We start from the raw sequence: 72,089 nt of genomic DNA, 5'->3' as shown, positions 1-72,089 counted from the left end.
ATAAGGGAACTTGCAAATCAGGAAAAAAATGAATGGTCCGTGTCCTTGTTTTTAAGATTTAATCAATTAAAAATGTGGCCTGAAATGATTTTTTCTATATTTATAATTGACACTTTTCCCCTTGTAATACAATAAAAACATAACAATGATTTCATAAGATATTTAAGGAATGACTGTAATATTTTTTCTGTCTATGAAGAAATAACATTAAAAATTTGGTACACACTGAAGAAGGCGCGTAGCGGGTGATTTAACAGTGTGCACCACATTTTTTATGTTATTTCGAATAGACAGAAAAAATATTACAGTCATTTCTTATAATTTAATTCTAAATTCCATTTTAAACCGTAGAAAACCATGAAAAAACGTTGATGACGTCACGGTCACATGATTAAATTATGTCTATGGGCTCATAACAAAATAACGTCAGCCAATCAGAAGACGCGTTAAATCCAAAATTAAATTATTCGAAAATGGAACTGTAAACTATGTTTTAAAATTTTAAAACGTAAAGTAAGGGTAAGCTGACAAAATTTTAATTGGCACTACACCGATAAAACTACATAATTCCGAATATATGACAAAAGGTCAAAAGCAAGAGTAGCGAAATTCTTAAAATCAAATACTTTAATTAATAAAAATTTCCATTCATCGTGTAATCGTATGAAAACAGTGTTATTCAACGTCGAATAAATGTGATCGCCAAAGAGGTGAACTTTGAATAATATAGATTTTAACTGCAAAACTAGGAAGCTACACAATAACATACTTGTTAAATATCAAAAGTAATATATAAATAGATAGATATCAACAAAAGAATTAGAAAAAGAACAAAAAAAAAAAACAACACATGCATCGTCCGAGCATAGTTTAACAGCCGGTATCATAAAGAATACACGAATAGGCTTGTTTCACTCATTCGGTTTTGGAATACTGAAGACACAGTAAGTTTTTATCAAATTGGTTAATTTTATAGAAAATAATAAAAAAAAGTGTTTTCAGAATATTTATAATCTTAGATCCAAGTTAAGCAGCTTCTAGTTTTGTTATTATAATTGAAACAAAAAAGTGTTAAATTCAATCTAATAAATTTCATTTTGACCTAAAATGATGGCAGAAATTGTGTATATAGGAATATTAGTAAAATGGTTGGAAATAACCAAATGCTGTGAAGCATCTGCTTTTCTCGTACAAGATTAGTCAGATAAAAATGATTATGGAAGAAAAACCTTTATTATTTTAATAGATGATATTTTTTTGTCAATGACCTTCTCAAATGAAATATTCTATTTTGAAATGCTAGTGAAACATTAGTGAAAAATGACGTTTATATGACAAGAAAGCAATAATAAAGCATTCCAAACAACATGTTTTTTTACAAATATTAACAATATATCAACATATTGTTTAATCAACTATGACGTTATTGATGTCATAAGGGAAAAAGGAAAGAAGTTTATTCAGATTTTTGTAATTATTGTTGTGTTGTTAGCCAAACGGAGATGAACATTTTTGAAAAACAAGTTAAACAAAATTAAGGAACGAAGATACTTCAGAATAATTACCCAAATTTTGTTTGTGAAAATATAGTGGAAGTCACAATTCCATAAGTAAATATCATTTCAACTAGCTGTTGAGATAATGCATTATTAAAATGCTTTATCAAAATACAAGCCTTTTGATATATAATCGCCTCAGTAGTCTTTTGATATCATGCTCGACTTAAGTGTAGGAAATTGTAAATTTAACATAGGCCCGATTAAATTGTTACTTTAAAGTTGGGTTTTGCATTTCCGAATATCAGAAGAGACGGATCGGCTAGAAGGCAAGCTAATGTGTCCGTGAAGGGAGACATGTCTACTATCATGAACTGTTACTATAAGAACTCGTAGGTTGAACATCTACTCGCGTGTCAGTCAAGTTCAGAGTAAGGCTTATATTGTTTTCGCATGGTAACATGGGATTGTCCTGAAAGTGCATGTTATGATTGTCATTGGTTTTTTTTATATCAATGTTTCATTTCCTTTTTTTCAGTCAACACCATTACTTTTTTGTTTTCTTTTCATCTTCTCGTCATCTAGTGAATGCATGTTACCTGAATCCCGTTTTAAAAATTCATACACATTCAAAAGATAACATAGTGATTTTTTATTCACACAAAAGGCCTTAGGGTTGTAGCTTATTCAAACAAAAGACTCAAAGCATGATCTTCATTTGTTCAATTCTCGAAATCTATTTAATTCCTATACTTTTTTTAAATTATTGCATCTTTACTCAAAAACTTATGTGTTTCTCAATCTTTTAATTCTTACAATATTCGAAAATTGCTGTTACACTTGAGCTCTGATTAATCTATTTCAGATGGATTCTGAAATATTCTGGTTTTTTTTCTCAATAGAATTAAATAAGATCGACGTTTTCCTGTTGCACTTTATCATGTTGTCGTAAAGCATCCTCTAAAGTACTTCCGTTGTAATATTGGTCTAATTGGTAACGTGTTCATATGAAGGCAATTACTAATAGCGAACATTCAAATGTCAAAGCTGTTCAGATCCAGTGAATTGTCGTGCATCTACAACGTTTGAAATTCAGTTTGGATTGTTTATAATTTACTCCCTTAGATTCATTTACGTTTCGTTACTTCAACTTGTTTTAAAATAATAAATAATCAATAATCGAGAGTTATTTCGTCTTAAAAATAGCGAAGATACCAGATGAACATTCAAATTCATAAATTGAAAATAAACTGACAACGTCATTGCCAAAATAGAAAAATACACACAAGACAAATTATAGTACACAAGACACAACATAGAAAACTTAAGACTAAGCAACACGAACCACACCGAACTGGGGGTGTATAATGTAAATCGCATTTTTAATATTTCCCTTCACATTACTCAATATCTGTTTGCACATTGTCCCACATATGATTTTATAATAAACTATGGGTTATATAGGCAAGAAATCATTTAAGTGAACCAGCATCTGAACAAACCATATTCTTTAGTTATTATAACCGAATGTAGAAATGTTATGGCATTCTAATGGAAACCAATTGTGCCCCTCTTCTTGTCCACTTTTTCTTTGTTATTATGAGGCTGACTTCATACAGGAACTTCGTAGGAAACAAAATAAGAAATAAGCAATATCCTGTAACTCTACTTTCCGCTATATAGATGATGTTCTTTCACTAAATAATTCAAAATTTGGTGACTATGTTGAAGGCATATATCCCATGGACTAGAGATAAAGGATACAACAGATACAGGTAAGTCGGCCTCATATCTTGACTTACATCAGAAATTGACAATGAGGGTCGGTTGAAAACAAAACTTTACGACAAAAGAGATGATTTCAGCTTTCCTATTGTGAACTTTCCATTTCTAAGTAGAAACATTCCAGCAGCATCTGCATACGGGGTATATATATCCCAATTGATATGATATTCCTGGGCTAGTATTTCCTATCATGATTTCCTTGACAGAGGATTGCTACTCACAAGGAAGCTATTAAACCAAGAGTTCCTTTCATGATTTCTTGATAGAGGGTTGTTGCTCACAAGGAGGCTATTAAACCAAGAAATCCAAATGGTGAAGTTGAAATCATCAATTCGTAATTTTTACGAACGCCATCACGAGTTGGTTGGGCGTTATGGATTAACCGTTTCAAAAATGATATCGGATATGTTCCTTACGTCGTAACTACAATCCTCGTCCCTTTCATGAATGTGACCTACCGAATTAAACTATCACCGGATTTGTTATAATATGAGCAACACGACGGGTGCCAGATGTGGAGCAAGATCTGCTTACTCTTCCGGAGCACCTTAGATCACCCCTAGATTTTGATGGGGTTCGTGTTGCTAATTCTTTAGTTTTCTATGTTGTGTCATGTGTACTATTGTTTGTCTGTTCGTCTTTTTCATTTTTTAGTCATGGTGTTGTCAGTTTATTTTCGATTTATGAGTTTGACTGTCCCTCTGGTATCTTTCGTCCCTCTTTTATAGTATCTTTTAAAACAGTTTCTGATAGGAACTTTGTTAAATATTCACCAGACTACTTACGAGATATACATGAATCTTTGTGTTCAATATGATTGATGTGCATATAAATAATGTGTAATTTTTTCTATCAGACATAGATAAATTATTTTACAAACAATGTCCAGCACTGAAAAATACCAGAAATATAAAAAAACGGTTAAACAGTTACAATGTAAATACATATAACCCCTAGTACTAAATCATTCAATAAAATCAACCATATGTTCAAATAAACATCTGGTCTTTATCCTGTACTTTTACAAGTCTGTGAGACGTCAAATTAGGGAATTTAAGATATATTTCGATGATGCAATAATCAAATTAAAGCACACCGATAAAGTTCTTACCATTAGATTAATCAAATAGTGAATATGAATAAGAACAGACAATACGTCAATGAGACAGATAATATCTCAACGACACAATAAACCGGAAATGACGCCAAGATGTCAATATTCAATCTAAGACAATTCAAAAACAACTGTCTTCACATCACAATAAGTTAAATATCGCCGTGAGTAACACGGCTACTAAAATCATAAATTTGCCATAACCATTCAATGGTATTACGGAAAACCCTTAATCTATATTTTAATCTATATTTTAATAACAACTGGACATACACATTTTATTTTGAGTCATGCTTATAATTCAGTCCAGGTCTCTTATATATAGCCTATCATTCAGCACTTCTTTGTTGACATGAACTATTATTGATACATGTATGGTCATAATTATAAACTACAGAAAAATAAAGAAATATGATATGGACCATTCTCAATATGACCATGCCTAATCAATACTTCGTCATAACTGATTTTTATTGAGATTTTGTTGTAATCAGTACTTTATTTGCTAAATAAAACAGTAAAATGTCAGAAAATCGACACTTGCATTTTGTACCTTAATACTAGGATTACCAGTCATAAAAGTGGTCCTTCTCTAAATGATATTTCCCCCGGACAGTACCCGTGGTATGTGTAGATTTCTTCTTAATCCTTTAAAACCATACATAATTGTAATGTTTATTAAAAAAATTAAAAATAATAATAACACGATAGAAATACGTGCCTATTTTTCATTTACAGATATTGTTCCTGCACATTTTAAAAAATGTTTTGTTTTAAATATTTATTCCTTATACGGTATATACATCATTCACAAAGCAATTCAGGTCGGCTAATTCATAAGTCTTGCAGATGTGTAGTATTCCTAGATTCTTTTTCGAGCTCCAGCATTGGGGCATCGCTTATAAATAAATCGTCGACTTTGATCAAATAGTGACTGAAACAAATCAACAGAAAACATCCAGTGTGTATTTTTTCAAAGTTTGTGACTCTTCACTGTTCATTAGGAATGCTATGTATATACTGTCAAGAATTACGCCATTTTTCTCGGGCTTATTCTTTTCATTTCGGATGTTTCCGTTCTTACTCGGATGTGTAATAATGATATAGTCTCCCTGTGTGATATAGTCGATCTCAACTTATTACCCAACCACCTACAGAAAAGGCGGTATCATTGTTTGTGTAATTACGTCTTTCGTCCTCTCTCCTTCTAATATAACATCCTTGGTCAAATTTAATTATGTCGTCAGATTTTCTTTGATTTCTTATGAATTTTTATTGTGACGTCATGAAAAAGGCTACCATGCCTGATGATGTCACATAGAAAGAATATAACTTTCTGCAAATCTTTGAAAAGGAAGGATAAAAATCATGAGATAAACAAATTCCACCACTAGAACTCGTGTATTACTATATTTCTCCACTGTGAATAGTTAAATTTTTATTTGTACATGATACAGGAAGCAATGTTAAAATCGATCCCGCTAAGTATAAATAAAGGCAACAGTAGTATATCGCTGTTCAAAAGTCATAAACCGATTGAGAGAAAACAAATCCGCATTACAAACTAAAACTGAGGTAAACACATCAATTATAAGAGGCCATTTTCCTGACTTGGTACAGGACATTTCAAGACAAAATGGTGGGTTCAATCTGATTTTGCGGAAAGCCTCACATTGTGCTTTTATTGCAATGTTAAACACTAAAACGATAACACTTCATGACAGGACTACAGTATAAATAAATGCAAGAACAATACAGACAGAGAAATACACAAATAAACATTACAATAGGACATTGATACATGCTTAGCATTTGTAGGTATTTGTATGTTTGAAATGAATCAATGATATTCTAAAATCTAAGACAATATATGAAGTATTTCTCAAATACCTCGACAAATCAGATTTCAGACGAACTTTGTCATCTTGATTTACATTTTTTAATATTGCCTTAGTTTGTGAAACGTTTTTATTTGACTTGCAGGAATGTAAGTGTCGAGTAACTCAAGAACACTGATTACATCGAACAAGCTGCGTGCTTACTGTAAGTTGCATCATTCATTTATGTCAAGTCGTTTTATTTCACCAATGACTCTCCTTTATTTTTTTTGGAATTGTAAATTTCTATTTTTTTAATCCATTACCTTGCATTACCGTATCATATGATGTTTTTGAAAACCGTCGCCCTGACATCTAATGAGACAGATAATAACGATTGATTAGACATAATAATCGCCCTGTTCAATCGTCATTACTATCCCAGATGTCTCTGGTTTCCTCCAGAGAAACAAATGAAATTGACATTGTGTACTATTAATAGTTCTCTTTCTAATGTTTATATATTTCTCTAGTGTTAATAGAATTTACGTTCACTTGACAACTGAAATGCATAACGAACGAAACGAAAAAAGAAAGTAAAATCGCAAATAATACACTGTTTTTTTTAGAAAAAGAGAGGTATTAGTTTTTCTAAAAGTATTTTATTATTTATTCTATCCATGTTTTCCTCACGTGTATACTTTTTTCTTAGATTTCATTTCTTGCAATTGACACTTTTAAGCATCCCCTTGTTTAAATAAACTCATCATAGATACCAGGACTAAGTTTTATATATACGCCAGACGCGCGTTTCGTCTACAAAAGACTCATCAGTAAATTGCAGAACAATATAATATGTAGTTACGAAAAAACTTAAAGCAAATTAAAACATATTCCTACACCAGATGGTGGCACGAATAGTGCTGATCATGCAAATCCGGTTATAAATCTCATCTAGTTAAGTCACATCCTTTACATAATGATGTTTTTTCGACGGATGCATATTGTAACATGACGTTGAATCAGCTGAAGAATTGTCAGCACATAGATGACTTAATAAATTCAAACGGAACCCAAATGATTAACAACCATTGTCGTGGGAGGTTGAAAGTTCATGCAATTAAGGATGATCGCTCCTCTGTTTCAAAATTTCAAGATTTTCAAATAACTGTTATAAATTGATAAAATATAGATAAGGAACTTGCAAATCAGGAAAATATTAAAGGTCCCTGCCCTTGTTTTTGACTTATAATCAATTGAAAATGTGGCTGGAAGCGATTCTCTTTAGATTGTTCATACATTTATAATTGACACTTTTTTTTTGTAATACAATGAAAATATAGAAAGGATTTCATAAGATATTCGAAAATGGAGTTGTAACTATGTTTTAAAATTTTGAAACGAAAAGTAAGGGTAAGATGACAAAATTTGTATTGAAACTACACCGATAAAACTACTAGATTCCGAATATATGACAACAACATTCATCGTCCCAAGGGGGGTAACTTCCCTTTAATGGGTATACGGGGATGTGCCAAAAATATGGGTCATAATTTTGGGAGATTTTATATAAAAATGACCCTCCTGTTTAATGACATCCTATATTAAAATGCATTTACGTTTGATAACTGTATATTGATTTGAGGTATGATCTACACACCAATCCAACAATCCATGCGTATATATAACAATAAAATATATGTACACCAAACGATGTCAATTCATATATAAAATCTTAAGGGTAGCTGGTATATTTATGAATTATGAGTGATGATGATTAAGTGCTTATATAAGTATGGGTCATATTTTAAGTATTGTATATAAGTATAGGTCTTTCTTTCATAAATCCCCCAAGGGTGACTGGGGTATAGAAATATGGTCACTTGGTCTTCTCCCGACCGGCAGTAAAACGCTTGCCGAAGTGGGGCGTCCGTTTGGCTGTGCGGGATGTATCAAGTTCGCAGTCACGTCCGTCAGAAGGGGACGTTAAATCCGATGCCTCGTGTAAAGAGAGTGCCACGCTCTTTGCACGTTAAGAACCCTTGCAACAACTCTTTGAGGGGTCCGTAGGTGGCCTGTTGCAAGGCAAAATTTCTGTCCCTATCCAATATACCCTCATTTTCCAGTGGCAGTCCAAATTTCCCCGACCATCATCCTAGATGGCCTCTATTACAACAACCTACCTATTGTATTAATGGTGAACTTGTTCTCGTCCTGAATATGCATGAAATATTTGCCACTGGACGTTAAGCAACCAACAATCAATCAATCAATTCTTTCATAAATATTAATATAACTATAGGTACTGAACTTCAGTGAATGTTATATTAAAATGGGTACGTTTTTGTAGGCAAAAATGGCACACCCCTACCAAAAAATCGAAGTTACCCCCCCTCCCTCACCCCCCCCCCCCCCAATCGTCCGAGCATAGTTTAACAGCCGGTACCGGTATCATAAAGATTTCACAAATATACTTGTTTCACTCATTCGGCATTGAAATGCTGAAGACACAGTTAGTGTAACAGATTGGCGAATTTTATAGTTCTATTTTTGTGTTGTTTATACCTAAATTGAAACAATGTACCGGAATGATCCGTCCTGCAGTTAATAATTGATCAGAATCAGTATGATTTAGACAAACCGTTTTGTAAGAATGATAATCTAGTCTTGTGTTAGCAGAAATCTTAATAATCTTATATCTAAGTTAAGAAGCTTCTAGTTTTTTGGTATTACAATTGAACTAAAAAGTTTCAAATGCAATGTGATAAATTTCGTTTTGACCTAACATAATTGTAGAAATTGTGTTCAGATGAACATTTGTTAAAATAGTTGCAAACCACAAAATACTGTGAAGCATCTGCTTTTCTAGTACAAGATTAGTCAGATAAAGGTGATTCTGGGAAAAAAAACTTTATTATTGTTATATATGATATTTATTGTCAATGAAAGGACCCTTTCAAATGCGAAAAATCTTTTTTGAAATGCTAGTGAAACATAAGTCAATATAACGTTTGTATGACAATAAAGCAATAATAAAGCATTCCAAACAAAAATGTTCTGCAAATATTAGCAATTTATTAACATATTGTTTAATCACCTATGACGTAAAGTTTTCATAAGGAAAAGAGGAAAGAAGTTTATCCAAATTTTTGTAATTATTGTTGCGTTGTTAGTCGTGTGGAAATCAACGTTTTTGACAAACAGGTTAAACAATATTAACAAACGGAATAATGACTAAGATACTTAAGATACTTAAGAATAATTACCCCATTTTTGTACTAGAAAATATAGTGGTAGCCACGATTTCATCGGCATCAGCAAACATTATTTCATTTAGCTGTTGAAATAATGCGTTATTCCATTTTTTTTTATCAACATATAAGACTTAGGATACATAATCAACTCAGTAGCTTGTAAGTTTAACCCAGGACGTACATAAATATGACTTGAAAATATATTTTTGTTGCTTCACCGCTAATCAGTCGCCACTTTCGGATAACAATACAGACGGATCGACTGAAGTCAGAACAGTGAGTCCATGAAGGAGAACATGTCTTAATATCATGGACTGTTAACTTGTGAACTAGTACGTTAAACATCCGATTCATCGTGTCGGCATTGTACAAAAGTAGATTCATATTGTTTTCACATTGTTATCTGATATCGATCTATTCGTCTTTTAATTTGGGTCAATCAACCGTATTTTTATTTTACTTGCTTTCTTAACATCTTCTCATCATCTTGAAAATGTAACCTGAATCTCGTTTTAAAAGTTCATATACATTCAAAAGATAACATAGTGATTTTTTATTCAAACGAAAGGGTTAATACTCATTAAAACGAAACACTCAAAGCATGATCTTCATTTGTTTAATTCTCCAATTCAATTTAATGTTGTCTTTTTTTTTAAATTATTGCATCCTTATGCACTCAAAAATTAATGTGTTTCTCTCAAACATTTAAATCTTACAATATGCGAAAACTGCTGTTAAACTTCAACTCTGATTAATCTATTCCTGATAGATTCCGGAATATTCTGTTCTTTTCAAAAGAATTAAATAAGATCGACGTTTTCCTGTTGCACTTTATTAGGTTGTCGTAAAGCATCTTCTAAAGTACTTCCGTTGTAATATTGGTCTAATTGGTAATGTGTTCATTTGAAGGCAATCACTACTTGCCAGCATTCAAATGTGGAACCTTTTTTGATTCGTGTCTATGGTTTAAAATAGTAGTTCATCTACAAAGGGGGTAGGTCCGGTAAGGGCCGAGTTTGGTCTCAAATTTCAGGTTCATCTAACGAAAGATTTTTGTCACTTCTTAAACACTTAAGTGTCTATTTCAATTGATTCAATTTGAATCTGTGAAAGATTTTAACAGATGTGTTTATTAAAAACGCTCCGATTCAAGCTTAAATAAAAAAAATCTATCAAATATGCCAAAAAACGTCACATTTCAGATGGTTTATGTCAAAAATGAAAGTGGCCGCTTCCGTGTTCAACCTAAACCTTTATATATGTTATGTATTATCATCAAATGCAACTTACATTTCAATGTTATGAATGAACACGAATGCGGCCACTTTCTTTTAAGACGGAACCGTCTTAAACTTAACTGAAATGCTTGAATTGAGAAGATTTCAGTAATTTAGCATGACTTACTGATACTATTACACGATATACGTGCATTGTTTTGTCAAATAAAGGCAACAGTAGTATACCGATGTTCAAACTCATAAATCCATGGACAAAAAACAAAATCGGGGTAACAAACTAAAACTGAGGGAAACGCATTAAATATAAGAGGAGAACAACGACACAACACTACAATGTAACACACACAGGAACGGACCAAGCAACAGACAAAATCCCACGAGAATAACAAATATAGCATCAAAACCAAATACATGAATTTGGGATAGACAAGTACTGTGACACGTCTTATCGCAATGTGAATTTACACTCAAAAATAAGAGAAAACAAACGACACAACGTTAAAATGTAACACATACAGAAACGAATTATAATATAACAATGGCCATATTCCTGACTTGGAACAGGACATTTTTAAAGAAGAAAAAATAGCGGGTTGACAAAAACAGAGCATATTTATGTAGCAGAAGCATTCTACTTTCCAATAAATAGCTAAAAGATTACTTTTTCACAATTTTGTAAAACTGCTATATTTTGAGGCCAAACGGGGGGTCTTACTGAACCTACTCCTTTGGCATTCAGTTTGGGTGGGTTTTTTTTTAATACTTTGCTTCTTTAGATTATTTTACGGTTCGTTGCAACAGCTTGTTTTTCAAATGATAAATAATCAATAATCGAAAATTACTTCGTCTAATGTAATCGCATTTTTTTCATATTTGCCTTCACAATACCCAATATCTATTATCGCATTGTCCCACATATGTTTTCATACTAAACTATGGATTGAAATGACAAGAAACAAATAAAGGCAACAGTAGTATACTGCTGTTCGAAATTCATAAATCGATAGAAGATAAAAAAAAATCCGGGTTATAAACTAAAACTGAGGGAAACGCATTAAGTATAAGAGGAGAACAACGACACAACATTAAAATGTAAAAACACACAGAAACGAACAAAGCATTAGAAAAAAAACCATGAGAATAACAAATATAACATCAAAACTAGATACATGAATTTGGATTAAAAAAGTACCGTGACACGTCTTATAGTAATGTGAATTCACACTCGAATATAGGAGGAAACAAACGACACAACAGAAACACAACATAAAAATGAAACACACACAGAAACAAACTATAATATAACAATGTTGTTTGAAGAAAAAAATGGTGGGTTGAAATCATTTAGTTTTATCTTAGTGAATCAGCATCTGAACAAAAACCCCAAAAAATTAGGTCAAATTATATACTTTAGTTATAACCAAATGTAGAAATTATCTTATGGTGTTCGACATGACTATCGAAAATCTGAAACCAACAATGATTTGATAAAAACAAGTTAAATGCCATGCTTCAATGTGTTTAGACTTTTTTAATTCATGACCTGACCGACAGTAAACTATATTACTCTTAGTGGGAGACGATGCAAGTGACAACCGGTTCGGTTCTTTTATTTTTCCTATTAATTTTAAACATTGTGCATTAATTGTCGCAAGATTTTGTTCGGTACGCCTCCATTGCGTCGTCTTATTTTTGTATGTATACTTTATTGGTAAAATTGAATTGGTTCAAACCGTTGTTTATACTTTTCCCTGGAAATTTATTGATTCTTTTTAATTTCCCTTTCGATATATCCAGCTGCTTTGCATTCATTTAGTTTACATTTGAGACGGCTGTTTTAATATGCGAACCACACCCATAAATTAATGAACACCATTCAAATACAAACGGACTCAAAGGGATATGAAAAAGATATATTTAATGGATAAAAGCACAGGGGAAGACAATTGCACACACAACTCATAAGTATAATGTTTTTTCGTTGACAGTTTGACAAGCATATTTGTATGTGTCAAGGCCTTTTTGACAGGCTTTTTATTTATTTAAGCAAAGTAGTATATTCAAGCATTAATACAAGCATGTATTTCAAGACTGAAGCATGAAGAATCTGATCATAGATGATCAATGAAACATGCCATAATGATTAAAAACCTCTTTTGAAAAACTGGGCGTGAAAGTGACTTATTAAGTATGAAGGAAAAAAAATTACACCATTCATATTATTTGATTTTGATTAATTTCTCATTAATTCGCAAATTATTTAGATAGAAAAGGAGAGGCAAAAGATGCCAAAGAGACACTTCAACTCATAAGACGAACATAAACTGTAAACGCTATGACCTAAAAGAAAGAAAACACACCTAATAAATTAAATAAAATTTTAGAGGATTGCAACACAATTTCATATTACAGTCCTAAGTATGAAATTGTCCAAATTATAATGGCATATTGTTATTCTAAACTGTTTCCAAAAATTGATCGCCCTGAAGATCATAAAAAACATTTTATTAAAATAAAGTATGTCAATAAAGGTTTTGATTTTGTAAATATTGCCGGTATTTTTAACGACCATTCTGTTAAAGACCAAATTCCTGGATATTTTGATAATACTGAACTCCCTCTCATTTGTTATATTTACAAGAAATCTTCCCGAAAATATGTGTTTAATTATAGCCAATTGTGTAAAGATGTAAATATCACTGAAAATACACCTATGTCGTGTAATTGCAGTAATTCAGAATACACCTATGGACCAATTTCCCATGTTATAACAGGAGACCTTAACATCGTTCGCGACCGAGAGTTAAAATCATTTCTCAGTAAAGGACCTAAATATCGTCCCCCGTCAACTATTAACTGGAATGAGTGTCGTAATATCATCAACGACTCACTCCGTGCCTACTGTTTGAAATGGGTAAAACGGGAAAAAGCTGACAAAAAATCTTTGGACTCTTTTTTTAATTCAGTAATGAAGATAGTTGATATTCGAATACAACATTTTAAAGAACATTTTACCCTCAACAAAAACTATAAAAACCCTATTTCGCGTATCAAAAATAAACTAACAGAACTAGCCAAGGAATTTGTTTTTGTCCCGGCTGATAAAGCTGCTAATAATATCATTATTGTTTGACGTAAATTTTATATAGAGGTTCTGCAAAAGGAAATCACGAATTCACCAACATTCCAACTGACTTCATTTTCAGAAAACGACATCTGTAACAAACATAAACTTTTAGCTACTTCTTTACAAGCAGAACCAAACACAATGAAAGTCCCAACTATGTACTGGCTTCCGAAGCTGCACAAAAAACCTTACAAATATAGATTTATTTTATCTTCTAGCCATTGTTCAACTACTAAATTGTCTGTTTTACTTACTAGTACACTTGGTACAATAAAAAACCTGATAATAAATTGTTCAAATAAGGCATTTGAAAATAGTGGAATTAATTACTTTTGGAGTGTCAAAAACTCGTTGGAAGTACTTGATAAATTGCATGCATATATTGGTGATTTTGAATCTGTTCAAAGTTTTGATTTTTCTACCCTATATACCACTTTGCCTCATATTCTTATTAAGAAAAAATTCACATCCCTAATTAACTGGGCATTTAAAAAGTCGGAATGCGAGTACATATGTTCAAACTCTTTTAGATCATTTTTTAGTAGCAATAAACAAAAGAACTATGTCAATTGGACATGCTTTGATACTATTTATGCACTTGAATTTTTACTTGATAACATTTTTGTTCGCTTTGGAGATTCCGTATATCGTCAAGTTATTGGAATTCCAATGGGGACTAACTGTGCACCACTTATTGCGGACCTGTTTTTGTATTGTTATGAGTTACAATTTATGACTAAAATTAGCAAAGACCCATCAAAACAACATTTGATACAAAAATTTAACAATACTTTTAGATATTTGGATGATATATTGGCTCTAAATAATGACGACTTCAGTATGTATACTAAAGAAATTTATCCTGTAGAACTTACTTTAAATAAAGCTAATGATAACAATGACCACTGCCCTTTCCTCGATCTTGATATCTATATCATAAACGGGAAGCTTAATACAAAAATTTATGATAAAAGAGATGATTTTTCATTTCCTATTGTTAATTATCCATTTTTAGATGGTGACGTTCCCTTGTCACCATCTTATGGTGTTTATATATCTCAACTTGTACGATTCGCTCGTGTATGTAACAATGTATTAGATTTTAGCGAGAGAAATTTATGTATTACTGAAAAATTATTACACCAGGGTTTTCGATATCACAAACTGGTCAAAACATTTACTAAATTTTATCACCGGTATAAGGAAATAATTCGTAAATATAACTCAACATGCAGACATCTTATACGTTCAGGTATTTCACATCCAAAATTTTATGGAAATATTCTTTATAAAGCACAAAAATGTCAGTATTCTCCTCAGAAACTAACAAAACCTTTAAATAGACTTATTAAAAGGGGATATAGTTACGATACTGTTGTCAGGTCATTAAAGATTGCATATTTTGGCTTTAACATTGATTCACTGATAGAGTCTTTGCATCAGAACTAAACACATTTATTTCTAAAAAAACAGTTGTTGGCATGACACGGGTTATGTTCTTCTCATATATTTTATGATAGTATGATACTAAACCCCTAAAGGGAGGGATTGTACCTGATATTCATATGATGAAGACATAATCTTTCAATCAGTTTAATTGAGGTCTGGAGCTGGCATGTCAGTTAACTGCTAGTAGTCTGTTGTTATTTACGTATTATTGTCATTTTATTTATTTTCTTTTGTTACATCTTTTGACATCGGACTCGGACTTCTCTTGAACTGAATTTTAATGTGCGTATTGTTATTCTTTTACTTTTCTACATTGGCTAGAGGTATAGGGGGAGGGTTGAGATCTCATAAACATGTTTAACCCCGCCGCAATTTTGCGCCTGTCCCAAGTCAGGAGCCTCTGGCCTTTGTTAGTCTTGTATGATTTTAAATTTTAGTTTCTTGTGTATAATTCGGAGTTTAGTATGACGTCCATTATCACTGTACTATTATGCATATTTTAGGGGCCAGCTGAAGGACACCTACGGGTGCGGGAATTCGCGCTACATTGAAGACCCATTGGTTGCCTTCGGCTGTTGTTTGCTCTATGGTCGGGTGGTTGTCGCTTTGACATATTCACCATTTCCTTTCTCAATTTTATAATAGTATTATACACAACATTAATTAGAATAACTAAAGACTACACAGTCACATAAAACATAAAATAACCTACATAAAAAATGTAAATGTGTCTATAACAAACTACAAAATAAATTATCAAAACACAAGTAGTTTCTGTACAGAAAAAAAGATCACGTATCTTTTTTAATGCAACCATGTGATTCAATGTTCATATACTTTTACTCGGAAATATATGATTAAATGTAGATTAATCTGCTTTATCTGTAGTTTCGAAGATTTATGTACTATCATTCATCTTACGGCCTATTTTTCATGGCGTCGTCCGACTTCACAATTCGGATTGTTCCGTTTGGTATCTTCATATTTTTCGTTTTGTTTTTCTGTAGAGACCCGGTGATATAATTAGATACGTTGACAAATATTCAAATATGTAATATTTGCAATGCAAAAACGTATATTTTTGAAAGAACCCGATCAATTTCATCTTATAGTTTATATTATCTTAAAATTGTTTAACAAACTGGAAGAATAGTCTTCTGATTGTAACTTTGTTAAGATTCAACTGTTTTGATACGTTGAAAACTTAAATCTTTATATAAAACGGGTTTGATGCGCATATTTTATTTTTATTTTTCAAGTCAGACATATAATAATTATAGAACAAACAACAGAACAATGTTCCGCACCGAAAAACTCCAGGAATAAAAAATCGGTTAACCAACTACAATGTAAATACGTCTAACACCTAGTGCTAAAGCATTCGATAAACTCAACCATATTTTTAAATATACATCTGGATTTTATCCTGTACTCTAAGAAGTCTGTGAGATGTCAAATTAGGGAATAGAAGATGGATTTCGATGATGCAATAATCAATCTAAAGCACACAGATAAATTCCTTACCATTAAATTAATCAAATAGTGAATATGAATAAAAACAGATAATACTTCAATGTGACAGACAATATCTCAACGACACAATACAACCGGAAATGACGCCGATATGTCAATATACAATCTTTGACAATTCAAAGACAACTGTCTATACCAAAACAACAAGCTAAATATCGCCATAGGTAACATGGCTACAACAAATGTGATATCCAATTGCATTACGGAAAACCTATAATATATATCTTAATGGCAATTCTAATATGACGTTTTTCTATTGCATTTGAAAAAAAAGTCATGTTCTTATTCCAATGAAACATGTGCTGCACGTCATTGACGTCACAGTTGAAATTACAACGTCGACTGTGTTTTGAACAACGCCGGAAATCAAAATGATTTTGAGGTTGCTCACTAGAAAAATAACTGTAATTGCGATGTCGTGGCTTGTATGCGTAACACGACCGGCGAAACTACTGGAGAAGAAATCACTTTTCTTTCCGGAGAATCGAAGCACCCCGGATTTGATTGTTTTCTTTAGTTTTGTGGAGTGTTTTGTGCACTTGTTTGTCTGTCATCGTTTTTCCTTTTCATGAGGGTGTTGATTGTTTTAATACGAGTTTAAATTTTGATTGCCTCTTTTTCTGATGTTTCTGTTCTTAAGTCATCATACTTTTTATCAATAAACTATGCATGATTTTAAAACGAATGGAGAACTGTTTCTTATTATACCTCCTACCAAGGTTCAAATATCCAGAAAAATTGAAACACAATGCAATTTAGTCAAGTATAGGCTTCCCGTCTTATAATTATCTGCATGAGACTTCACTTTATAATAGAAACACATTGTATTCTTCGTTTCAAAACAGCAGTAGAAAATGTCAGCTGTTGTTCCCTTTATACTTTGTTTAATGAACTCTGTAATCTTTTCTCAACATCTGCTCCATTTGCTTTCTCTTTAAACATATGAACAATTTCGATGAAAACCTGTTGAAACGAGCAATTAAGAAGCGTATAGCTTGTGTATTCAATTATATGCCAGATAAAGTTATTCAAGTTTAATTAGAATTATAAAAAAACAGGGTTTGCAATCAAACCTATTACTATATCGCATAACGAAGCTTGATTTTTTATTTAACCATTGATATGAATTTAAATGTAGAAAAACCTTGAAGCAATCAGACTTAAACCGTTCTAACAATAATATGAAACGCAACATCTAGCGTTAAAAAGGGAATTGCCATCAAATATACTATATGCATCTACATGTAAATAATAACTATTATACGAAAAACTTTATTTTATTTAAATAGTGAAGTTATTCTCTTTAAACCAATACCGTGATACACAGTATGTGAGTATTTCGTATAACAAAATAATTCATGATCATCACAATTGTTTTCAAAAAAATCAATAAAAAGGGAAATTATTAAACCTACATGTACAAATTCTAAAATCGAAATGTTCGAAGTTAAATATTGATTGAAATCCATAAAAATCATTGTTCGTTCATAAGGTCAAGCCACAAAATGACATGAACACGTCAAGATTGACCCCGTTGAATTCCAATGGCTTGAAAAAAATCACCTACAGGTTTTGTATGCCAAACCAGCAGATAATGACAGTTATTCAAATCATATCTGTTAGGTTTAAACTTAGTACTATCAGGAATTTGTAAATTTCTCTTTATATCGAGAGTTCTACATTGTACCATTCGCAGATATACAATTGATTGAATATTATCCACAGCACGTACAAGGTGACCCTTCACTTGCCATTTCTCTCACCCAATTTTTATCAATCAGACAAAATGGCCTTTCCCCGCGTGGTTTTCCCGTGAGGTTTCTTAGTTTGAAATCAAGTAGAATAAATGTTCATTCATATTCACTAAACTTGCTTCATGATAAGTTAAATTTCGTGTGGTGGAGGACAAATGAAAAATCATGGAGTTAATCAAGTTTATCAGACTATGTTGATAAATCTTTATCCGTACGTTGCTTAACTAATTGATATCTGGTATTTGTTTATTTCAATTATTCTTTTCATTGAAATGCCTTTACATTGGTAGATGCAAAATGTTGATTTAATTAAAATATGGTGTTGTTTGAAATCGTTTTTGTTGAAAAGTAATGTAATTTACATTGGGACACATATATACAATTCTTGTTTATGCAGTTGTAATAACATTCACGTTTTAAGAGTCAAGTAATAAAAGACGGCATTAATGCAGATTTTGAAGAAGAAGAATCATGTTAAAGAAAGTAATTAAATGGTAAATATGTGAGATATGCAGTTGTTTTCACTGATAGCATGCTATGTTTGAATTGAATTCAATTTGATTTTTGGTAAGAATTTTACATATGGAGGAGGAAAAATACAGAGAGCCGTGTTGTAGTCGTTAGTGCATCGGACTACTAACACAAAGGTTCCTGGTTCGATTTCCGTCTGGGATGAAAATATCAGGAACTGAATTTTCGGCTCTCCCTTGACACCATTTGCGAGTATGGTCTCGAGGAAACGATGATAGTCCGTCGGAAGGGGACGATAAATGGCTGACCCATGTTAATCGAGAGCCATATCTCTTGTACGTTAAAGACACCCTTGTAGATTTCGATAAAGAGCAGGCTAATGCCGCTACAAGGCAGCACTCGAACCCGAAAAGTGGAAAGGGTTTAATTTAAGTTGCAAAACTTGTTTCCCAATCCACTATTAATAAATATGTTGAAACTAAGGAAAAATAAAAACCACATGGGGTTAATCAAGTTTAAAAGACATTCAGAATATGTTGATATATCTGTATCCGTACATTGCTTATTTAATTAGGATCTGGTATATGTTCATGTAAGATGAAATGCCATTCCATTGGTTAACGAAAAGCGTTTACTCAATTGAAATCTTATATTTAATCTAATTTTATTTTTTGTCATTTGATTTGTAAAACAGACATAACATGAGGATACATGATCCTTGTTTTCGTAGTTATTTTTATTTCAAGTATTAAAAGTTCAGTTAACAAAAATAGAAAAAAAAAACAATGGAGACGTTTAGCCAACGAAATTTGAGCGAACAAAAAAATCAAACTCTAAGTAAAAATTATGTTATGCCCGGATGTTATGTTATGCCTGTCCAAAAATAGAAGTTATCGTATTTCATGTTTTAGTTCTATCACAAAGTAAAATCACAAGAATACTGAATCCCAAGGAAAATTCAAAACAGTAAGTCCCTAATCAAATCAAATGGCAAAATCAAAAGCTCAAACACATCAAACAAATGGATAACAACTAACTTAGTATAGGCATTTTCTTATGTAGAAAAATGGTGGATTGAGCCTAGTTTTATAGCCAGATAAACCTCTCACTTGAATGATCGCACAAACCAATCAATCAACTGCCTATCATATAATTACAATTGTGATGAAAAATAAAGAACAGAATGTAAGATTAAACGAGGCACAATGTAAGAAAAACATGCATACAACTAAAGAAAATCTAAAAGATATATATACAAATTTACATGTACAATGACTTGTATCCAAAATGTCTTTGCCTTTTCGACCTTCGCCCATTCTATTGCAATACAATTACTTCTCCTGTTGCAACATTCTCTAAACCAATTATCTCCTTTTAAAATGTTTACACATTTCCGCGTTTACTTGCACTTTGTCAATTCAATTATGTGGTTGTTAAACCTATTCAGTAGCAGACTGAAATTAGATTATCAGCTCCAATCTTAAGCAATACTCAGGACCTTGAAAAAAGTTTTATACTACAAATTGCTGCCACTAGGTCGGAACCGCTGCTGGAGGACTGTTAGTTCCCAAGTCACCATCAAATACCACCATATTCCACTCTAGTTTCAGTATTTAGAGGCATTGCTATGATAAGTTTTAACTGTAAATAAGTATGATTGACAATAAGACAATTCTTCACAAGAGAACAAATCATATAGAAATTATCAAATATAGGTCACAATCTGGCCTACAACAATGAGCAAAATCCATACCGCATAGATAGCTATAACAGGCCTAGAAATGGACAAATATATATAAAACAATTTTTCTAACAGCATGATTATGGAACCAAATAATGAACGAAAAAACAAATATGACAAATAACAACAAACGCCAACCTCTGAATTACCGACTCCTGACTTTTTGCACAGGCACATACTGAATGCAACGGGATTAGAATAGTTTGAAGGGGTCAACTGTCTTCCTGTGTTCTGTTTTTGTAGTAATTTTTAGAAAACATTAGGGTCTTAACTGCTTTAGAAAATCTAAAAGTTTACCTTTCCAGTGATCTTATTGGCAATCATTCAATTTCTACTTATTTTATATTGACCTTTGACGATTCTGGTTTTGTGGCTTTCACACAAATGTTATATTCCGTGACACCCCAGTGTACCAATGATTTCACTCTCAGGTACATGTATATAAAAATGTTGTTTAGCATTTCAGTTAATTTGTTTAAATATTATTAGAATATTATCCCAATCATACTTACACAATGAGATGAGATACAAATCTGACATTGATTGGTGACCTATTTTGACTTGATGTAATTAACGAGCAAATACAATATAGATACATTTCTGTTCTACCGTTGTATGTGCATTTTGCTTAATAAAACAGACAAGATAACAGATAATCTCATCAAACGACCCCATGATGAAAAAAAAATCAGATTAAATCATTTATTACTTCATTACATAGTTTTAAATTAGAACAATATTTTGTTTATTTTTGTGCATTAGCTTGGTGCAATAGCTAGCTTTTTGCAAGTTATAAGTTAATAACAACAAAAAAACCCAGGCAGAAATACCAAAGGGACATTGATAACTTACAAATCAAAAAGAAACTGACCACGATATAACAAAATATAAAACTAAGGAAAGACAAACAAGTTGACAAAATACTACATAGAACAACAAAAGACTGAACAACACAAACCCCAACATAGACCGGGTGTGATCTGATGTCGACCGGAAAGGTGAGCAGATACTACTCTAATATTCAATGCTCTTTTCATTGTACTGGTTCACTTAATTAATCCACCATTTTCTACATTTGAAAATGCCTGTACCAAGTCAAGAATATGACAGCTTTTGTCCATTCGTTTTTGATGCGTTTTGTTATTTGATTTTGCCATGTCATTATGGACTTTCCCAATTGATCTTCCTCTAAGTTCAGTATTTTTGTGATTTTACTTTTTGCAATGTTTACACTTTCAAAAAAATGTGCTAATATTTTTTTATAAAATTATTATATACAATGCATTTACTTTTATTTTGAAAACAATGAAAATTAGAAGGAATCAAAGGATACCAAATATATTTTATTATGATTATTCATCTTAAGAGTTTAAGAAAATATAGGAACCTCTAGCCTAGCCTTTGTTAGTCTTGTGGTTTTTTTTATAATAAATTTTTGTTCATTTATATGTTTTACAGGTTGCGGTGGCGTCCATTAGGGTGGCTAAACTAGTATGCACTTTTATTAAGGGGTTAGCTGTAGCCATCTTTCGATTGCAAGATTTTCTTGCTGTGTTGTAGACCCATTAGTGTATTTTGCTCTTTGGTTGTGTTGTTGTCTTTTTGATACAGTTCCGTTACTATCAATCTTATTAAAAACCGATCTCTCATCGCTCCTGTTTCTGATATGTCGCGTGGGAGATCTAACGAAACCGGCTTTGAGGTCACATGTGAGTGAACTAAAAGTCATGAATTTATAAAGATATGCAAATGAGTTGACGACCTATTGATAAGCCAATCAAAAAAGTTTATGAATTATTATGACTGACGATTTCGTCGTAAATAAAATGAGTAACATCCCTTTGCCTTACGTTAAACTTCCAAGATCGTGGAAGACTCAATTTTATTGGTCGAAAAAGACACACCTACGAGGTCACTCACATGTGACCTCAAAGCGGGTTTCGTTAGATCTCCCACGCGACATATCAGAAACAGGAGCGATGAGAGATCGGTTTTTAATTAGATTGCGTTACTACAACACAAATAGCGAACTCAAGGGCAAATTAATAAAACAAAATATGATTAAATTTCATATAGCAGTTCGTTAAAGTAAAGTATTCCTTGCCAGAATCTCTTTGTTATCTGTGTGAGTAATGTTCTGGGCCTACACGAAAAATCTGTTCCATATTATTAAATAATTTCTGACATGTAATCTTTGAGCAATTGAAAATATATTTACCTAAATCAATTTCGTCTTCTGGGGTTTAAGGATCAAAGACGTTATTTATGGAGGAAGTAAACTGATTCTTTTTAATTGTTTGCTGCATCTGCAGGATTAAGAATTGTACTATAAAAGTCAAATAAAAACAACCAAGTTAATAAACTTCGATGTGCACTGAGCAATAATTTGCCGTAGCACTCAGATGTTTTAAAAGATACCTTTTGTGTACTTGGTTAATTAAGCTTTACCAGTGACAACAAACGTCTGTTTGAATGAAGACATTTATAACATGTGTCAAGTTAAAAGACATTTTTATTGTAGTTAATAGTCAATTAAAATGTCGATACGATCATAAAATTTATCACACTTTGCTTTTGTGTTGTACAATTCAATTAAGCTGAACTCAAAATAATACAATAAGGGAAAAATCCCCCAGGTAAACAGATATCATCGATTAGAACTTTGCAACTGTTTTTTTCCAGTGCAAATTAAAGTATTCTGCTATTTCAAGCAAATTTTTTTTCCACAATAAGTAAGTCATCTTATCTTGATTTTACTAAAAAAAAAAGGCATCTGTGTTTTCGCAAAGGAGACAGTGTGATCCATATGACTTTCTATATATCGTAGTTTTGACGAAACGTAATAATTAATCTCATTTTCCATTTCGTGCATTTATATACATGTATATGCCTCAATGTGTTGATGTCTTTAGATAATAGGGCTTATTTATGTGTCTGTTTTCATGTTTTCCACCAGGTTTACATCTTTTGATCAACACATAAACGATGGTTTTAATACTTTTAAAAAAAAAAACATTTATGTTTAGTCTCCTTTCGCATTTGGCGCTGAATTGATAACAAAAGGGAGGGGAAAAGAAAAGCGAAAGATCATACCAAGGAAACAACAGAATTATAATCAAAACGTTAATACACGTTTTGTATAGAAACTTTTTTTTTTTATCATTCTAAAGTTATCACACAAAACGTCATAAATTGACATGTTTCAATCAATCAAAACACACATAACACATGAAGTTCACTGGGTTAAGTGGAAATGGTCAATATCGAACTCGACCTTCATTTGTCATGAGAAACAACATATAAACATAGTATAAAAGGTGATCAAGTTATTGTACGGAAACGGTTCGGAGCCGTCGGAAGCCCGCGTTACTACTCAAAATCAATAGCTTGTTTTCATGTCGTGTTACCGGTAAAAGCGAGACTCTTTGCAGGATTGACTTCTTATACATTCTGATAAGATTTTGTTTATTGGATTTGTATAACTAAACAGGAAACACAGAGGAGACATGGCTTCCGTGACACATTAACATCTTTGTTTTATTGGAATTAACCCTTTTGCTCTAAAATTTTTGTAGCAGTAAATCTCATATTATGATTATTTTATTGTTTTTTTTTAAATAAATTCTTTTGATTTCTATATTTCAATAAAAGATCAAAGAATTTCATCAAAAAGATTATAATAAAGTCGTTTTCCTTTGGACAAAAAGAAATTAACATTATCTTAAGAAGGCGCACTGTGAGATATCAGCAAACTGTCTGAGAAAATGATAAATTCATCAACATATAGCAACACTGTCATTAGCACTATTTTATCCACCACTAAAACGGAACTGATAGATTCATGGAGGCAGCTTTAAAAGGGATGTTCTGGTGCAAAACCGTAATGGACAGCAATAATTGAATGCAATAAATGCTATGTAGGTACAAAATGTCCAAATTAAAATAGGAAATACCGAAAATAGAATGTCTGTGCCAGTCTGTCGTACATTTGATCTAACATATTTGGTTTTATATCGTCTTTTATTCCATGTAGCGAAAACTGCAGAAACCGTAAAAATTATCGCCTTCTAAGATATCAAATGATATGATGTGAACAGCAGCTTTTATTTATCACAGCATATTAGAACACTAGTTTTGTTTTTTTTTCTAACTGAGATTGTAATCGAGTAATAAATAAAGTGACAGTGTATTTGCCCATAATACATTTTACCAAAAAATATACATAATAAATAAAACTGTTTGTTATTGCATAAAATTGTATGCCAATAATGATATGGATGACTCACCATAGCAACGGTATATACAAAGGTGTCATGTTTGCTTTGAGGATATTGGAATGTATCATCATATTCACTGTCCAATGATGTTATACAAATCATTGCACTGTCAAAAAGAATATTTCTAGTTTTTAAAAAGTATAGAATTTAATAGTTTAACCTACGCGGTACTCTGATTGACCTCCTTTGGAAAAAAAATGACCCGTAATAGTATATTTCACGAAACAATCATGGGAAAAAGTAGATTTCCAATTACTGTTTGTTATATCTTTAGCTTCTATATTAACATCAGACCCTTAAGGTACTTGCGTAAAAGAAGTTAGAAGATACATTTTTTCTTATAATTTACAGTTTATGAATGATATTTTGATGTTTGTGTTTTTAGATCCCAAAGGTAAAATTAGGAATACACGTTTTTCTTTTCCTGTCTTGAGCCTTTTTGCTCTAAAACAAGCTGCTAATTAAATATTTTTGCGTAAAGTCATTGGAGTGGAAATCTCATCGTTTTTTTTTAACATCAATTTTTCAAAACCGCTAATGAAGGCTATCAAATCCTATCAGTATCAGGGGCCAAATGGTCATTATTTCGTTTTTTTCATTTTTTGCCTTATGCATCATTCATTTTTTATTTTTAAGTTTTCAGTTTGTCATTGTTTGTTAAATCGTGGATTTAATTTTTAACTTATGACGTAGCATACTCACACAATGGAGATTTTTGACGTGTTTGTAGGTTCTACTTATTCTTTTTTTTTCATAATACATTCATTTTATTCCATACTTACAAGAAACATGTAGAATATGAAAATTAATCATAACATGCGTTTATGAAGTATGATATTCTATATAAAAGTAGAAGATATGGTATGATTGCCATTTAGATAACTCTTCACAAGAGACCAAATGACAAATGAAATCACAACTATAGGTTACCGTTTAGCCTTCAACAGTGAGCAAAGCCCATACCAGATAGTCAGCTATAAAAGGCCCCGAAAAGAAAAATGTAAAACAATTCAAACGAGAAAACTAACTTTTGTTCACATCATGGTCGGGTTACAGAACCGACCTTGCAGAGTAAAAGCAAAACAACTTATTACATTAAAGGTCATGAAAATATACCAACAACAATGATGATTCAATGCCGAATTGACCAAAAGATCATATCAACATATGTTATCTGTTTAAATTCAATAAAATTGATTGAAAAGCTTTAAATTTTGACAGAAAATCCAACCGATATTCCCTGACGTTTATAATTGCGACCTATAAATTATTTCTGATGTAATGCTCATTAAATCAAATTAAAAATAAATGTCAAAACAATCAGATCAATGCACCAACATGCAAATAAATGGTAGGATGGAATATCTTGCACGAAAACATGGGCATATAATGAATCTTTGTACGTACTCCGATTCATTACTAGAGATATTAAACATCTTTAAGTCACAGCACATGTTCTCATTATAATGTAATTTAAACATTTAAAGGAAATTGAATGGTTTTTCCCACTTAAATTTAATTGCATGGAAATTCTCTTCCATTAGACGAATCCTTCCGCTATAGCAGCCAGAAAATATTTCCTACATAATATTTGTGAAGTTTTGTTGTTTTTTGTCATTTAAAATAAATATCCCGGGAATTAAGTTAATAAATCTGATTTAATCGACCAATTAAAAGGAATAACTTGTATCGTCTGAATAACAAGAATCAGGTTCTGATTTACATAATATGAATTATCGTATCAAAATAAGAAAACGGGCTTTGATTTCCAATTAGAATACTATCCACAAGAGACTTGAGCAAAACCTAGACCATGCAGTATGGTACAAAATGTACCAAGATGAGGGAGTTGGGATTCAAGTCAGAAGATTATTTTGAAACTATCGTCTTGAATTTTTCCTAAAGAAATATCAAAGTCGCCGTCACGTAAAATTGGTACCATGTGTTTGGTTGAAAAAATTTAAACTAACAACCGCATTCATTCGAGATTACGTTTTTCAATTAACGAAATCAAATATCATTCCAAAAATCAACTACTGTCCTACCTTTTATTGTGTTTGCACTGTATAATAATAATTTCATGCTGGGCTTGCTCTTGATAAGAATTATTTTACCATTCCAGATACGTTTATATCATTTGTTTATGTAACTGTTTTCTTTAGGTGACATGTTTATGGCCTAGTTAACATCTTTGGTGGTCTTTAATCTGTTGATCACTCTATCTCTGGTTAATTAGTGTGATCACTACTATGTACACGGATTAATGTCTACTTTGCAATTTATTTCAATCTAGACAATTTGTAGCCTTCGTTTCTAGTGACTTCAATATCTCAATTTTCATTTTTTGTAAACTACAACCCACGAATTTAAAAAGCCACGAGCATGTAAATGTTGCTAAAACCACGAAAATTGATACCCCCGAATTAAAGTACTTTCTCAGTATTTTCTTGCGTCTCTCGGAGCTTTTTGTTATCTTTATGCAAAAAGCGCGGGCAATTGTATCATCAATGACAAGGATTTTATCAGAGAGTAACGAATGTAATATAAATAAGGGATCCTCATAGAAACCAAGATGGCTGTTTTACAATGTAAATAATCTTAAAAAATGTGAAGGTCAGGATTATACAGTTCAAACACAATAAAAGGTAGGACAGTAGTGGATATTTCGACATGGATTTTCCTCCGCTAATTGAAAACATCATCTTGAGTGAACGCGGCTGATATTTGAAAAAAAATTGAAAAAAAATCATTGTGACAATTTTACCTGTCGGCAACTAAAAGGAATAATTTTGGCAAAGGGAAATCAACAACAATTAATGAAACAGAGCATTTGCCTGACACCGGCCTGTATACAGAGTTAGGCAGAGTTAAACATCATAGAATAACACATTATACATGCTATATGAACAAGCTGTTATTATAAATTCGAACAGACGTAGTATGTTTGCCTTTACCAGTTATGTAACTATGTTTTTCTACACCAGATCAGTTTGTTCAAGCAACAATTATCTACATGCAAGTCAAAACAAAGACCTAATTTCAAGACACACACACAGATTGAAAATTAATTGCTGAAAATCTTCACAACCAGAATAAATTTTAGAAAAAACACGTGCATGTAAAACATTTTTTTTTCAAACTAAAGTGTCCACCATGCACTTCGTATTTAGATACTAGTAAACCAAACTCGACATATTTTTTAAACTTCAGACTATTACATGTAGAAAGGTGTAAAATATGTAATATGAAAGTATTTCAGAATGTTGGTCGATCTTTAACATTTATATTCATGATATCTACTCAACAGGCATATAAATTCCCCTTTGCACACTACGAAATTATACAGTTTTACACAATGGAAACCTGTAAAGAATCTTATTGTATGAAATGGAACGTTTTATCCACTTGATTAGATGTATGGATTCTCTTTTGTAAGATTTCCTCTGCTAATAGAATTGATGTAGTGGAAACAAATAATGAATTATTGCTGCAATATAACCAACAATAGGGATTAATTTGGAAACCTGTCAGATTTATACCCAAATTATATTTATTTGAGGAACAAGCTGTCGAATGTGCACAATCAGTAAAATTGACCGGAAGAATAAACATGATCCAATTCATATGCAATTTGTCAAACTGTTTTGTAAACATATTTTGACAGACTGGCTAAATTAAGGAATCTTACTCGATCTTGATTGATCCTATCAATAAAAAAAATTGCGAAGAAAGAAGGAAAGTGAAGATGAAATGTTAAAAGAGTTTGAAAGTATTTCATACAAGAACTTCTTAGGAAGAAAGAAAAGAATTTGCAATACCTTTAATTTCACTTTCTGCGATATAAATGATGTTCTCTCACAAAATATTTCAAATTTTGATGTCTATGTTGAAAGCATCTCGTAATTGAGATAATGATCAGATTAGTCTCCTTCACATCATGACTTAAAATCTAGATACTGATAATGTGGATCAATCAAAAACAAAATTTAACGACTGAAGACATAGCTTTTTAATTTTTAACTTTCCATTTCTGTGTAGCAACAATCAAGAAGCGCCTACACACGGAGTATTTTATAATGATTACCTTGATATAGGGTTTCTGTTCGCAAGGAAGCTATTAAACCAAGATTTCTGAATGGTTTATTTTAAATCATCCCTTCGTAAATTTTACGGACGTTCTTGCGACGACGGACATGTTACAATGGTCCTAACTACAATCCAACTCCCCGTTTCACCCCGATTATAACCAACTGAAATAGACTTATTGTCGGGTTTGAACTTACATTGGGAACAACACGACGGTTGCCACATATGGAGCAGGGTCTGCTTACCCACCCAGAGCACATGAGATCACCTCCAGTTTAGGGTGGGGTTAGCGTTGTTTAGTCTTAAATTTTGTATGTTTTATACCCTTTTGTCTGTTTATCTTTTTCTTTTTTTAGATAAGACGTGTCACGGTACTTGTCTATCCCAAATTCTTGTATTTGGTTTTGATGTTATATTTGTTATTCTCGTGGGATTTTGTCTGATGCTTGGTCCGTTTCTGTGTGTGTTACATTGTAGTGTTGTGTCGTTGTTCTCCTCTTATATTTATGCGTTTCCCTCAGTTTTAGTTTGTTAACCCGATTTTGTTTTTTGTCCATGGATTTATGAGTTTGAACAGCGGTATACTACTGTTGCCTTTATTTAGTCATGGCGTTGTCATATATTTTTTTTCTTTAAGTTCTCTTCTCTTTTAAAAACAAAAGTATGAACGGAGACTTTATAAGGAATGCATTTGACAATTGAGAAGTGTTGCATTGCCAATTTTTTATCATATGGTATGCTCTTTCAAAATATGACAGGACAGTCATTCAATACGTTAGCTGTAACCTACATATTTTCATTGCTTACATGTAAATTCAGTTTTATCACATATACGTTTATATGAGTTTAAGCTCATGTGTTTGATGGAAGAAACTGAAATGAAGACACTTGTAAAATATTTTGGCAACACGTTCCAAAGTTTATTACCTTTCAAGGATAACTCGTGTCGTACGTAATTTTCTAGATAGGATGGGCATACCAGTGGCGTAGCTAGGTCATTTTTACGTGTACGCCCGAACCTTGTTGAGGGGCCTGAAGGCCCAAGCGGATCCAGGCCAAAGAACCTGTTGGTAGTAGATTAGCGGGGGTGAAGCCTCCGGAAGTTTAATGCGTTATCGAGAATGACATATTACCATTCCTGTCAATGATAACTCACCAATAACAACATTCTTTAGATTAAAAATTGTTTCTTTTTGATGTTTTATCTATTTATTGTGTTTATTTAGAGTTTAATGCAACCATTGGCTTATACCAGTTACTTTCAAATATGATTAAAGCCTTAGGGGGACGTGGGGTAAAGCACTCAATCAACGAAAACACATTTTCATGTGCAAATGTCGTAAATGAGTTGTTCAGGTGAAATATTAAAATTTGTAAAGGGTTCTCTATGGAACCCTGGTTCTCGCCTGGGATTTCTCCAAGCGAAAAATAATTTATTAGTCCATTACAGGATTTAAACAAATCAAATATTTTCATTAGATATTTTGTCTTGGTCAGGAATATTAATTTCTGCACAAGTTTCATGACAAACTACGGAGGTTTATAAATTTATCACGAAAATTAACTCATCATAGATACCAGCTTTGAAATTTTGTACTTGCGCCAGACGCTCGTATCGTCTACAAAGGACACATCAATGTCGCTCGAAACAAATGTGACAAAAATTCCAGATCGTCTGATTTAAATTGCGTAAAGATATTAAAGTCTGTCTGTTATTATAACATTTACACGGAACATTGAACGAAAAAAAGTTTGCATCTGAAATTAACCATAAAAAAAACTTCAATAAAGTTTTATTAAATTCGACGAATGTTTAACAAAGTAATTGACATGTAACACATTTTAATCTCAGACTGTAAATGCAAAATGAAATTCCTTTTATCCATAAAATACGGGAAACTCATCATATATAATTTCGTCATTATACTCTGGACACTCTATTGACCATCAACAGTTTTTGTCCAGCTACCATAAAATTTTACGAAGGTTTGACAATTAAAGTTATTAATATCTTAAAACTTTAACAACATACTGTACATAGTTATAATATTGGCACCGCTGGCGAAATTTAGGATCGAAATGTCTCGCTTTTGCGACATAAATGGCAATGGCTCGACAAAAAATGAAAACCGCATATCGAATCTTAGCACATAATGAATTGCTTTAAAAAAAAAAGAAAAGGAAAGTGAGTATAGAATTCACGTTATATTAAGACTTTGACAGAAAATGAACAAAAATATCATATGATAAAAATGTTTGTCTCTTTTGTTCGCAATTACAAGCCATTGAAGAAAGACATAGAAGGTTGATGTACTATTATTTGATTCTTTTAATTTTATTGAGATGATTTTGTTTTTTGCCAAATTCAAGTGTACGCCCGGGCGTTTTGACGTAAACGTAGCTACGCGCATGCATACATTCTGCCAAAAAGTACTGGTTTAATATTGCACATTGTCATTAGAATTCAGTGATACAAGAGTAAATGTTAGTCACATATGGGGGAGCTTTTGTGTTGATTAAAGATAACAAAAACGGATTTGTATTGAATTATGTCAAGACTTCTAGCGACAATAAATACAACACGACATGCCGCTAATATGTACAAGATATTCAGATAATTCAACGTGTACTTAATACTAATATGATCATCAACGTAGATAATAACAAGCTACTATATACATATATAGTGAAACCTGGCTAAACCGAAACCTGCATAAACCGAAAACCCGAATAAACCAAACGAGATCTTGAGCATCGTCATATCAAATTGTATGCATTGTGAACCTGGCAAAACTGAGCATCGGCAAAAACCGAACACAATCTTAAATCCCGAAGAGGTTCGGTTTAAACAGGTTTCACTGTATAAGATGGTTTAGTTCATCATCCGGTCACCATTTAACATGACAGGCAGCTGTTTACAGTATATTAGCACTTGGAGATGATATAGTTGTCAATTAACGCTGCTATTGAAGCATTGTTATTGTTATACAAAATATGGAAAGATTTACAATTGAAATGTTTACCAGTATTATTGTATGGCCAAGGTTCTTCGGAACAGAGTAGAAACCAGTGTATTTGTATCCTACGGATATAATTTGTCATTTTCCTTTTAATAGTGCAAATTAAATTATATATGTAGCTATATCCTGTTACTATGCTGGATAAACGCGATCTCGTTGAAGCAACGCGGAGGAAATTACACAGATGAAAGACTTAGTTAATGAGTCAGTTATTAATATTTTTCTAAATATTGAACAAATACCTAATAGACTATACCAAAAGATAAAAACATCATTTATTTAATCACTAAATCATCTCAAATTTCTAACAAGTAAACATAATGATCAAAAATTGTGTTTTCTTATTATACTGGTTATTAGATAGATCTTAGTTTAATCATTCTACAGATTGGTATCACGTGACCATGATCTAAATATGAAGAACCATTTCTATAGCAATTAGGATTGACTACAAATGCATCATTACTTCAAAGTAAGATAAAGATAAATCGAGGCTAATTTGACTGTATTTTGTTTTCAATATTTGTAAAAAAAAAAAGAAGGTACAATGGTTTCATCTTAAACACATGGTATCGCTTTCAGAGAGAAACCATTGGTCACACTTGAACGGCTTAAAATATGGAATGCCAAGTAAACAAAATCCAATAGCTTCAACATTAAAAAGCGTAGGCTGACAAAAGAAAAACTTAGTACAAATGTGTGTCCGAGGGCATTATATGTAGTCCAAGTTGATTTGAAAAAGTTATAAAAAAAATTAAAGATGCCTATCTGAACTTGTATAATAATTTTCATTTTTACATATTGTTAAATTAAATTCTTTCATTTCACAGCAACAAATCAAAACTACCTAATAAGCTTGCATGAATTTTGTAAGATCAATATTTAATTTAGTTAGATGGGATGATTTATACCAGTCAAAACTAAATTGGAAGGTCAAGACTAGTCGAGACAGGTCGAGACTGGTTGAGACTGAGTCGAGACTAGTCGAGCCTCGGTCAAGACCATTTTAGACTTCACAAACATCATCAAGTACTGAATCAGACTAATTAATTAGGTCGAGACCTAGTCGAGTACACTTAAGTACAGTTAAGTACAGTCGAGACAATGTCGAGACTAGTCGAGTAAAATGTGTGCTCGATTTTACTGGTCGAGCACAATAACTGGTCAATTCAGACTCTGAGCAGTTTGTAGTGATTCTTGACTTTGGAAATTTCAAATGCAAGTATAAGTTAATAAGAACTGAATAAAAGGTTACACGAGACCACACTTAAATAAGTCATAACCCTAACGTCACTCTATCAAAAGTATAGATCTGCGCCAATCACATTATCAGTGATTTGCATATATACATATAGTTGGGATGGGATCATTTGTTTATAACCATACTTGCATGCATACAATATACAATATGTAACATCTTTGGCTTTCAGATACATGCGTTGGATTTGAACCTTTCTGATGAAGGTTAGTTCAGACTAAATGCAAAGCAGGCTCAATCCACCATTTTCTACATAAGAAAAAGCCTGTCAGGTATTTGACAGTTGTTATCCATTCGTTTGATGTGTTTAAGATTTTGATTTTGCCATTTGATTGAGGACTTTCTGTTTTGAATTTTCCTCTGATTTCAGTAATTTTGTGATTTCACTTTTTCATATTATAGTATGAATATTAACACAGGTTTCAACAGCAGAATGATGAAAAATTCTGTCATATATTTCAAAGCAGAAGTAAACATGATATCTTTAATGTCGTAACAGTAACATATAATGTTTTAATAGTTACACCAAGGCTGTCGACTATAATGTCCTGTCAACAAGGTTATTTCTTTCTTTTTCCATTAAGAACAGTCTTATCAAATTACATTTATCGTTGCCTGCAGAACAAAGTTCTTCGTAACAAATGTATATAACCATGAAGCTATCTAGAAAATCGTTAAACTTATAAAGTTTATTCCGTACCTTGTAGATTTTATATCGTACCATCCTGAACTTACCATATTGAGTTTTTAGAAAGACAAATAGTTTTCTTAAAATGTCATGTACCAAGTCAGGTATATGACAGTTGTTATCTAGTAGTTCGTTTCTATGTATGTATCATTGTTGTTTCGTTGTCTTCCTCTCATAGTTGATGTGTTTCCCTCGGTTTTAGTTTGTAACCCGGAATTGTTTTCCCTCAATCCATTTATGACTTTTGAACAGTGGTATTCTACTATTGCCTTTATTTACAAGCCAAAGTGAATAACTGAATACCAGATGCACGACCAGGTATCGGCTGCATTATATTTGTCAAGCAGAGGCTTTACATGAAGACAACTTTTGGTCACTTATAATTTCCTTTTCGAAGTATTTATCAAACAAGTCGATCCGAAAATCATGAGATGGTAACGGATGCTCACGTTTGTTTTGTTTGGGCTTTTGATTTTGCTATTTAATTTGGAACTTTCCGTTTTAAATTTTTTCAGAGTTCAGTATTTTTGTGATTTTACTTTTTACTTAAAAATGGAACCTGGTACTTAAATTTAGGTTTGTAGATCCTGAAATAAACGAGGCAACAATTTCTTACATTTTGTGAAGGTATACAAGAGACAGAAAGTTGATTTAATAACATAACACACATAATATTCTGTTCGTTTCCAGCTCGGTAGAAATTAAAGCGGAATCTCTGATTTATTTTTTCTGAGAAAAAACAACAAAATAGAAAGACAGGGTGAAAAAGTAAACCAGTATTCATCGCAGTTAGAAGTTAATACTAAAGTAGAAAAGAAAATATGTTCAACTAACTAATAGAACTGTTTTATTTGAATAACATCGATTCAACGTTTTTAAGATATCGAATTTCAAAATTTGTTTACCCCTAACGGGAAGGATTGTGCTTGATGTTCATATGATGAAATCATAATCTTTTAGTCAGTATAATTGAAGTCTGGAGCTGGCATGTCAGTTAACTGCTAGTAGTCTGTTGTTATTTATGTATTATTGTCATTTTGTTTATTTTCTTTGGTTACATCTTCTGACATCAGACTCGGACTTCTCTTGAACTGAATTTTGTTGTGCGTATTGTTATGCGTTTACTTTTCTACATTGATTAGAGGTATAGGGGGAGGGTTGAGATCTCACAAACATGTTTAACCCCGCCGCATTTTTGCGCCTGTCCCAAGTCAGGAGCCTCTGGCCTTTGTTAGTCTTGTATTATTTTGATTTTAGTTTCTTGTGTACAATTTGGAAATTAGTATGACGTTCATTATCACTGGACTAGTATATATTTGTTTAGGGGCCAGCTGAAGGACGCCTCCGGGTGCGCGAATTTCTCGCTACATTGAAGACCTGTTGGTGACCCTCTGCTGTTGTTTTTTATTTGGTCGGGTTGTTGTCTCTTTGACACATTCCCCATTTCCATTCTCAATTTTATTAATACAATTTAGTGTAGTGTCAATGAGGACTCTAAATCGACATCTTTGTAAAACTGCATAGTGTAATATCTCTTACTTTACATACTTTTTGTGAGAAAATACAAGGCATACAAGTTATACAAGTTCTGCAAAGACTGTTCCTTGAACGTTCGTCAACCTGTTTTAATGCAATATAATATGTATAATGTAACGTCAATTTTGAAAAAATCACGTCATTACCGTCATTTTGGAATTTGACAGTCGCACATGTTAATTAACTCGTTTCTGTTTACATTATGAAATCAAGATGGCATATGGTGTTGATATTCTGAAATTGTACTGTTTATCATTCACAAAGTAATAATTTAAGATTTCAGATCTTCTGCTCAGATTTTCTATGTGAAAGTCAGCTTGACTTTTGTATAAATCAAAGCGTTACAAAATGTTTGCTCAAAAGAAGCTCGTACAAACGTACTTTGGGACAAATGAAAAAAAACCTGCAAAAATCATGTAGCTGATAAATAATGAGACAATTATAGAACTCGAATAAAAAAAAATAAACATGTTGCGGAGACCCTGAGATCGGAACACCTGATTTCATTTATGTTTTTGGTGTTTCTCAGCTTTAGCAATCAGAGTTGTATTTTGGGGGTTCGACCTACGATGTTTATTGCCCTCTTAGTATCAGTATCTGCATACTTTTCAAAATCAATTCAAACTTTATAAATCTCTAGAAGTACATAAGAAAACAATATTCTAAAATCAAAGTCATTATTAAATCATATGTTTTGTATGATACAATAGATTCTATGTACCCTCTTACATAACATTTCTATAATTATAAAAGAAAAGCAATGAAATAAAAATAAAATTATTTTGGGATTCCTTAGCGTCAATGTGATTATTGTACGTACAAAGAATGGATAGTGAAAAGTATTAGTCGTAGTTAAAGCAATAAGTCTTTATTAAAAAGTCAACCTAGATTATTTAATTCAGTTGGGACTTGAATGATGGATAAGATAGTTTTGGTTGATTAAATTCAAAATGCTAAATACAGCAATTACTTGAAGAAATGGAATTTTCATGATAATGGCATATTAACGCATCATCATTTATACTAATATACAATGTCAACATTATAGAAAGACGCACACAACTAACGTTATTAGTAAAACAAACAATTCTTTGTATGTTTTTAACATTGTGAAGTTAACACATAAAAAGATCATTTACTTTCGATTAAGACTAAATTTGAACGTCCCTCTCTTTCCAGGAGATCCTAAGAGATCTTTTCGTTGCAAATCTTAAATGTTGTTGCAATACGCACTAATTGCTTGTTTCTCGGTTTGTCGGTTTAACTTGAAATTATGTGTATGTTTTGTTTTGGGTAAATCACTTTTAAAACAGAGTGTAAGAGCAAATAACGTGTCATTCCTACATGTTTTATATCTTTAAAACTTACAACGTCTATAAACCTGTTTTCCTTATTTATTTCTGTTTGTTAGATCTGTTTTAAGTTAATGTAAATCCACGAAATGTACATTACTCATGAAGCTGCCTATAAAACACTCTTTTAAAATGAAATATAAACAATTTTAAATTGTTAAATTCAAAACAACACGTTTGCAAATATTTTGAAAGTAAAATTTTCTTTAATGTTTTTTTTTTTTATCTCACTTCCCTAATTTATTACACTGATGATAAAGAAAAATACACGAATACAGGTTATGTTTAGTAACAGTTTGTATGCCTCCTCCTTACGGATCTTTGTTTGTTTTTGCCAGATGTATATGGGAAGGGTTGAGATCTCACAAAACATTTTAACACAGCTGCATTTTTTTAGTCTGTCTCAAGTCAGGAGCCTCTTGGCTTTGTTACACTCTAAAAAATGTGTTTAAGGCTTAAACAAAAACCTATACATGTCCAATGTAATGCATTTGTAAACATGTTCTTACCCTAAATATGTTCCTCTCCCAAACATGTTCAAACCTATACGTGTGTAACCTGAGAACATGTAGAAAATTAACATGTGTAAGTCCTGTTTTTATCAATAGAAAATGAAACAAATCAAAATTTAAAAAAGGATGAAAACTCATTCAAACCTTAATAAAAAGTAAACTTATAAACATAATAAACCATCATTATCAGTCTTATATTAAGACTGCAAATGTAGTAAAAAGAGTATTTTTGCATTTGCCTCGTTATATATAGAGCTTGCTATGAGATATGCCTCTCCTTGTATTTTCTAGAAGGTTACCAAATTACTACTAGCCGAGTATTTTTCTAATTCTAATTGTAAAAAAATAAGTGGTCATGTAGATTTGTTCATTGCTAAAGCATAACACCAACCATCAAAGTCAAAACAACAACTAAGGATTACAACATTATCCTAAACATATTTAGGTATCATAACATGTTACAAAAACTGTTCAGGGTCTAAACACAATTTTTAGAGTGTAGCCTTGTATGATTTTTTTATTTAAGTTCAATTATAAATATTATAGTTCAATAACAACTCAGATGGTGTTCTAGTTGTTATTGAACTTTATGTTTTATGTCAAATTTTCTGAGACTAAAATAGAAAGAAAAGTGTTATTAATGCTTGATGCAAATTGATTTTACAAGACTATATTGTTTTGTGTTTGGCTACAACCACGAGTACAATGGAACGAAAATTTTATACAATTATGTTGATTAATGGAAATAACACTTATCTATAGCCTAAGGTTTCGTCTAAAGCGCGTTTCTGTCTCAACTTTTATCCAGAACGTTCAGAGAAAAAATAATTAAAACGATGTTTAAGTACTTGATTTTTACTGTGCGCACTGTTGTGTTTTCGTTTTTTTTTTTCTACATTGGCAAGAGGTATATGAGGACGGTTGAGATTTTACAAAACATGTTTGACACTGCATTTATAGCGCCTGTCTCAAGTCAGGGGCCTCTTGCCTTTGTTAGTCTTGTATGTTTTTTTTAAATTTTAGTACAATTATATGTTTTGGAGTTTAGCATGACTTCCATTTTCACTGAACTAGTACACATTTTTGTTTAGGGGCGAGCTGAATCCCACCTCCGGGTGCATGATTTTCTGGCTGTGTAAACGACCCAATGGTACTTTTCTGCTCGTTGGTCAGGTTGTTGTCTCTTTGACACATTCCCCATGTCCATTCTCTATTGGAAACGTGAGTAGCTATATAAAACAAAAAGAACCATCATCTAACGACATCTTTGTCCGAGAGTTGATTTATAAAGTTCTTAATAATTTTCAAATTTATGGACGGCGTATTTCTATATAATATGCTATCAATAATGTCAACACCGCAGCACGGGTTATAGAGTTTTCAACAGATATGTTCATGTAAAATATGCACGTCATTTCCAGATATGTGTTGGCGACATTACTTTTATTAAGATTCGTGTTCACTATAAATGTCACTTTTGTCTGTGCTACAGATGAAATGTTGTGTCAAACACATACTTTGATTCGTATGCCATTTACCGGTAGATGAACTCTTTCAAGAAGGAATGACGCTTTTATTAGATACGGACAAACTTTATGGTAAAACTTTGTTTTGAACAGATGTTACAGGTAAAATGTGAACATCATTTTCAGATATGTTTCAAGACATTACTTTTATAAAACTCGTAACCACTATATATACGCGTTAATTTTCTCGGAGCTACTAATGTTGCGTCACAAACATCCTTGAAATAGTTGTCATTTACCGATAGATGAACCCTTTCATGAAAGAATGATTCTTTCGAATTCTTTAGATATATAAACAGCTCTTGCGTGCAGCGCCAAACATTAAGAAGGAAATTTGTTTTGAATGACACATCAGCTATACAAATGAGCTATGGATAGATGTGAAGCAGATGTTTTTAGGTGAAATGTGAACATCATTTCACCATTCGTTTTAAGACATTACTTTTACACGATTCGTGAGCACTTTAAGTGTCCATTTTCTCAGTGCCACAATTGAAATGATGTGTCAAAAACATCCTTTATTTCATATGTCATTTACCGATAGATGAACTCTTTCATGACGGTCTCTTTAGATATCAACAGTCTTTATGGTAGACATTTGTTTTGAACGACGCATGCTTTGAAGAGATGTAAGGTAGATGTTTTAAGGTAAAACATACACATCACGATTTGTTTTTAAAAGCCATTACTTGTATTAAGATTTTTTAGCACTATAAATGTCCATTTTCTCGGTGCTACTTATGTTGTGTCAAAACATCCTTGAATTTGTATGTCATTTACCGATAGATGAACCATTTCACTAAAGAATGATGATCTCTTAAGATATGGACAGTTGTTGCGTGCAACGTCGAATGTAGAAATGCATTTCGGCCGCCCCTGTGATATCCGCTATGAATTAGCTAAGAAGAAATGTGTGATATTTTTCAGAAAGATTAATTACAACATTAGTCAACAACCGATCCTTAAAAGTTTGTTAAATTGTTACCGTATATGTACAAAGTCAATATTAAGCTGTACGAATACACGAGAAGCTAGAGATAACTGTATTGTAGTTGAAGCTTTACTTACTTATTCTCTTCGTCCCAAGTGGATTATAAGGCCACAACAAACTGCCTCCACTTTTCTCTTACCTTAGCCATGTACTAGACTTGGCACTTGGTGAAACCCATTGCGGACAATTCTGCTGTAACAGTTCTTCGCTATGTAATTCTAAGTCTCCTTGGTTTCCGTTTTCCTGGTTGTGTCCAATATAGAACTGTTTTAGGTGTGCGGTGTTGTGGCATTCTAAATACATGACTTTACCATCTAAACCTTCGTTTTTTAATTTCTGCTGTTATGCTCTTAGCATTACATTTTTCCAAAATGCTCTTGTTGCTGTCTTATTTGGCCAAATATTTCTGTTAATCTTTCTTAGGCAGTTAGTATGAAATTCATCTACTTTTTGAAGGTCACTAACTAAAACACGCCAAGTTTCTGGACCATATAGTAGGACAGATTTTACATTGCTGTTGTAGATTCGCAATTTAGTCCTTAAACGGTACTGGTTGGACTTCCAGATAGTATGAAGTCTATCAAATGTTGCACGTGCCTTAGATAGTATTGCCTTTGTATCCGTCCCTGTACCCTTATCTTGACATAAACATTCAGACCAGTTGAAAATTGGCGGGCGTTTTACTGTCGCAAATTGAGTTAACCTGGTGACGCGTAGCTTAGGTTTGCAAGCAGCTATACAATTTATAAGGTCAACAACTTTGTTATTTGTTTTAAAAATAGATTCCGCTTGAAAGCAGTTATTTATATATATAAAGTCAATAAAGTATGTTACGTTTGTTTGTTACTAATCCCTGTTTAATAACAGTTCCCGCCTTTAAGATTCTCGATGCCATTTGTAAACCCTAATAAAATTTTAGAAAAACAATGTACTATCAAACGTAATAAAAGAGGAACAACATTAATCTTTCTCGTCAATGAACATAATGCACATACCTATATGTAGAGTCACATACGGTAGCATAGAATTGATTTATATTTATGCAATGTTATAGAGATTCTATAATAAAAGAACATTCAGAATAGAAGTAAGTAAAATCTAACTTATTTGATCATCTTGAGCTAACAATTTATTCAGATGTAATATAAGGTTAATCTTTTTTTTTCATTTTGAGATTTTAGTGAATAAATTTTATTAATTAAAATTGTAGATTTATATCCGTATTATAAGAATATCCAGTGTCGTTTTAATTCATATGATGATTAGATACAAATTCATTTAAAATTGAAGCAACGAATTTTAATTAATTTATACTTCAAAATCCCAAATGGAGCCGTCAATATCTTGGGATTCATTTGAAAGCTAAGCTATAAACTTTTATATATTTATAAAATATTTCTGACAAATATTTCAAACTCCCAATGCAGCTGTTATTGTGTTCACTTGATGATTTCATATTGATCATGAATGTTTATTTGGACTATGTATAATGGATTTAAGTATTAAGTACTGCACAGTATAAGGTAAGCTTAATATCTTCTATTTTAAAATATTAATAATAATTTGAATATATGACTTGAAATATTTTTTAAGTTACCGCTTTCTCATTACTCGTATACATTTACTGTAATTATTTACTGTTCCGTTTGTTTGTTTTACATAATTATAAATTTGGAATATGGGATGAGACAGCAACCCATAGAAACTAATAATGTAACGACATGAAATATCATTTAGTTTCAGCATAAAACAGGGTTTGAAATACTGCTTAATGTATATTCAAATTAATCTATCAACAAAATATTATGTTAATCTAAATTTTGTATAATAGCTGCGAAAGAATATAATATTTATACACATTTTATTTTTCATCAAATCCCTTAGCTCCTCTCTGCTTTAGTGTCTAAGGTAATTCATGCTAGCAGTAAAACGTAGTTTGGTTTTAAATACAGTATGTGTAGTCATCTAAAATGATTGAAGGGTTTCCTTTTAAAAAAGGAGAAATCAAATGTTCATCTTTATTGATTTTGAATTTTATGGTAAGGTAGGCAAAATTAAAGATGGAAATGGACATGTAATAAAACACATTTGCATCATAGAACACCTGATACAGATACAAAAAGGCTCCATCAAGAATTGAATATTAATTTTCATATTCCAACGAGAATGCGTTTCTTAATACAAATAATTAAAACAAAATATAGATGATGTTAAACTTAACAATGATTAAGAAATATTTGGCAGATACAAAATTAACAAGTTTAAGATAAATGAAAATAGCCTTATATTCAGTTCAATATTAGAAGTTTTTTGTTTCCGAAAACCGTGACCAACATAATGATTTGCAAGAGAAACAAAGTACAAAATATGTACTTTTCTATAATTAACTCTTACAGCGATACCTTCAGAGGGAATTGAAAATGTATTACGAGGGATGTAAAGTTTATATATATATAAAATATATGGTATAATGTCATACTTTGAAGCTATTATTACTATACAATAAGACGATGTGGTAGGATTGCAAATGAGACGACTATCCACCAGAGACCTAATAATGTGATTTAAGCAATTTCAAATTGCCTTCGACTATGAGAAAAACCCACACCGTATCGTATAACAATGCATAAAATCTCTGGACTTAAAACAAGATGTGAAACAGTTGAAATGAAAGAATCAACGACCTTATACATGTACAAAACAACAAACAAAAAACAAATATGATATACCGTCAGCAACTAACGACAACTACTGAATTACTAGTACTTGGATGATTGGTGGCTTTTTTGCACTAAAGGCTATATTGTGGCTGTCAGTTTCTATTGGTGGAGACAGTCACTGTTCAGAATTATAAGCTTCGTCATATAAAGTATATATATATATATATTGTTTGTATATTATATAAACAAACCATCAATATGAAAAAAAAGAACGCTAAATATAAGGTTAGCTAAACATACTCTAGAATAATTGTTATTTTTATGCATATGTCGATACCGTTATATTCAAAACATACATCGAACATCGAACATATTGTATGACAGACTCAACACATTTCTAACACATATTTTTCATGGATTAAAACTGCATGTTTAACTATGCATTTTCCAAATAACCATATTTTAATAAAATTATTTACTAATTACTTAAATGATAACCGAGTTGTAAAAAGTTAAATAAAACGTTAATATGTGAGTAAAAGAAAGCCATAACAAAATAGTTTTGTCCTTTTTTATATTGATTCATTTGAATATAACAGTTTATCAAAATTTCTATTACTTTGACAATAATGATTGTTATTCTAAAGATACACATATATTCTGTTGTTTGTTCTATGGTCGGGTGTTGTCTCTTTGACACATTCCCCATTTCCATTCTCAATTTTACAGATGATAATCTATGAAACTGCCTCTTTTACAAGAGCAAATGTTGTATTTATTTGTATCTAGTCCTTAACTTGCATAAAATATATGCCACTGGTTGTTAAGATAAATGATGTTTTTAAGGTAGATCATAAGTAAATCTTTTTTGAGACAGAATTTTCTCATACTTAGCCAGAATGAAGATTTTTATATGCTCTTTTCAAAAATATAATAAGAAGTAGGGGTCACCGTTCTATTTTTCAAGCTATGAGTCGTTGAAAATTGCCTAAATTTGGTTAGATTGTTAATGGAAAAACACAATTGTGTGCATAAAAAATAATCTATGAGATAGAATTTTGAAATAAATTGTGAAAAGATAGGTTTTGTAATATGTTTTAAGAAAATAAAAAGAAAAAATGGTGTCACCGAACTTGTTTTCTTGCTACAAGTAAAAAGAAAAAAATTCCCTATCTGTCCAGTATAATTTTTTTACTAAAAGAGTTATCTTCCCTTAAATGGCTCATTTGAAAAAAATGATTCAAAAAGCAAAATAAAATGATATTTGTTTAATTATTTTGAATTATACAATAAATTGCCAAGTTTTCTTTATATTATTAAACAGTCTAACCATCAAATTGCAAATCTATCTCAAAATTTGCAGATTTAGGCAAATAACTAGACCGATTTTTTACTGTGATTGTTCAATCCAAGATGGCGGTATACCATGAATCTACCTTAAGTGTTTTCGAAGTGTGTGTCTAGATAATCCCCGAATTGTGTGAGATCGTACAACCATGTGTTATATGATTGTCATCCTTTTATAACATGCCATGTTATCATTAGTTATTTTAGTTCAATGACTTCCCATCAATTTCCAGTTAATTCAGTTTGCCTCGATTGCCCTGTAGAACTGGTTGACGGGTTAAACGAATTACATCTTATAGTAACGTCATCGAGTCATTAAGTGTAATATAATTACTTAATTGCTGATGATGCATCAAGATAAGGATGCTGGTTTTAGGTTTTTAATATAGCTGAATCTTCATGTTTATAATATAGCTGAATCTTCATGTTTATTTTTTAAATTTCTAAATTTTTCTATTTTTTTTTTAAATTAACAACTGTCAGTATAAAGATTTCAGTTTTTATAACGATTGAAATAATAGAACAGTTAGTCAGTACGTAGTTATATAATTAATTGTCTTTAGTGGAGAAAAAACTCAGAATTTGAAAGGAAATACACGAAGGAAATTGAACAAGATAACTAATAGACAGTGTCGAAGTTAGGGGTTTCACCACTGACCATGTATGTTATGTTTCTTTGTTTAGAAAATAAAATGAATTCTAAATATAATAATGTAAATAATATATAAATTGGTGAGAAGCTTCGTCTCAGTCTCTTAGCCACCTTCATAATCTTGATGTCGCCTTTTCAGATCACACATACACAGAAACGCATTACATTTTTACGGAAAATCTTACAAATGTGTTTCGTGTTGAAAAAAGTATCAATGCAAACTTTAAGTCTGTAACTGTTTGAAAATTTAGTTGATATGAGACCCAAGCTATAGCGACCAAATTTCATCTTTTATCTCGTATTTGAATGTTTCAAAACTAATCAAAGTGTTATTCATTTACATGTAAACAAATGAATTGTCACTTCCCCATGAAATTAGTTTTTAGGTTTTCTCGGCATGGGACTTTATCATACCTATTCAAATGAGGGATGAGTCGCTGATAGATATTGATGAGTCAGCTATGCATACATTTGTTTATTATTCCTTGAAGAAAGTTTTATGGTTCGAAATAATTTTCACTCGGCCGTAATTGTACTGTCTTTATGCGTAGTTGTATAAAAACAGCATACAAATGGTCTTATTGTTTTTTTCGAATGCAATTGTTCAGTCTATTTAAAATTGGTACCGGAAGGTTTTTTGATTATTTCCGTGCAATTTATGTCTGTTCTATACATGTCTAATGCAATAAAATGCATAGTGGTACTTAAACAGATTAAGTTAGGAAATCTTTTATACACCGACAGAAAGAAAATCTGTATTCTTCATAAAATTGTAATTGTCCAAGACAATGTATAGACAGACAAATATAAATTTATTTATTGCAGCGTATAGGAAGTCCCAAAGAATAAAACAGAAAATGTGAATAGAACCCAGCATTAACATTTGTGCAAACATGTAAGAAATGCATTAACCAACATGAATGAAGATTCGAAACATAATACAACGCCTGAATTACATGCAAAATTTACATTTGCACAAACATTGTACAATACGTTATCTATAAACAGGAAGTGAAAATGTTTTCCTAATTTTGACGTTAAGTATAGGTTATTACACCTACATATAATATACCACTTGAATGAAAAGAGAACAATAAAGTAGTCTACAGTCACTATCAATTCCGAACAGACGAGATTTGTTTTTTTATATGGTTTCTTTACCATCCTTCCGGTTTTTTTTTTTTAAATTGTTCCTTTTACGTCTGACTCAATACATTGAAGTTTTGATTTATTTCTAGTTAAGTATTTAGAAATTATTTGTGAAAGCAATTCGTCGGGATATTCTTGTTTATAATCAATGACTTTTCTTCATTAGCTTTTACGAATTTACTAAAACATACATGTGTATCCTCATGAACGTAACGTTATTTAACCGTCCTCAAAATAATGGTTACACTGGAGTACATTTTACTTATATATAAAGAAGTCTATCAAGACATCTAAATTTATTTATAATTATAACTTTTTTTTTAAATTGTTTTTATCGTATTTGCCTTCCAAAATTTTACAGCGATATACTTTTTAACATGATTAATATGACGTTGAAAGTGTGTTTTTTTCAACAATAATAAGAAAACAAATATTGTGTTTATGTTTTTTTTAAATTTTTCTTATGGGAACATACATTTTCCGAAATATCCTAGTTACCTCGCGTTAAGCTTTTGCTTTGTTACAATTGCGAAATATTGTAATTAATATCTAAACACCAATTTTAAAACGGTTAAAACATTCCTTTATTTCTTTTACGATTAAAGAATATATATATATATATTTATATATATGCGAAAGCAAATTTACAGATCTAACATTGTTGGGTTGATGTTAAGACGAGTTGTATATATATATTATATATATATAATAAAATTGAGAATGGAAATGGTAAAGTACGTCTGAGTCAGTGACAACCCTACAACAGATGTATCCATTGGATCGCCATCAATGATGGTGATACATGGCTGTGTACATAATGTATATACAACTCGTCTAAACATCAACCCAACAATGTTAGATCTGTAAATTTGCTTTAACAAATTTTTGGTTCTTCCAAAGAAAATTTACAGATCTAACATTGTTGGGTTGATGTTTAGACGAGTTGTATATATTTATATATATACCATCTCAAGAAGAAAAGGAGCTATAATTCCGGACTTAGTGTGAAATATGGTAATACGGGAATATAAAACTGAAATAATGTCAACTTCCGTCAAAGGCTTACTATTGATCTGTCACATTTGAAATATAATGAAAAATCACAAATCAACGTCTCAAGTACAACATCGTCTTTACCACAGATTTGTTAGGATCAGTAAGAGGCTGTCATTTTAAGTGTGGAATACTGTTTTACTTTCTAAAACGTTAATTTGCAACAAAATGAAGACACATTTGTCTGTATTCGACAAAAACTAGTTCCTATAAATTTGAATTATAAAATTCTACAGGATTTATCAACGCTGTTTCAGTTATATCTCTAATCATAATGGAAAATGTGATCCTGCTTATAAAAATTGGACTGCCATTTCAGCCAGCATTCATTCGAATTGCATTATGCAGACTATTCAAAGTTACTTTACGTCATTAACATATTAATATAATTACACGTGGTTTTGTTAGATAGTCTATAAACTTAAGCTCCCTATGCAAAAATAGTAATCAAAATGATTGCAATTTGCGTCTCTCCTTAAAATTGTAAATCTATGTAGGTGAGAATTACTAGTCTTGGAGTTGAGTCACTTTTATTTTATCTTTTTTTTTGTGTGTGTGGTAATTAAATACCAAATATAAAACAGTACTTAGATCAGAAATAAAACTTCACCCTTCTATTTCAATCTAATGTCAGTGTTGGCTTCCTTGTCGTCGTCTGGGATTTATTAATGGTTAAAACCGCATCATTGACTATTTTCTCGAAAAGCTATTAAAACGGAAATTAAATGTTTTTAAGAAATTTGTTTTTTTGTTCAAGATTTTGTAATTCCAATTAAACATTGGTTATCAACCAGCTGATTAGGTGATCATATAATCACACGCCACATGGAGTTCTCTTTCATTAATATTTACCGGTAGTAGTTTATTTATAAGGCTATCAATATTAAAGTTCATTGTACATGTGTGATGAGAATTAGGTTAAATTATTAATTCATGGGTCTGCTGACCAGGGATGGGGTCGATTACTTTCAAATGTAATCGATTAAATTACAATTACTTTGCTAATAAAATGTAATCGATTACATTACAATTACACCCTTTTTCATATGTAATCGATTACATTAGATTACTTTTCTTTAAAGTAATCATGATTACTTTAGATTACTTATGATTACATTGTATATTGCAATAGCAAAGTCTTTTTTTATATTTTTTTATCCTCAAAAAAAAAGCTAATTTTGGTGATTTTTTTAAAAGCCTTAAATTATTCATCTTAATTAAAAGAATTTATAGACAAGTACAGTGTAACAGGTGTAATTTGATAAAATAGCTATTACAGACAAGTGCATGTCCTTTCTCTATGTAAAAGATATAACTTTATTTTTTTCTACAAATTTTAACCAACTGCCTATATATAGCTAATTAACAAAAAACCTGAACAAATAAGGAAAAATTAATTAAGTATAGTTTTATTGTCTGTTGGGACATAATTGACACATTCATTAATGTTTTTACAGGTGTTAATCACCACTTCCAGTTTTTTTTAACAAACAATAGGTGAGCTTGGGTATTAAAATTTATTGTCTTAATAACAATATCAATAAAGTTAAAAGTGGTTGATTGTCATTATTTTGTTTGAAATTTTCTAATATTTGATCTAATTAATAATTATTGTCAGGTGAAAACACAAAACAGCTTTGTAACTTAGGAAAGTATATACATTTCTCTTTAAATTAAGAAACAGTTTATTTTAATAAAATATATTTTGTACTAATGAAACTTCTGACGTCACCTGTTGTTTACTATGCATATTGTTTGTAATATTATGCCATATGTATACACTGTACATGTACTTGTTTGTACTGATGAGCCATAAGGCTCCAAGTTCATAAAGAATAAAAATTAGAAAGCACATTTTATACACGAATTTATGGAAAACAAAATTTATTCAATTTGTCAATAAATAAAATCTGGTTTTAACTTCCATTTTGAATTAAGTGAGGTCATATATTTATGTCGGCCATCAAAGTAAAATTTAAACTAAATGTTTACTGCATTTGAATTTCAATGTAGTTTTGTAAAAATATTGGTTAAACTTATATAAAATTGGAGTTAATATCAGAAGTTTTCAATCAAGGAAAAAAATGCTTTCAAGACATATTCTTGTATATAAGAGCTCAATCTCACAAAAAAATATTGGAGAGGCAATTTCCTTCAGTAAACTGTTAACAAAATAAAACACTTGGTTATACAAATTTGTTATATAGATGATACAATTTATCACATTAAACAAGGTCCCATCATTGTGAATACCAGTTACATGATTTTTCATTAAAGCTTTACATTTTCTTATTTTCATATTGTCTATCAAAAACTATTTTCATATATATGCAAGATTTGTAATCAGCAAGTAATCATATGAATGTAATCTTAAAGTAATCTAAAAGTAATCATGATTACACCTGGTTTTTTTCAATGTAATCAATTACATTATGATTACTTGTAATCAGAAATGGAATGATTACTGATTACATATGATTACACAGCCAAATGTAATCGATTACAGCTGATTACGATTACTGATTACGATTACCCCATGCTGCTGCTGACACATATTTCGTAACGTTGGAAAAATGTAATTTTTTCTAAAATTTATCAAAATTTTGTTTTCAAATCAAGGTAATATCAGAAAGAGTCCGAAATTTCAATAATGCTCAACTTCCGCTGTCTAAAGACACTATTGCAATTATTAATCGAACGAACGACAGACAACAATGTTGCAAAAAGGCAACAACACTCTTTAAAAAAATAAGAACATCGGACATACCCGTAGACCAGTATATATTCGATATTAAGTCATAACAGCATCTCTCCCTTTCCCTTAAACTTCTCATTCAAGTATTTATCCATGATAGGTTGCATGTGTTTTTCCCATTGATAGCTTTAATAATGGTGCTCATAGATTTGATTAATTTCTAGAAAATGTTTATTTAATACCTAAGATGACGCAAGTTATGTACGACAATTATAAATTATTTTTTATAATGAAACATAAATCATCTTTACAAATGTGATATATGTTTCCGTTTTTCCTGCAGAAATTTAATAACGATGCATCCAATAATGTCACAAACGAGGCGCACATGTTAACGCTTTTGAACGATAATTAACGTGCCTTTAGAAATGATTATTGCATCAAGTTTCTTACTTAAGATGAGTGACGACTTGAAGTAGTGTCATTGTTAGCCTAAAAATTAACATACATTTATCACGGACAATACAACACATTCCAATAGGAATGTCAGAGATTCATCACATGTAAGGGAAAAAATCATTGGAATCAAATCAGTAAATCATACAAATATTTATTCTTTGGCTACACTGCAACAGAAGCAAGATGACAAAGAGGGTATCTAAACACATGTGACAAAGAGAGACTGGAAGAAAAAACAAACAAAAATATAAAACACTACATCAAAGGCTAATGACTGAGCAACAAGAACACCATAGGACAAAAAGTGTTTTCAGCAAGATACGTTAAACGCTGCGAACAACAAACAAGTGCTACCTAACGCGTCTAAAATTAACTATACTACAGCAGGAACTTTAACTTTAAGTATAGAAAGGAAGAGTATTTTTTCTTGCCATCAGCCTTAAGCTTAGTAACTTTAATTTATTTTATCTAGATTTAAACATTTTGATAAACTGGCGGAAACAATCTCCAGAAATGTTTGATATGGCCTTTTGTATACACATGAGACTTTATTATAGCATACTACTCAAACAAAGACATCTTAACTCTGACACACCAAGAAATTTGAAAAAAATATATTGATGTCGATATGTCTTAAATATAGTGGAAGATATTAGCAAGCAAAATCGAGGGAATTGTGCAAATGATGATACAAGCATGAAAATTACCACAAAGCATCATTAGTATATACTTTGTAAGAAATAACTGCTGGCCATTAAAAAAAATATTTTTTTCAAGATGGCCACGGTCATTTTCTAAAATGGCTGTTTTCTTTAGTTTGAAAATACTGATTTTTCTGGAAAACTTTTCTTTGAACTTCTTTTAGTAAAAACCAATTACCAGGTTTGGTGGCTACCTTCCTTACATCACATATTTATTAAAAATGAATATTTGACATATCCAGTATTTGCGCATGCGCGAAAATGTAACAAAATTCTTTCAAAAACATTTGAACTATTTACTACATATTTAGTGTTTTTGGATTTATAATGATAAGGTTATGATACACATGTGTTTCACACTTTTGCGCATGTGCAAACTATTTATAGACATCAAGAGCGATTTGTATGCACTACAAGGCAATTCTCAGGTATTCGATGGTTAAGGCGAAAATGTAGTTAATCTGGAGAAACATCAAATGTAACTGCAGATCAGCCACTTTTGGAAATGCCTAAGCAAATTCAGTGCGAATGGCCTGATTTGTAAGGAAAATATAAGTGTATCGTCATGTTTGGTGGATTGCACATTGAAATGACTTGTTATAAACTCTGGGTGATATATTGCGTGATAGGGGATAGACATGTTGTCTTACTGAAGCCAATATTGCATCACCAAGAACGGCAGATTCTTTTTATGTATGTTCAAATGTACCAAGGCCTAGACAGGCGCATCAGACAACTGCGTGTATTTTGCTTAAAAATCGTTAATTTCAGATTATGAAAGCTAAACTCAGAATATATAATTATGTCATGACTCTGTGACGTTCAATGATTTAAAAGACTGGCGTAAGGAAATAGTGTCATCTCGACCACAGTTTAATCCCTGGCGTTCAATTATAAATTAAGAACTTCTTCTGATTTTGGTATTATGCTCATTTCATGAGTTAGACAGTCCATATAAAGCATGATAGCGTATTGTTTTAGGTCTTGATCGTGTAAATTATGCTCGATCGTTATCGACTCATCTCCGAGATATGACTTCCCTTCCCGAACATCACCCGCAGGTGGCAATGGAATTTGAAAATGATAATTTCACTGTACGTAAGACCAGTAAATTTCTTTCTTGTAACACAATTGATAAGGCACAAAAACAGAGTAATGCAATTGTGAAGAGTGTTATTGGTGTCATAGGATTAACCGAAGATCCCATTTAGACAAATTGATGGTAGCTGGACCAGGAGTCAGTATACTAGAAGATTAATTTGAAAGATCTAGTGGCTTGGGTCATTCCAAAACAGACGGACGACATAATGAAGACTCTACGAAAACAAAAAAAAGATTTCTTTAAACAACTTGAAAGGCTTTGCAAGTATGAACGAGTTTGGAAATTCATTTCTAGTAGAGTCGTCAAATTTGTAAAAAATATACTTCAGGAAACAGGTAAGATATGTAAATAAATTCCAAGATATTGGTTAAAACAATACGAAGATCTTTTGAAGCAAATACAAAACGAAGGAAAACCTGCTTTTTATAAGAAAATAAAAAAGAACAACTTCCTATTTTGGCCGCAAAATGAAACTGGAAACGTCTTTGTCAAAAACAAAGCTAGAGAACCTTAAAAGTGATCGAGATATCTTTTCCAGACCTTTCATTTCTTGTCACAGTAGACAGATTTACTTGGAATATTTCTTTATCCATAGAAACCAAAGTGCTCCTCCGTCCTTATCTCAGGATGTCACTTGAAATAGTGGTATGCAAATGGGTTTACTTGAAACATTCTGCGATTTGCTGGTCCGAATTCGGACGCATTTATCGTAGGTGGGGCAGCAAGGGTTAATTCCAGGTCACAAAGTTGGGGGAAAATATTTGATGATTATGCTACTGATGTCATACTGCCTTATGTAAAATCTTGCATCGATAAGTATTCAAAATAGTGGGAGATATTATGGACATAATTGTGCAAATCGTGATACAAGCATGAAATTTGGTATAAAGGTTGACAAAATGATACTAAAAAAAAATCCGCTGCTGGCCAGAAAAAAAAATCATTTTTTCAAGATGGCCACCACACATTTCGGAAATGGCGTCATTACAAATTGACAATAATTCGTGAATCCTTTAAAAGGTGTGTTATATGTAAAATCCAATGTTAGATTTAATAAAAAGTAAATAACAGTTTATAAATTACGGCTAGACAATACATTAATGAAACTAAAGGTGACTTCCGGTTCAAAATGCCGGCAAAAGAGTCAAAAATTTCAATTTTTATACTTTCAAGCAACTTCACAAGGGATGTATAATCCAATGTAAGTTATGTTAAAACGTTAAAAAAAAGTTCCTTAGTACGACGAAACAACACATATATGAAGAAAAATAATGACTTCCGGCTCAAAAATGGCGGCAAATACGTAGAAAATATTTTTATAATTTCCATCAACTTAACAAGTGTTAACACTCTTTGTGAAGTTAAAATGCCTAGTTTGGTTAGAAAGACAGATTGCTTATTTTATAATTATCTGATAGTTGCCTATACAACAACCCGTACAAGGAAGGCCAGAACGGTAGCATCTACAGTTACAAACACAGCTCGGTTTTCAGCTCCGCATTTCAAAATTTTCTGACACGAGGATGCAACGGCAGTCAAAGAAGTCCATTTTGGTTTCCAACTGTTATTGATTCTTTCTTTCATCCAACCACAGTGTTCATGACTTGGAACACGTACCTGTCGAATACATGAATCGGGCTGAGCCCAAGCAACTCCTCCTTGATATACTTCTCCTTTGGTGTGCTTTGGAAAAGAACCTCTTGTAGGCGGAATTGCATCACAATGCCGCTGCTTCCTGGAAAACAATTCACATCGTGCCTCGTTCCATACTTAACCACAAACAAAACATCCTTTACATCTGGAAAACCTTCCATTGTTAGCCAAGCTGACCTTTTGCCTTTCTCATAACAATTCGACAAAGTGCCACATCCACTAAATCCATGTTACTCATGGTGAAAATATTCTTTGCAATTTCAATAAAGATACTTGCTATCTATCCCCTTGTAATCATGAAGAAGCAGATACACGAATGTTTGTTCATGTTCGGCATGATTATGAAAAGTGTTGTAAAATGTAATTTTAGGTAGTACTGACACAGATGTAATAGATCAAGAATTGCAGCAATCGCAAAATTAAGTAGAACAAATTGCGGATAGGTTATGGAAGGAATAACGACTTTTGATGGCTTCCTGCACGTGACATATCAAATGCGTTTGGTCGTTGTGTAGCTGCTTTTCTTTTCGTCCATGCATTTAGCTCGTTCCATACTTAACCACAAACAAAACATCCTTTACATCCGGAAAACCTTCCATTGTTAGCCAAGCTGACCTTTTGCCTTTCTCATAACAATTCGACAAAGTGCCACATCCACTAAATGCATGGACGAAAAGAAAAGCAGCTACACAACGACCAAACGCATTTGATATGTCACGTGCAGGAAGCCATCAAAAGTCATTATTCCTTCCATAACCTATCCGCAATTTGTTCTACCTAATTTTGCGATTGCTGCAATTCTTGATCTATTACATCTGTGTCAGTACTACCTAAAATTACATTTTACAACACTTTTCATAATCATGCCGAACATGAACAGACATTCGTGTATCTGCTTCTTCATGATTAGAAGGGGATAGATAGCAAGTATCTTTATTGAAATTGCAAAGAATATTTTCACCATGAGTAACATGGATTTAGTGGATGTGGCAATTTGTCGAATTGTTATGAGAAAGGCAAAAGGTCAGCTTGGCTAACAATGGAAGGTTTTCCAGATGTAAAGGATGTTTTGTTTGTGGTTAAGTATGGAACGAGGCACGATGTGAATTGTTTTCCAGGAAGCAGCGGCATTGTGATGCAATTCCGCCTACAAGAGGTTCTTTTCCAAAGCACACCAAAAGAGAAGTATATCAAGGAGGAGTTGCTTGGGCTCAGCCCGATTCATGTATTCAACAGGTACGTGTTCCAAGTCATGAACACTGTGGTTGGATGAAAGAAAGAATCAATGACAGTTGGAAACCAAAATGGACTTCTTTGACTGCCGTTGCATCCTCGTGTCAGAAAATTTTGAAATGCGGGGCTGAAAACCGAGCTGTGTTTGTAACTGTAGATGCTACCGTTCTGGCCTTCCTTGTACGGGTTGTTGTATAGGCAACTATCAGATAATTATAAAATTAGCAATCTGTCTTTCTAACCAAACTAGGCATTTTAACTTCACAAAGAGTGTTAACACTTGTTAAGTTGATGGAAATTATAAAAATATTTTCTACGTATTTGCCGCCATTTTTGAGCCGGAAGTCACTATTTTTCTTCATATATGTGTTGTTTCGTCGTACTAAGGAACTTTTTTTTAACGTTTTAACATAACTTACATTGGATTATACATCCCTTGTGAAGTTGCTTGAAAGTATGAAAATTGAATTTTTTTCTTTTTTGCCGGCATTTTGAACCGGAAGTCACCTTTAGTTTCATTAATGTATTGTCTAGCCGTAATTTATAAACTGTTATTTACTTTTTATCAAATCTAACATTGGATTTTACATATAACACACCTTTTAAAGGATTCACGAATTATTGTCAATTTGTAATGACGCCATTTCCGAAATGTGTGGTGGCCATCTTGCAAAAATGATTTTTTTTTCTGGCCAGCAGCGGATTTTTTTTTAGTATCATTTTGTCAACCTTTATACCAAATTTCATGCTTGTATCACGATTTGTACAATTATGTCCATAATATCTCCCACTAAATATGAACGGTTCTGATGATAAAATGCAACGATTGTCGTGGATTTTAATGGTGATCTTCAACATATTGTGAAGGTACCAAAATTTACCGCGGTATTATTTTTAATATTATTTATTATCCTTATTGAAAAAGACAAATTAATGTTTTGTTTTAATTGGTTCCTTATAATTATAATTACATGTAATTTCTTTCTTCTAATGGAGCGGAGACTACATTTTCCCAAATATCCCAGTTACATGTACCTTAAGCATTCGGATCTGCCTTTGTTACAATTGTACAATATCATGATTTATATCTCAACACCAATTTTAAAACGGTTAAAACATTCCTTTATTTCTTTTATGCTTAAAGAATACATATATATCATTTCACGAAGAAAAGAACATCCTTTTGCAGTCTAAATCATCAATCTTTAAATCAAGGCCAAAGTGTGAAATATGGTAATACGGGAATATAAAACTGAAATGATGTCAACTTCGGTCCTAGGTTTACTATTAATCTGTCACATTTGAAATATAATGGAAAATCACCAAATGACATCTCAAGTACAACGTCATCTTTACTATGGCAAGACGTTTTCGTCAAAACTATGTTTAAACCCTTTTTTTGAAAAATTTACATAACGAGATTTTAAAAACCTAAAATAACACAATGAGAAATCAAAATTACACACTAAGATTTTAAAATTACACACTGAGATTAAAAAATATAAAAAAACACACACTGAGATTTTTAAAAAGACACACTGAGATTATATAAATTGGATAACACACACTAAGAATTGTTAATTACACACTGATATTTCAAAAATACACATTGAGATTAATATGCAAATTACTAATGAATATTCATGAGAAGAATAATTCTACAAATTAATATATTGGTCTCTAGAACTCTTTTCATTATATTGAAATGCGGTTCCTTCAACCAACATTCATAAGTAATTCAAGACTTTTCATCGTTTTTTGCTGACTCATATTATATTCATAAGTTTGTTGTCAATATAATTCAGATTAATATTATTGCTAACGACGTATCAGGATTGTTTGCTTAAAACTGATTAAGCATGGGTCCTTTTTCAAAAGTCTTTCAACTGTTACCCTGATTTCGCAAGGTACCTTTTTATGTTTTTGTTATTATGTTTATATACTATAAAAGACACTTGGGTGAACATGTTATTGCATTGTTTGTCTTTTTGTAGATTGTTCCAATTGTTAAGCTTGTAATAGATTAAGATTACGTATGCTAATTAGATATGTCCGTTTAAAAAGTGCGCACAAATCTCAGTGTTTTTTTAAATTCTCAGTGTGTAAAATTTTCAAAAGATGTTTTAAACATAGTTTAGACGTGAACGGCTTGCCATACTTTACCACATATTTGTCAGATCTGTTCGAGGCTGTCAATTTAAGTGTTGAATGCTGTTTTCAATTCTAAAACGTTAATTTGCAACATAATGGAAAATGTGATCCTGTTTATAAAAAATTGACTTCGAGCTCAGCCATCATTTATTCGAATTGCATTATGCAGACTATTCAAACGTTACTTTACGTCATTACCATAACATACATGCACGTGGTCTTGTTAGATAGTCTATAAACTTAAGCTCCCTTTGTTAGAATGGTAATTAAAATAATTGCAATTTGCGTCACTTCTTAAATTATAAATAACAAATGTATGTATGTGAGTATTACTTGGAGTTGAGTGACTCTTTCTTTTTATCTTTTTTGTTTGTTTGTGGGGTATTTAGATACCCAATATAAAACAGTACTTCGGTCAGAAATAAAAATTCAACCTTCTATTTCAATTTAATTTTAGTGTTGGATTTCTTGTCGTCGTCTGGGATTTATTATTGGTTAAAATCGCATCATTGACTATGATTTCGAAAAGCTATTAAACGGAAATTAAATATTTTTAAGAAATTTGTTTTTGTTAAAGATTTTGTAATTCCAATTTAACATCGGTTATCAACTAGCCGCGTAGGTGATAATTATATAAGCACACTCCACACGGAGATCTCTTTCAGTAAAATTACCGGTAGTAGTTTATTTACAAGGCTATCAATATTACAGTTCATTGTGTGATGAGAATTAAGTTAAGTTATCAATTTAATGTGTCTGATGAGACATACATCTTTTACTAGTAACGGTGGAAAATTGTTTTTTTTTCTAAAATTTATCTTTTTTTTTCAAATCTAGGTAAATTCAAGAAAGAGTCCGAAATTTCAAAAATACTGAGCTCCCGCTGTCCAACGATGCTATCAATACCATTAGTCGAACGAACGACAGAAAACCGTGTTGCAAAACAGTCAACAAAACACTTAAAAAATAAAAGAGCTATGGACATACGCAATGACCAGTATAGATTCGATATTAAGTCATAACAGCATCTCTCCATTTTCCTTAAACTTCTTATTCAAATAATTATCCAATATAGGTTGCATGTGTTTTCCTCATTGATAGCTTTAATAATGATGCTCATAGATTTGAATCCATTCTAGAAAATGTTGATATGATACCTTACATGACGCAAGTTATGTACGACAATTATAAATTATTTTTTATAATGAAACATAAATCATCTTTATAGATTTGATGAATGTTTCCGTTTTTCCTGTAGAAATTGAATAACAATTGATCAAATAATGTCACAAACGAGCCGCACATGTGACCGCTTTTAGACAATAATTAACGCGTTTTTGAAAATGATTATTGCATCAAGTTTCTTACTATATATAAAGATGTGAAAGGACTAAAAGTAGTGTCATTGTTAGCCTAAAAATAAACATACATTAATCACGGACAATAAAACATATTCCAATAGGAAGGTCAGAAACATTCATCACATGTAAGAAAAAAAGATCATTGGAATCAAATCAGTAAATCATACAAATATTTAGTTTGGGACTACATTAATAAAGTAAGAAGATGAAAACGAGAGAATCAAAACTCATGTGACAAAGAGAGACTGGAAGTAACTAAACTAAAACCTATAAAACACTACATCAGTAACTAAATACTGAGCAACAAGAACCCCATAAAAGCCAGGGATGACCAACATTTATTTTAAGCAAGATACGTAAAACGCTGTGAACCTCGAACGAGTGCTACCTAACGTGTCTAACAATAACTATACTACAGTAAGAGCTTTCACTGATGAGTCTTTTGTAGACGAAACGCACGTCTGGCGTATATACAAAATTTAGTCCTGGTATCTATGGTGAGTTTATTTACCCTCAGAATAGAAAGAAAGGGTACTTTTTTTTCTTGCCATCAATCTTAGTTACTTTAACTTATTTTATTTAAATCTAACGTGTTGATAAAGCTTGCGGAAACAATCTCCAGTTCGATTTAAGAAATGTTTGAATTGGTATTTTGTATCTATAAGACTTTATGGCAACATTTCATACCATTCAAGTAAAGACATCTAAGCTTAGACAGAAACATAAATAATGTAAGATTGTTTACAAACTCTAATTGATGTCGGTATGTTATGTTGATAACATGTAACGATTGTCGAGGATTTGGATATTAATTATCTAAGGTTATTACAATGTATTATCAATGTCATTTCAACTGATCGGGCGGAACTTACGTTTTAATTTGCATAAGGACAGTCTATTTGAAGATGTGTGAGATTAGGATGATTGCCGTTAAAATTATTACTGATTTCTTATCACCTATCAGTGCCATCAAAGGAATTAACAAAAAAATAACTAGACACTTCATTGATGAGTTTATCCTAAAACACCTATCTATAGATGGAATGGTTTATTATGAGCGAAACGGTTAAACTCCCCCCAGTCAAGTGAAATAAATTGAGTAATATGCGTACTATATTTATGATTTAAACCCAACAGAATAAATTGATTAACAAATAAAAAACAAGACGATACAGTCTGTCTAACGTTACCTCTTGTATTAGCTATTTCGTCTAAATATTTCGTCATAAAGGATCCAGAAAACATCAAAACGTACATGTATCATTATTTTGATCCACTTACAGCTGACTCTAACAAAAGGAGGATAGTGGGATGGGGCAATACAACATGTATGTTCTCTATACGTAATTTATGTAAAAACAAGGAGATATGGTATGTTTACAAATGAGATGACTATCCTTTCAGAAACCAATAAATGTGGATGTAAACTGCATCATGTATTCTTCTATTGGCATAGCGGTATGTTCGATAAGTAACGATTAGATTATGTAATACGAATAAGAAAATATTTAATTTTTTGTAATACTAGACTAACACATATTTTGTATTTAGTTTTAGATATATGGTATTGAATATACAGTGAAACCGAAAACAATGATTTGGTAAAATGGCAGTTGAAAATACTACATCAACGATTGACAATTTTTCTTTGGCGAGTAAAAACGCATCCGATTCCCTTAAAAGAAACGAGGATCTTGCATTAGTGGAAATTACCGTGCAGTGTGTGATATTTTGTCTTGCCGTTATTGGAAACAGTACAGTTCTGCTGACACTATGGACGCGCAGACGCAAGTTAGCACGTGTGCATTTACTGATGGTTCATCTAAGTTCCGCTGATCTATTTGTGGCATTTTGCAACGTACTACCACAAATATGTTGGGATTTGACCTATGTTTTCATTGGTGGAGATTTTCTGTGCCGATTTGTTAAATATATTCAGGTTGTAGCAATGTATGCATCTTCATATGTGTTGGTTATGACAGCTATAGACAGATACGTGGCGTTGATTCATCCATTCATCGCTCATAAGTGGTCTTCAAGAAAAGTCCATTATATGGTCGCCATTGCTTGGTCACTGTCATTGCTATTCAGTCTACCTCAACTATTGATCTTTGCATTTGCAAAACGCAGCGATGGTCAGTATGACTGCTGGGCAACATTTGAACCTTACTGGACGTTACAACTATACATCACAGCTTCCACATTGTTAATTTATATAATCCCTATACTCATTCTAATATTTTGCTATGGATGCATATGTTATACAGTCTGGAAACGTGGTAGAGTTGGGGAACCGGTTCCGACCTCTTCAGGTCGTTCCTGGTCAGAAGCACAACTACGCAGAATAGAACAATGTGGAAGTAAATCTAGTTTAGACCGATTAGATATGAACGGTACAGCAAAAAGACCCCAAATGCATCATGGAATATCCCGTGCTAAAATTAGAACAGTGCAAATGACATTGACAGTTGTGCTGTGTTATCTCGTTTGCTGGTCTCCTTTTTTTATTGCACAGATGTGGTCAGCATGGGACGAAAATGCTCCATTTTACGGTAATTATCTTAAAATGTTACTCACAGTTTACGTAACTGGATCCTGCCACTGGGGAGGGGCAGGACGTCAGCTAAAGATCTCTTCAGAGCGTGTGTTCTATGTTAATTTGTATATATAAAGAGAAGAAAACACGACTTTGAACAAAGATTGATATTCTTTACTTTCCACTGATATAATTCATGAATCTTTGCATTTTGATATCTCGAAGAAAGTTTTTGCCTTCATGACGACATTTTAACATAACTAATTACTTTTATGGTTAGGGGACGACTAATTGCAAATGACGGGTTAAAAATGAAAATGAATAATCTTGGAACACAAAATGCAGGCACCAGTTGTATACAAATCTGAAGAAAACAAAACCCAACCTCCTGCTTTTTCCACCATAGGAAATCAACATTCAAAATAAAAGGTGCTGATAAATATATATCGAAGAAACTACAACTCTGGGGGTAAAGCATATTACAACAAAACGAAAATGAAACGAGGTTTTCATCTATTATATTTTTAAAAAACGGCCTTTTTTAAGAACGCATTTCCATAGATCACCTACTTTTACATTTCCACACATCTAGGAGTTGGCAAGGGGTTGGTATAAAGACAGACAGTTCACAATTGGTACACTCACTGACGTGCTGGAGAATTAAAGTGATGACCATATTTCAATACCCAATCAACAATTTGTGGCTTTTAACATTTGACCATATTAAATCAATTGCAAAATATCGATTAATCTATGATATCCCGGAAAAAATATTTGATGCCAATTTTTAAAGAAACTTAATTGAAAAAACACTAACAGCAGTGACTGTGTAGAATGTGCATAGATCCGCTAAAATTAACTTCATGTTCATTGAATGCAACATTTTGGAACAGTCGGCAACGAAATGAAACCCACCAATAGACACTAATGTATAACTAACCATCGTTTATACAAAAGATATAGAACCACACTTACAATGGTGTAGCAATCGAGTATTTAAAGTCGTTCCTGTGAACAAAGATATTGTGAGATTATTTGATTTGATTTAAACCACAAAAGAGTCTTCAAACACCCATGAAATGGATATGCTTTTAATCATTGTTAAAATAATCCTAAACATTGTTTATCAGAATTTCTCATACGTCATCATCCATTTTTTAACGCTAAAGATACGAAAACAGGATTATTTAATTAAACTTTAATAGTTGTATAATTCCTCAAGGAGATAGAGGCTATAAAAGTACAAAAAATCGTAATTATCGGTCTTGAAGAAAATAAATTTAGTTTGATTGTGTCTTTATGGGTAATTACAGTAATAAAACTGTCAATATTTAAAACATTTATCTCTCTTTGGATCCGAAAGTTATATCATTATTTTACCGATTTCCTAACAGACTTTCGTAGATATATACTAGAAACGGTAAAACGTAAAATGTTTATGGCATCGCTTCATGATAGCATTGAAGCGTGTGATACATCACTCAAACGTTTTGACAGATAAGGAAATTGTTTAATGAAAAAGATTATTTAATAGTTAACTGCCAGCTTCCGCTATTCGATTGGGACATATTGAAGTCTTATGTTATATTCCTTATTTTAGATTCTGATAAGGAGAAATACAATTTCATGGAGACTGAATCATTGATGGGCATTAATTTATATTTATGTCAACTCTATTTGCATGCATAGATCAAATCAAAAGCACACAGTGAAACCATCGTGTAGACATCTATGAAAAGTTTGATGAATAGCACGTAAATAACTTAAATAGATATGTAACATTTTATACAGTCATGTATCTTATTTCTAATATTTCAAAGAACTGAAGCTATTGCTGTATTTTTATTTTGCATTGAATTTATTCGGTTTGGAAATTGTTACACAGACCCCGGCTTTTTATGTTTTGTTCATAAACCAATAAAATGTTTCAGAAATAAAATTTGAACAAACGAAGTGACAGACCAATGCAATCACGATAACTTCTCTATATTAATAGTTATATTTAATGTCTCGTGGTAATTTTGATTTAAATGTATTAATCCACGGCCGTTCCATTGCTTTTGGTTATTTTATGCGCCCGCAGCGATTTTTGTGTCATTAATATTTCAGCTATCTCTTTCATCATTTCAAAAGTTTTCTCTTGTGCTATGTACATATCGTTAAAAGTCCTCTTGTGTCTGGGGTGTATGCGCTTATACTGGTGTTTGTGAAAACCTAACCTATGTTAGTTCTACTTCTTTTTCCCGTTTAAGGGCAATTTGTTTATTAAATTTTTAAGATTTATATGCCAGATATAAATTATAGTTTTTTTTATAAATCAGATGTGTTTTTAAAAACAGATATGTACTGCGATCAACAGCCATCAAATATTTCCCCTCAAAACGCACCCTCTTGAACTTGCAGTGAAAAAGGTTCAGGCTCTATTTTGAAGACCTCATCTTTAGAAGAAGAACAGCACTAAAAAAGCATTTCCCGTAGTAACTGTTGTGGGTTTCTCCCTTGTTAATTTGTGTCGTCTGTTGCATTCCAATTTCCATAAATACATATGTTATCAAAGTTGTCGTAGTGGTTATTCCTTTGCTTGAATAAATATTTTAATGTTAAGATAATGCATATAATTATTACACATATCCGTAACTATGTTATGCATTATATCAACATCAGTATTATAATTCAAGCAATATCTATCCTTTAATATACATTATTCTGATAGAGAATAGATATATGTATATATGTGCTGAAAAAGAGGCCTTTGTAGATATATCTGGTATAAAGTGTATTATAATGCTACTTTGTGTTTTTGATAATTAAACGTCTCGGAAAAAATGATAAACAATGCATGTAGCACACATTACAAAATGTTCCTGCTTTGTAAAAAAAATATGTATTTACCACACACTTACAAAATATATGAATTACAGAAATACTTATACTGTTTTTTTCTTTTCTTTCAGGACCTGCGTTTACAATAATACTTCTCCTAGCAAGTCTTAACAGCTGTACAAACCCATGGATCTATTTGTTCTTCAGTGATGCAGCATTCGATAAGGTTAAAAATTGTCTGATGCCTAAGAAACGAACCTCCTTCGAAATTCATGTTCCCACATGGCGTAGTAATCGATCACATTTCAGCTCCAAGTATACGTCATCCTTACAGTAGACAACAATTACTATGACCCTTGACCTGTCATCGAATAACCGTCTGATGTCATGCAATAATCTATGTTTATTTACGCGACGTCGAATATTTTAAATTGTGACGCAATATTTTACAGGATCTTATTTTGACTTTAAGTAACGGCACATTTGAAAACAAGTGTTTATAGTATTACCTCTATAAGGATATGTAGGTCCGTTAGAACCCTCTACAAATCAAGACAACACGAAGGCAACTGAAGGCAGCAAGTTGCCTGGACAAATTTCAGGTGATCTCCCAATATTCACTATCATACTGTGCTTTCAGCAACATCGATACTTTACACTGATATTTCAACTATGCTGGTACATGTAATACAGTAGCACACTTATCAACTAGGAATGTTAGTTTAGAAATACATAGCAATTTTCAAATACTAGTGCTAAAGACTTATACACTGTACATGTATTAAATAATGAGAAGTGTACGCGTATAATTAAAAATGAGAAAGTAAATGTCTTAACGAAATTATTCCCTTTCAATGATGATGACAAAATCTATCTGTTATTCTTAATTATCTAATTTTGTTTTTTATGGGGTTTTTTTTCGGGTTCAAATCGGATTTTTATGAGTAGGACTTGTTGAGGACTACTTGGTTTAAATAGCTATTAATGAATCTCTTTTGGCAGATAATTGTACGGAAAAAAAATTGTCTTTCTTATGTAACAGCACATCATTAGAGGTACATACAATTTACTTTTTTCTCTACAACATTTCAATTGGCTTATCTTTAAAAGTGATGACTGCATTGATTCCTTTGTAACAGGTTTGCTTTTAATTAGTTAACTGTTTGGCGTGAGACGTGTTGAAGGCCATACTTTGACCTATAATGGTATACATGTCACTAATTGTTACTTCGATGGATTGTTGTCTCATTCAGAATAATACCACATCTTTTTATATATATTATGTTGCCCTTTCAAGTGTACAACCATTTAAAAAAAAGATTGATCTGTTCAAAATTGTCAACAAAACTGAACAATCATAATTATATTTTATCATTTTATCATACAAACTCGGTATATCAATGGTTTAAAACACATACACATAGATCAACTATTAACACTCCATTCTCTAAAGAAGACACTTAACGATATGACATGTTTATGAAAATGTTACGGGATCAAAATCAAGCTTTTAGATAAATATGACCCCCCCCCCTTCTTTTCTCTTTTAATAATTCTAGGAAAGATATGGGTTTGATTCCGTCGCCTTATCGTACGTACAACTCTTTCCCAGGCCCTTGGCGGACTAAGTTCAATGCTCGACTTTGGTTAGATTGTTAATCTCGCCAGGAAAATTTATATGTAACAATTATTTCCTGAAAACACAAATCACAAACAAGTTAAATTAGGGTGATTAATATTGAACGTAAAAATAGGCAAGTAATATTACATGGTTAGTCTGAAACAAAGGGTATGAAATATCGTTAAAGATTAAAATAACATACATCTCTCTGACATAAGACATGTTATATGAGATGTTATTTTCTGATTATTTGTTTTTCTTTTAGCTTGTCGTATCCTTTTATGCTGTTATATACCTCACCTCACCTATCCTCTTCATGCCGGTCGGCATTTAAGGCCCTGATACATTGTTTCCATCTCACACGGTCTTTAGCTACTGTTCTTGCTGAAGCCCAGCTGTTCCATCCAAGTGATGTTCGTTCTGTCTCTACAGTCCGTCTCCAGGTGGTTTTGGGACGTCCAACTTTCCTTTTTCATGCTGTTATATAACTGATGTTCTAATGTTTTCCTTATTTGTAAATTCAACCAGACATAGTTAAACTGATTAACCAGGAACCAGTTGTAGCATCCTACTCTGTATTTTTTTTAATATAGTTTCTTAACAAGATATTTTTCATATTAGTCCTACAAGTCACGACTTCTTACAATACGTTATTTCCGTATCTGGTATCAATCAACTTTCCAGATGTTCTTATAAGCTCTTGACATTTGATGTAAGACAATAAAGCCACATTTAATTAAAGAAGTGACCACGAATTACTTTTGGTCTTTAGTTGTTTTCTTTACTGTCCTTACGAGGGAATTAGCCACTCTATAACTTCAATTAGGAAAGAGTCTGGTGTCTAAACTTTTAGAGTATATCTCACAAACAAAGCAATTCAGTATACATCCGCGGTCATTTATATGAAAATTGTATTATAGGTCATATATATATTAGATAATGTCGCTTACCTCCAAGATAATTTAATTGATAATATCATTTCCTTTAGGACTGCATAACAAATCCTTACAAATTCCGAAAATATAGTTAACATTTTCTGAATGAGAAAAAGCCTGTACAAAGTCCGGAATATAACAGTTTTTCTCCATTTGTTTGATGTGTTTGAGCTTTTGATTTTTCCATTTGATAGGGTTCTTTCCGTTTTGATTTTTTTTGAATTTTCCTCGGAGTTAAGTATAATTTGAGATTTTACTATTTTAGCAAATATAAATAGTTTGCATTTTTTCCATTCAATTATAATGATAGAATTATGTGCCGTTATGATTTTCTGAGTTTATAGTTTCGTTGTTTTATCTCATGAAAAAAAAATGAAAAAATAATGTATATAAAATGTACAATCTATATGATCGAAAGTTCGTTTGAGACAAAGAAACGACAGAAGGTAATATGATCTTTTCTTAATCAGCCATTTTTTCACTGGGGCTTATACTTCAATTCAAGATTGATGTCAATGTCTGCTTTTAGGGTTATGTAGTCTTTTGAAAACACTAGGAGTGAGATATCATGTTAATAAAGATATCATATCAGTATGTTGGTTGTTCCACTAAGTATCTAGTTAGATGCAATCATATTTGATCACTTTATCCCAAATCGGGACAAAAAACGACAAACATTGTTGGCTACCAAAGGTCTTTTTCCTTTTTTGTTTTTATTTCTGATGTCTTCATACTGAGAAACATTCCAAATAAACTCACTCCATAACCTAAATAGAATTAAGCATAAGATTGTAAGCAGGTTTACTGCTTCTCATCATATGCACCTTTCAAACACACACACATTCTTTCAACAAAAATGATTTAAAACAAATTGAAATAAAGAAAAACAACAAAACATCAAAACAATAAAACAATAAAACAACAAAACAATAAAACAATAAAACAACAAAACAATAAAACAATAAAACAACAAAACAATAAAACAACAAAACAATAAAACAACAAAACAACAAAACAATAAAACAACAAAACAATAAATTTAAAACAACAAACAAGTAAATGTAAGTAACGACACTTCAATATAAATCGCTATTTTGGTTTAGTATTAAGATCGTGGTCTTGAGCTTACAATAAGCCATTGTCTACGACCTCAGTCGAAGATTGAAACTGTAAGAATGTCTGTATTTTTATTATGTAATTGGTATCAATACCACAAAATCAAGTATCACTCATACCACATCTTTTTTTTTTATTCATATCAACACTGAATGAAAAGTTTTAAATGTTACTGCATGCTTGATTTTGTTGTAAATAACAAGAAAAATGTTCTATCTAAGCACTATTTTTGTTGTAATGTTTGTTAATATGCGGTAAATGACCGTATATTGCGATAAGACACATATATCACTCTCAAATTTTGATACACTGTATATTGTAAGTCCTTCCCTGATGCAGTCTCCGAGTTAAATGTATTCCTAATGCAAACATTAAACACAATTAATTGTTCTATTTCGTTTTAGATGATTTAAAAAAAAATGTATAACTCTTAACATGCAAAGCCTTTTGTTAATAGTATACTCTGAAATTGGCCGCACTCCTTAACCAGACTGATTTTAACAACACCTCTTTTGAAAAGTAACTTCATGACTCGGTCAAAATATATACCAGATGATGAATTTGAAAGGTAGTTTGAAAAGTAGTTTGAAAGAAACTTTAAGAAAATAAAAATAACACAAACAAAAAGAGTAAAATCACAAAAAATTCCAAGAAAAATTCAATACGGAAAGTATCTTCACAAATGGTTAAATTGAAATCTCAAACACAACAAACGAATGGAACACAACTGTCATACTCCTGACTTGGCAAAGGCATTTCTTTATGAAAAAAATATGGATCAAACCTGTTTGTCCGCTCTATGGTCGGGTTGTTGTCGCTTTGACACATTTCCCATTTCCTTTCTCAATTGTATTGTATATGTAACGTGATGGTCATTTAATTTCACTTATTTTGAAACTTGTTTCGCCTACGTTATTTATGATCCAGACGAAAGTTTCCCTTGTGTGTTTATTTTGTAGATGTATCCTTACTTAATATTTAGCTCCATCGATTTAATTTTGAATCCATATTAAGTCATAGAAAAATGGGTTTGAACAGACCTCGAAACGATCCATGATTCTGTAATGAAAATACTAGTACGCAAATTGCATCCAAGATTACATTCACATCCTTGTAAATCGAATAACTGATGGTTTGTTTTATTTTCGTCAAACCTTTGATTAAGGGCTTTCCGTTTGAATTTTTCCTAGGAGTTCAGTATTTTGGGGATTACTTTTTAGAACAATTAGACATTAGTCTATGCTTATATTACTATTTATTTTTAAAGGAATGAATGCTCGTAACATATTTTATTTACTTTTTTAAAAGATGATTTTTTTTGTGGACGTCCATAGTGACGTTTTTGTGGATTTTACTTTTTCCAGTAAATACTTCAGCTGTTTATATTCCATGTGAATGTGCTGTGTATATTTAGGTATATTTACCATTGTTTACCGATTTAAAAGATATGCACTATGTCAAAAAATACAAAATACAAATTGTTTAGTCCCTCAGAAAACTTTTAATTTTGATAAATATTTGCAGTTCGGGTACTCAGTGCAATTTGGGTATTATTACGTTAGCCCATTTAAATAAAACCACATTTTTTCAGACATTGAAAAGACATTGAAAAGAATGTGCGAGCAAAACAACTAGAGGCTCTAAAGAGCCTGTGTCGCTCACCTTGGTCTATGTGCATATTAAACAAGGGACACAGATGGATTCTTGACAAAATTGTGTTTTGGTGATGTGTTTGTTGATCTTACTTTACTGAACATTCTTGCTACTTACAATTTTCTCTATCTATAATAAACTTGGCCCTTCAGATACAGAGGAAAATATTTTGTAAAAATTTACAAAAAATTACCAAATAAGTGAAAATTGTTAAAAATTGACTATGATGGGCAATAACTCCTTAAAGGGTCAACTGACCATTCTGGTCATGTTGAATTATTTTTAATCTGACTTTGCTGAACATTATTGCTGTTTACAGTTTATCTCTATCTATAATAGCATTCAAGATAATAACCAAAAACGGCAAAATTTCTTTAAAAATTACCAATTGGGTGGGTAGGGAGGTTCAGCAACCCGACAACGGGTTGTTCAATTCATCGGAAAATTTCAGGGCAGTACGATATTGACTTGATAAACAATTTAACCCCTCGTCAGATTTGCTCTAAATGCTTTGGTTTCAGAGTTATAAGCCAAAATCTACATTTTATCCCTATGTTCCTATGTTCTATTTTTAGCCATGGCGCCCATCTTGGTTGGTTGGCTGGGTCATCGCACACATTTTTTTAACAAGATACCCTAATGATGATTGTGGCTAAGTTTAGTTAAATTTGACCCAATAGTTTCAGAGGAGAAGATTTTTGTAAAAATTACAAAAATTTATGAAAAATTGGTAAAACATTACTATAAAGGGCAATAACTTCTTAAGAGATCAACTGACCATTTTGGTAATGTTAACTTATTTGTAGATCTAACTTTGCTGAACATAATTGCTGTTTACTGTTTAACAATTATCAATAATAATATTCAAGATAATAACCCAAAACGGCAAAATTTCCTTAAAATTACCAATTCAGGGGCAGCGGGTTGTCCGATTCATCTGAAAATTTCAAGGCAGATAGATCTTCACCTTATAAACAAGTTTATCCAATTTTAGATTTGCTCTAAATGCTTTGGTTTCAAGGTTATAAGCCAAAATCTCTATTTACTCCTATGTTCTATCTTTAGCCAAGGCGGCCATCTTGGTTTGTTGGCCGGGTCACCGGACACATTTTTGAAACTAGGAACCCTAGTGATGATTGTGGCCAAGTTTGGTTAAATTTGGCCCAGTAGTTTCAGAGGAGAAGATATTTGTAAAAGTTACCGACGACGGACGACGGACTCCAAGTGATAGGAAAAGCTCACTTGGCCCTTTGGGCCAGGTGAGCTAAAAAGACATTGTAGGTAAACAAAATAAAATTGAGAATGAAAATGGGGAATGTGTCAAAGAGACAACAACCCGCCCAAATAAAAAACAACAGCAGAGGGTCACCAACAGGTCTTCAATGTAGCGAGAAATTCCCGCACCCGGAGGCGTCCTTCAGCTGGCCCCTAAACAAATATATACTAGTCCAGTGATAATGAACGCCATACTAATTTCCTTAATTGTACAAAATTGGTATGCAAAATGGTTTTGGTTTTAAGATTGCAGTATAAATACATGCAAATAAATGCAATTTTAATTAACTCCAACGGATCTTATAAAGACAATTCTAGTTAATTGACTTGACAAAATGACGATGTAGAAGGAATTTACCAAAATCTCTAATTTTCCAAGTTTCTAAGCGTCATTTTGTGAAGTAAAGTCACTAGTATTGTCTATATAAGATCCGTTGTAGTTAATTAAAATAATTGTTTTGTGGCAAACATTATCATTATCAATATTTTCAATTTGACAATCGTCCTGAGTATGCATGAGGTAACTATCTTTAAGCCTTTAGAGACAATGCAAGTAAAACAATCAATCAATCAATCAATCAAAACTGGGTTGTATGAGATATTAATATTTTTATTCTGATCATGATAAAAAATTAACATCATATCATATGCATGTATGTATAAAAAGGAGTTCAACTCTTAAGAAAAAGTCATAACCGTAAATGAACCACTTGTTATCAAACGTGAGGAAAACAACAAACAATTTGACTCGTATGATGTCATCAATGAGCTAACAACGCAATTTCAAATCGTAAGTAAATACGTCAATAGGGTAAATCAGATTGAACGTAAACAAACACCAGTAAACAGACAGGCATGAGAGTGTAAATTTAAACCCAAATCCACGAAAGATCCTCTTTATTTTGAATTTATTACACGTCAAAGTATAGTCTCAACGGTGTAATTCTGTTGACGACATCAAATTGAAAGATCTGTAAAAATGTTTGCTTTCTATTTTATAACCATATAAAGGAGCTTTAAAGGGTAAAAACAACATTACGTGTTTCAATAATACACTGAAATATCTTCTAAACTGGATTTTACAGCAATTTCCTAAACATTTTGTTGTTGCTTTTGAACACTATTAAAACTTTATTATTTGAATTCTAAAATATAATTTTTTGTTTTTTTTTTTTCAAAGAATTAATATTATTTTTTTTTTATCGTAAACGTTTTCTCTCCACATGATTTTTCGAGAATATGACAAAAAAAATGATTTGGTGGTTCAAATCCTCGGACAGAGTTTCGGCGTCAAACAGCTTTTGTCTAAAGGATGACAAACAACATTTGTTATACGTGAAAATGAATTTTAAATACACATTGGAAATACGGTGAAGAAATTTGATTGTTGATGATTTTATAGCCTCGATTTAGCGAGACATGAAGATAGGAAAGAACAAAAAAGGAATATGTTCAAGAAGACTTAGTTTAATCATACGTTTTTTGATTGAGCTGAGTCTGCCAATTGATATTTTATCGTATGTTTTTCTTTGTTGTGATGTTATGCTATTGTTTCAGAAAAAGGGAGAAGGTTTGGATCCATTAAAACGTTTAATCCCGCTGCAAATGTTTGCACCTGTCCTAAGTCAGGAATCTGATGTACAGTAGTTGTCGTTTGTTTATGTAATATATACGTGTTTCTCGTTTTGTTTATATAGATTAGACCGTTGGTTTTCCCGTTTGAATGGTTTTACACTAGTAATTTTGGGGCCCTTTATAGCTTGTTGTTCGGTGTGAGCTAAGGCTCCGTGTTGAAGGCCGTACTTTAACCTATAATGGTTTACTTTTTAAATTGTTATTTGTATGGAGAGTTGTCTCATTGGCACTCACACCACATCTTCCTATATCTA

At 31.8% G+C, this 72,089-nt stretch overlaps 1 protein-coding gene across 2 annotated transcripts; it reads left to right on the top strand.

Annotated features, from left to right (window-relative positions):
* Positions 1–40,984: 40,984 nt before the first annotated feature.
* On the top strand, positions 40,985–64,428 carry LOC139503699 (cephalotocin receptor 1-like). Of its 2 annotated transcripts, none has more exons than XM_071293543.1 (3): positions 40,985–41,112; positions 59,799–60,793; positions 63,732–64,428. In XM_071293543.1, the coding sequence occupies exons 2-3, from the start codon at positions 59,848–59,850 to the stop codon at positions 63,935–63,937; spliced, it is 1,152 nt and encodes a 383-aa protein (XP_071149644.1). In that variant the 5' UTR covers positions 40,985–41,112; positions 59,799–59,847; the 3' UTR covers positions 63,938–64,428. The 2 variants fall into 2 exon arrangements, with proteins under 2 accessions (XP_071149644.1, XP_071149645.1); XM_071293544.1 differs by lacking the exon at positions 40,985–41,112 and adding an exon at positions 41,115–41,548.
* Positions 64,429–72,089: the final 7,661 nt, after the last annotated feature.

This window comes from Mytilus edulis, chromosome 14, assembly GCF_963676685.1.
Source record: "Mytilus edulis chromosome 14, xbMytEdul2.2, whole genome shotgun sequence".
Classification (NCBI taxonomy): Eukaryota; Metazoa; Mollusca; class Bivalvia; order Mytilida; family Mytilidae; genus Mytilus; species Mytilus edulis.
The sequence above is the reverse complement of the archived record's forward strand: the minus strand, read 5'-3'. Positions and strand labels throughout refer to the sequence as shown.

Coding starts and splice junctions, on each gene's coding strand:
- LOC139503699 (XM_071293543.1), top strand. CDS start 59,848: ATGGCAGTTGAAAATACTACATCAACGATTGACAATTTTTCTTTGGCG. Junction 60,794..63,731: donor CGAAAATGCTCCATTTTACG/GTAATTATCTTA, acceptor CTTTTCTTTCAG/GACCTGCGTTTACAATAATA.